The sequence below is a fragment of the Elaeis guineensis genome, chromosome 10 (genome assembly GCF_000442705.2).
Source record: "Elaeis guineensis isolate ETL-2024a chromosome 10, EG11, whole genome shotgun sequence".
NCBI lineage: Eukaryota > Viridiplantae > Streptophyta > Magnoliopsida > Arecales > Arecaceae > Elaeis > Elaeis guineensis.
In genome coordinates, this window is record NC_026002.2 from 38221119 (window position 1) to 38293207 (window position 72089).

At 42.0% G+C, this 72089-nt stretch overlaps 3 protein-coding genes across 3 annotated transcripts; all 3 read right to left on the reverse strand.

Annotated features, from left to right (window-relative positions):
• Nucleotides 1-6826: 6826 nt before the first annotated feature.
• Nucleotides 6827-23667, reverse strand: LOC105052349 (uncharacterized). Its single transcript, XM_010933125.4, has 9 exons — nt 23501-23667; nt 22799-22911; nt 21302-21390; nt 21061-21199; nt 8597-8671; nt 8373-8494; nt 8207-8282; nt 7756-7815; nt 6827-7284 (listed from the first exon to the last, which is right to left on the reverse strand). Exons 2-9 carry the CDS (start codon nt 22874-22876, stop codon nt 7147-7149), a joined length of 777 nt encoding a protein of 258 aa, XP_010931427.1. The 5' UTR covers nt 22877-22911; nt 23501-23667; the 3' UTR covers nt 6827-7146.
• An 8747-nt stretch (nt 23668-32414) lies between these two features.
• LOC140852215 (uncharacterized) lies at nt 32415-33119 on the reverse strand. Its single transcript, XM_073245184.1, has 2 exons — nt 32619-33119; nt 32415-32528 (listed from the first exon to the last, which is right to left on the reverse strand). The coding sequence occupies exons 1-2, from the start codon at nt 33117-33119 to the stop codon at nt 32415-32417; spliced, it is 615 nt and encodes a 204-aa protein (XP_073101285.1).
• A 24490-nt stretch (nt 33120-57609) lies between these two features.
• Nucleotides 57610-61684, reverse strand: LOC105052347 (protein SCARECROW 2). The gene is made up of 2 exons (XM_010933124.4): nt 59623-61684; nt 57610-58240 (listed from the first exon to the last, which is right to left on the reverse strand). Exons 1-2 carry the CDS (start codon nt 61443-61445, stop codon nt 57766-57768), a joined length of 2298 nt encoding a protein of 765 aa, XP_010931426.1. The 5' UTR covers nt 61446-61684; the 3' UTR covers nt 57610-57765.
• Nucleotides 61685-72089: the final 10405 nt, after the last annotated feature.

The following is a 72089-nucleotide window of genomic DNA, read 5'->3' on the forward strand; positions in this document are numbered from 1 at the left end:
CTTTGAAGTTGAATCGAAGGACGTATTCAGTAATCACTCCTTCGGATTTTGTAAGAATGAGATCAGCTTTACTGCCATGTGCATTAGATGTTTCATCAATATGTAGCATCCAAGTCGACGTTAAGTCAGATTCGAGAGTTATGGCCTGCTTTATTGTGTCACTAGTTTCATCCTCAGGTTTATTGTTAGGCATTGCGCATTCGACGATGAAGTCGGTCAGAACTTGTATCTTCATTAACGGACATGGACAATATTGTATGTCAAATTCACTAAGCCTTATCATCCACTTTGCCATTTGATCTGACATATCAGGTCGATGCAAGATCGCCTTCAACAGGCTGGTCTATCAAGACGACAATAGGATGTGCTTGAAAGTATGGGCGAAGCCGTTGCGATGATATGATCAGAGCGTAGATCATTTTTTCTGCTCTCGAATACCTCACTTCAGCATTATGAAGCACCTTGCTAGTGTAATAGATCGATCGTTGAATTCGATTTTCATCCTCTTGGACAAGCACCGAACTCACTGCCTCCATTGATGTCGTCAAGTAGAGATACAAAATTTCTCCGACCTTTGATTTTGTAAGTAGAGGTAGAGATGTAAGATATTTTTTCAAGTCTTTGAAGGACTGTAAGTACTCATCCGACCATATGAAGTCATTTGATTGCCTCAAGATCTTGAAGAAAGACAAGCATCTTTCTGCCGATCTTGAAATAATTCAACTGAATGTAGTGATCATTCCGTTGAGTTGTTGTATTTCTTTCTTGAAACTAAAATACTTCATGTTGATAATAGCCTTTATTTTCTCAAGATTGGTCTCGATTCTTCGTTATGACATGAGAAAATCAAAAAACTTTCCAGAAGTTACTCCGAATGCATACTTTGTCGGGTTCAACTTCATCTGGTGTTGTCGAAGTATGCTGAAGACTTCTTCTAGGTTTCGAACATGATCAATAGTTTGAGAGCTTTTCACCAGCATGTCGTCCACATACACCTCCATATTCTATCCGATCTTTGCCTTGAAAATTTTATTGACAAGTCGTTAGTAAGTGGCTTCAGTATTTTTCAAACCGAAAGGCATTACTTTATAACAGTAAATACCTTTATCGATTACGAAGGCCGTGTGCTCCTCGTCTTCAGGTGCCATCTAAATTTGATTATATCCGACGAAGACATCCATGAAACTCAAGAGTCGGTGATCCGAAGTCGCATCAACTAGTTGATCAATCTTCGATAAAGAAAAATTATTCTTCGGACAAGCTTCATTCAGATTTGTATAGTCGATGCAGATTTTTTATTTTTCATTAATTTTTTCATCATTACGATATTGACGAGCCAATCGGGATAAGTAGCTTTCCTAATGAAGTCAGCTGCGAGGAGCTTGTCGACTTCGTCGTCGATGACCTTCTACCTTTCAGGAGCAAAAAATCTTTTCTTCTGTCTCATCGGCTTGACCTTTAGATCGATGTTGAACCGATAAGTTATTACTTTTGGAAGAATACCCGACATGTCGATAGCCAACCAAGCAAAAATATCGACGTTTGCTCTCAATAGATTTATTAATTGCTGTCGTTCTGGATCAGACAGCTGCGATCCAATTTGAACCATCTTCTTAGGATCTTCTTCTTTTAATGGGATGAAAACTAGTTGTTCAACAGGTTTACCCCTCTCCTGATTCTCTCTTTGATCCAATTTATCGATAGAAAGAGAGTCTTCAGGTTTATTATTTTGTGTAGAGACTAGAAAGTAGCATCGGACAAGCTGTTGATCTCCACGCATCTCTCCAATTCTATTTTTTTTCAAAAATCGAATTAGTAGATAGTATGTCGAGACCACTGTTCTCAATGCATTCAGACTAGGTCGTCCGAGTATGGTATTATAGGTCGAAGGAACTCGGATAACCATGAATGTTATAAGAATAGTGCTCTGTTGTGGTTCAATTCTCATGGTTAAGGGGAGAGAGATTTTTTCTTCCACAGTAACAGCATCTCCAGTGAAATTGACCAATGACGTCGAGACTCTTCTGAGTCGATCAGTCGGTAGTCGCATTCAAAAAAAAATCGAGTAAAATAAAATATCAGTCAAACTTTTATTATCTACAAGAATTCTTTTACATCATAATTATCTATTATTGCTGAAACAACAACAGCATCATCATGGGAAGTTTAAATTCTTCGAATATCTTTTTTCAAAAAAAATAATTATATTATCAAGTCATCGCCTCTTTGCCGACTCTTCTTCCAAAGTTGCCCCCCCAGTTTGATTGTCTGGAGATCATATTGATTACTCCTATAGTCGACTGATTATTGATAGTTTTCTTAATTTGTGGCTGAAGCTGTCGGTCAGCAAGAGATTGAGTCGGTTGATCCCTTTGAAACTTCTCGAGGTAGCCTTGTCAGATCAGGACTTCTATCTTATCCCTGAGCTGGATGCACTGTTCGATATTGTGATCATGATCATGATGAAACTGATAGTACTTTCTGTCTCGGCTCCTTGATGGTGCTTTTATTGGTGGGGGGTGTCATAAATATTCTGCTCCTTCGATCTCCATCAGGATCTGCGCACGAAGAGCATAAAGAGGAGTGTAGGAGTCATACCTGCCATAACTTGGCTTCAGACTCCATCATCGGGGTGAAGCTCGCTTATTAAGAGGTGGCTGATTTGATTCGGTTGGAGCTCCACTTTTCTTCTGTTTCTTCTTCTAACCCTTACCTTCTATCTGATGTCGGTCAAAAACAGCTTCGTCCGTGCAAATATACTTATACGCATGCTCAAGAAGTTCAGCATAGGTCTGGAGAAGAGTTTTGTCCAAAGAGTAGGCGAATCTGGATCCCCTCAGACCCCTCTTCATGGCTGATATAGCCATATCCTCATTGAGGTCCCTGACCTCAAGCGTGACTGTATTGAAATGAGCCACAAAGTCTCTGTCTCATCTTGTTTGACTGAGAAGAGACTGTCGGATGCTTGTGACGGCCTTCGTCTAGTACTGAAGTGGGCCACGAAAGAATGCTCGAGCTGCTCGAAGGAGTCAATGCTTTCTGACTGAAACTTGGAGTACCAGGCCCAATCAGCTTTCTGAAGAGTTACTGGGAAGTCAAGGCATAAGAGGGCATCGGTCGCCCCCTGGATCATCTTGAGAGCTTTATAGCTCTTCAGGTGATCGATTGGGTTGGTGGAGCCGTCGTATGGCTCCACTTGCGGCATCTTGAACCGAAACGGAATTGGCTCATCCAAGATGTGCTGAGAGAGAGGCTGTACAGTGTGAAAATCGTAGTTACTAGAGGACTTCCGACCTTTCACTTAAAGTCGGATAAGTTGGCGGTCAATTTTTCAGAACTTACGTTCATAGTCGTCTAACCGTCGTTGCTGGAAAACTCTGGAGGTGAAACCCCCCGACGAGCTCGAAGGAGAGACAAAAGGTGTCCGCGGTCATTTTTCCTTCCCAACACTATGTAAATGGGAAGGAGAGGGGGAACGCCGCGAATGGTGGGTGGCACGGTAAGAGTGCCGAGAATGCGGTTGTCCGTCTCGATGGGAGCGTCGAGACGATCACTTTGGGGAGAAGGAAGGTGATCTCCATGGAGGACGGTGGCTATGCCTGGATGGCACCAACTGTGCTACTAGTTGCTCCGCTGGCAGTTGCTGCTGCTGCTGAGTTTATTGCTGTTGGAGGCTTTTGACTGCCTTCGTCAAAATATTCATCTGTTACACTAGTGCAGTGATCTGTACGTTCGTAGTGACCACAGAACGTGAAGAACTAGGCTTTGCTACTGGATGTGAGGGAGGAGCATCTTCCTGACGGAAAGAGTGCCTCATCAATCCAGTCAAATGCTAGGCTCTAGTTTTTGACGTGGTTGATTGTAGTTCTTTTCCCTACCTGGCGTGCCAATCTGTTGCGGCCAACTCCCTCATTGTCTGTCACCAGTGAAGAGCACCTGCAAACATAAGTCCTCACAGACTGAAATTATGTCCGACGGGGACCCTCCGATGCTTAAGTCAGAGAGAGAATTGGTGAATAGTAGATTTGAATGTTTAGAGTAGCAGAGCTTTGGCTCAAAATTATCTCCCAGTGCTGCTCACTTACCCTCCTTTTATACATAATTCTGATGTAACCGTCGAGCATGTGGTCTCGCTTTTTATGGCACTAAATTATCGGACCATTATTGTGAAGTTAGTGGGTTGTTAATTTTCACTAATTGTCGTGACACGTAGTTGATAACCGTTTACAATGGTTAGGATGTGTTGGACAGATAAGCCGACTGTATGTCGGTCGGTAGCAGTAAATCGGTAGAAGATCTGAATGACGATCGGTTAGTAACTCTGATATGCCGATGATCTTAGGTCGGAAGTTCATAAAGTCGTTTATTATTGATTGATAATAACCAACTGCCGGTCGGTCGACCGACTATGAGTCGGTGTGATGTACTCGTGCGGTCGATATAGAGTCAGAGTCGGAGATCGACTAACTTGTCCCGACTAACTTGTCCCAACAATATATATATATATATATATATATATATATATATATATTGCTCAAAAAGACAAAGCAAGTATACCTTTTATTCCATGCTAACTTTAATATATTAACTAAATGTTTTTGGTTATCCGTTTCTTAGCTTCTTGTTGCGATGTTGATTCTTTTACTATTAATCTTCTTGCATTTCACGATCTTAATGAAATATAGAAGGATTCTTTTCCTATCTTTTCTAAAAAATACCTAGCAAAGCTAAATAGTAAATACAACTTATAAAATCTTCGTAATTTGCCCGACTCACCAAACCAAAAAGAAGAAAATGAAAACCAAGCAAGCCTGTTGTCACAACCAGCTTTTCAGCATGCCAAGTTAACCGGTTGGGCCCCGATCTCAGCTATGGAATAAAAAAAAAAATAAAAAGAATAAAAAGGTGTTGTGGGGCTAGAAAGGTGTTGGTGATTGGTTTGGCAGGGAAGAAAGATTCATCTGGTTTGGCAGGAAAGAAGGATTCACCTTTCTTTGCACGGATCCATTGTGCATGAATCTATTATTAGATAATGTAATAATTATTTTGAGATTTATACAAATAAATAAATAAAATTCAGAATATTTTATATTTTGATATCTATGTATGTCATAATCAAACAGTCAGCATTGTGAAAGAAAATCAATCAATCTTTTGTGGGAAAGATACAACCCCAACCCTAGCAATAGGCATCTATATGCGCAAATTTTGAGGCATCAATCCATTTCTTCTTTTTTTTTTTTTCTTCTAATGTGGGCGGTGGTGGTGGTGATGGGAGTTGGTTATTTCTGATGTTTGATATTAGCTTATCATTTATCTTCTCAAATATCTACTCAAAGCAATCTTCTGAGTTGGTTTACGTGAATGCCTAAGTGCAGACCATTGCCACTCTTCCACTTTACAGCAACCAGGATCGCTTTTTTTGGGCCGTATTTCCCGGGTGCCAAGATTTGGTCTTAAAGAAAACGTAATTGCGTAAAAAGACGCCACGACAAAGCCATTTGCACCTACAACATTGGTTTTAGCTAGGAAGGGGCACTAGGCTGGGCTGGAGTCCATTCCAACAAAGCCATTTATATTAACCCAGCATTTTTTTTTTTTGGGGTATAAACGAAAACTAATGTGCATTAACACAATAATCAATAAATTTATTAAATATATATATATATATATATATATATATATATATATATATATATATATATATAAAGAGAAACCTCCACCAAATCTATAATATAGAAATTCAAATTTGAAATTTGAATTCCAAATTTTCCTCTACCAACCCATCAACCAGCATTGAAAATTTCAAATTCTTTCGAAACAATCAGATTTTGAAATTTGAATAACAAAAGAAAAAATCACCATCATATCGCTGTCGAATGATGCAATACTGACCACTGGAGAGGAATATCGATCAGAGACCGAGGTGATAAGAGAAAAGAAGAGCGATGTCGACCACCACGTCAGGAGGAGAGAAGAGCGACATCGACCACCATGTCAAGAAGAGAAGAGTGTAGAGAGGAGAGCAACATCGACCATCACATTCGGCAAAAAGATGGAACCATTACCTGCCGGTGATGATCCGATAGCAGCGTTGGAAGAGAGTCCAGCGATCTAGAGAAAAGAGGGACGAGAGAGAGAAAGAGATACGGTACTAGAACGAGAGGTGACAGCCGGCCGACTGTGGTGGAGCACAGCACCCGATTGAGAAGGGGCTACTAGCAGAGGGAAAAGCCGGCTACCAGCGGAGGGACCTCCGTCCGACGGCTATAAGATGAGGGAGAGAGAGAGCCAGCTTTATTGGAATGTGACCAAGCTTAATGCTTGCATATTAGCATGCTACCCAAAAAATTAACAATTTACTCCATCAAGTTGGGTTTCCCTCTCATACACTCAAATAAAGAAAAAATGGCCAAGCTGAGGAATCTTCTTAAACCTCAAGGAAGTGCAACCTAGGTTACAGATGAGAAATAAATTATCACAAAAGATGACAGAAGCACGAACCACGTCCAAAAACTTGTTAAAGTCTTAGTTCCATTGGAAAGGGTTGATACAATGCATTATATCATAGATTGGGTCCTGTGGAAAAATGCTGATAAGGGACTATACGTCCTCAGTTTCTTGAAATTATATATGATCAAAAAATGTAGCTATACCTGTTTAAAAAGATGTGATCAAAAAAGGAAAAAAAAAAAAGAAGAAGGAACTGTGAAGGGTTCTCTAATCCCATGAGACCAAAAGGATGGATGTTCCTTTTTGAATTGTGAACTCACATGATTTTATTGCGTTCTTTCTTAATTGGTTGTGCAGCACCCAATCAGCTTCATTATGATGGAATTTTCTCAGGTTTATCTGACATATAAAGGCCAATCAAGGATCACAAATCCTAAGACAAGCGAATCAATGCCTCTACCATTCATCAACTTTACAGAAAGTGGTGCAAATTTCGTAGTCTTCCAAAAGCTTCCCTCAAATCATCTGTCACTGTATCCTTCCTGAGACTTCTGAGATGAGGTTGATAGCTTTATAAGGTACATGGGCTCCCCAAAGTGGAGAGAATTGGACCAGTACAATGAGCAAATGCAACAGAACAAACACCAAATGGGAGGAGAATGGAGTTTTGAAAGGAGAGAGGCAATGCTACCATCATTTTGTGTGTCTCTTTTTAGACAGGGTCTTCATCATGCCTTTGAATATTTTCCAAAACCAAAATACATTCATTAATGCCAGCATTGGTGGTACAGTCCCCAAACTGTAGCGCCCAAGGGGAAATATTGTCTTCACCTGAAACAGAAGGATAGATAAGAAGAGGAGGAAAAATTTAAGATTTTCATGGTAAGATATTATATTTGTTGTGGAGAAAAAATGGGAGACAAACCAACCCAGTCATCTTCTCAGTGAAACTTTTCAACATTAGTGTTTCTTATAATCCCCAAGACTTGGTGCTTGGGAAGCAAATCCTAAGTTGATGATGGCATTTCCAAGTATTGATGGCTGCTTACAAAATATAGTAGTAGAAATACTTTTTTAATAGAATTTATGGAAAACAAATCCAAAGAAAGGTGCTGACATGCATCTTGGGTGAAGTCTTATAGTGTTATATATTGGGTGTAAGCCTTATAGTGTTATATATTGGTTTGCATGCCTTAAAAGGAGAATGTGCATGCCACTACTTGCTGCTTAATTTTCAGTATTAATGATCAAAAAATCTATCTCATATATTGGGTTTCCTTATCAACTTAATCTGCAGCATACCTGATCAAAATGGAGATACATGTGGATGAAGAAATAAATGAAGAGAAGGATCCTGGCAACCTAAAAACAGACAATCCCCAGGTCAATGAACAGATTACAGATAACAAAAGCTTACAAACCATATTAGTAGCATTCAATGACCATTTTGTTCTCATTTGAGTATGAACCCATGTATTCATGCAATATGTGAATACTTAAGAATGTTGAATGCTTTTAAAGATCCAATTAGAAAATCTTGTTGATGTTATGTTATCAACTGATGTTATAACAAGTCGATAATAACAATCATCAGAATCCAGAGTAGGTCATTAGAGTCCATCCATACATATTCAACTTGTAAATAGCTGAGAAATGAGATTACACTGAGGCTTGTGATACGCTCTTTGGCTTGCAGTTAACAAGTAATATTATCCCCTATCTAAAAGCATGGTCTATATGAACTTGATCGTACCAGCCATCCGAGGAACAAGGCCATGCCATTGTAAATGTACATGTTAGAACTTTTCTGCCCAGCGGTATCCAAATACCTGCAGTCATCCTTTTGGCTTTAGTTAAACAAATATATCTATATATATATATATATAGTCAAATGTTTGCAACAGGGAGTCAGAACATACCATCTAACATTTACAAAGGGAGTTGTAGCTTCAGAAAACAAAACCATGAGAATGTAAACATGTGCTTTGCCAAGTATCAGAGAAAAAAAAATTGAATACATCGAGAGCCCATGATGCAAGACCTGTAGTGAGAATATTACAGGTTTAATCTACAGGAGAAAAGAGAACAATATGGGTTTAACGCACGAGAGAACCTCAACATATCAATGCATTGAAGTACTTACGTATTCCTTGCCACCTAAAGAAGGGAAAAACTGTAGAATCATTGCCATGTCTGAGAGAAAATAACCCAGAGAAATCTGTAAAAAAAAAAAAAAAAATCAACCTATTGGATACAAGTTGACGATTAGATGAAAAAAGCAGTCCAGTGTAAAGCAAAGCTAACTACATTTAGATCAGTTGCTTGGCACCCCTCTCCTCATTTTATGCCCCTAACCAGAGGTTCTGTGTTTGACCAAAGAAGCCAGAATTCATCACATGAAAAAATACACACAATCAAAGTTGAGGATGGGTTCATTTAAGATAGCACTTATTACGTGTCTAACTGACTATATCCTTAAATAGACACCATAACAAGAGAAACTTAAATATAGGAGAAAGATAGTAAAGCTCAGACATCATAGAACAATAAAAACTAGCTAGTAAATAATGCTAAAACCTAACAAGAGAAAACAAAGATAACCCGTCCCATATTATTATTGTTGTTAGGATATACCGGCTGACCCCTATATGCCGACTTATCCTCGAAACGGTCCGACCGACGCCCGACTCTACCCACCGGACGGACTGACGACTCCGACAATGACTGCCGACAATATCCGGCCAAAGATATGCCGGCCAAACAGACCAATATTGTTTCCAACCGGCCGAACGGCCGAACCCATATCACCGACTCACTGTCGGGGGTGGCAGCCGACGTTCAATTTTCACAAGACACCAGATCAGCCGACGGTGTTTTTGAGTCATCACCTGACGTCTCAGCAATCAAATACCGACATATAGTTGGCCAGCCCATCCAAACGTCGTACAACCGCTATGGGTTGTTGTCCTGCCAAAGACATGCTGCACGACCGCCATGGGGCGTCATCCTGCCAAGGGTTAATGCTTGTGACCTGACAACCCACGATGATTTGATAGCTCCCGACGATTTGACAACTCCCCAGTTGTCTACACCATTAATGGCGGGACCATACCGCATACTACTATAAAACGGGATAAGGCAACAGTTTTGGTAAGCTCTCTATCTCTCGCTGAGCCCCTGATTTTTTTCACTGTTGCCTAGTCTCCTCTCTGACTTAAACATCGGAGGGTCCCCGCCGGAGGCATCTCCGGTCAGTGAGGACTTTCCTTGCAGGTGCGCATCCCCGACGATCAGACGACGAGGGGATTGGCCGCAACAGATTTGGCGTGCCAGGTAGGGGGCTGCGGCCGCGGCGGCGGTAAGATAGCGAGCTCCATAGAGTTTGAAAAATCTTTCAAGATGACAAAAATTAGGGCTCAGCGATCGAGAGCTACTGGATCGATGAGGCACTCTTCCCGTTGGAAAGAGGCCCCTCCTTTACCCTCCATGGCGGAACCCAGCTCTCCGCATCCGGTGGTGACCATGGAGGCATAGATTGCGGCGATCGTGCAGAAAATGACTGTTCTGACGGATGCGGTCAAAAACCTCCAACAACAACCGACCCAGTTACTGCAACCGCCGGCGGAACAACCGACGGCGCATCCGATGCCATCCAGAAGCAGCCGCCGATGCCCGCATCAACTTCCGTCTCCTCCTCAAGAGCAGCCGTCTCAGCACTCCCACTGAGAAAGGGGGAGGCAGCCATGACGTGACACCCACCGGTCTCGGTGTCCCTCTCCTTCTCAGCTGAAGTGAGCGAGGAAGGAGAAGCGGCCGCGGACACCATCCGCCTCACTCTCAAATTCGTCAGAAGGTTCGACCCCTGGGGTTTCTCAACACCGAAGGTTGGACGACTACGAACGTAAGTTCGAAAAAATCGATCGTCGGCTTGCCCAGCTCTAGATGGATAGTCAGAAGTCTTCAAACGACGTCGACTTCCGAACCACCCAACCTCTCTCCCGATTTATCCTCGACGAACCAATCCCTAGTCGATTCAAGATGCCTCATGTGGAGCCTTACGACGGCTCCACCAACCTAGTTGACCATCTGGAGAGCTACAAGGCTCTCATGATAATTCAAGGGGCAACCGATGTCCTTCTCTGCATCGGCTTCCTCGCCACACTTCGTAAAGCTGCCAAGGCCTGATACTCCGGCCTCCGCTCAGGAGGTATCCACTCCTTCGAACAGCTCGAGCATTCTTTCGTGGCCCATTTCAGCACCAGCTGGAAACCACCACGAACCTCGGATAGTCTTTTCTCCCTCAAGCAGGGAGAAAATGAGACACTCCGACACTTTGTGGCCCGATTCAACGTGGTCACACTCGAGGTTCGGGACCTCAACAAAGACATGGCCATCTCGACCATGAAGAGGGGGCTAAGGGGGTCCCGATTCACATATTTCTTGGACAAGACCCTCCTCCGGACGTATGCTGAATTGCTGGAGCACGCGTACAAATACATGTGCACGGACGAAGGAGCTTCCGACTGGTGCCTGACCGAGAGCACGGGCCAGAAGGAGAAGCGAAAGAAAAATCAGGCTCCTACTGAACCCAGCAGGCCCCCGACAGATAAACGGGTCTCGCCCCGACGATGGAGCCCAAGATCGCCCCGACGGTGGAGTCCGAGACTGACACATCGCATGTATGACTCCTACACCCCTCTCTCTGCTCCTCGTGCGCAGATCCTGATGGAGATCGAAGAAGTGAAATATCTGCGACGGCCTTTGCCTTTGAAGGCAAAGGGCCGCGACTGAACAAAATACCGCCGATTCCATCGGGGCCACGGTCACAACACCGAGCAATGCATCCAACTCAAGGATGAAATAGAGGTCCTCATACGATGAGGGTATCTCGAAAAGTATCGAAGGGACCCGCCGACTCGATCCCTTCCCGATCGACGATCCCAACCGACTGAAGAGGCAGCGAACAATCAGCCTACTACCAGAGTCATCAACATGATCTCCAAATGACTGGACCGAGGGACGACTGCTGAAGGAGAGTAGACGAAGAAGCCACGCCAGGATGATGTAATCATCTTTACAGATGAAGATGCTTGGGGAATCCAAACTCTCCATGATGACGCTGTTGTTGTCTCGCCAACAATAGCGAATTATGATGTAAAAAAGATTCTTGTTGATAATGGAAGCTCGACTAACGTTTTGTTTTACTCGACCTTCTCGAATGCGACTGTCAACCGACCGACTCAGGAGATTCTCTACGCCCCTAGTAGGTTTCATCGGGGAGGCCGTCACAGTGGAAGGAGAAATTGCTCTTCCCATGACAGCTGGGGCCGAATCATGACAAAGCACCGTTTACATGACCTTTACGGTCGTCCGAGTACCTTCAGCCTACAATGCCATACTTGGAAGACCCTCACTAAATGCTCTCAAAGCGATAGTCTCGACATATCACTTGCTGGTCTGATTCCCGACTAAAAATGGAGTTGAGAAAATATGCGGGGATCAACAGCTCGCTTGGCGATGCTTCCAAATCTCAACTCAAAATAATAAATCGAAGGATTCCCTGTCGGTCGACAAGTTGGCCCAACAGAAAGAGGAGGAATGGGGTGAACCGGCTGAACAGCTGATTTTCTTCCCGATGGCAAAGAATCCTAAACAGGTGATTTGGGTCGGGTCGCAGTTGTCCGACCCGGAGCGACAGCAGCTGATAGAGCTATTGAAAGCCAACGCCGACATATTCGCTTGGTCGATAGTGGATATGTCCAGCATTCCTTCGGAAATAATGACTCATCAACTCAACATCGCCCCTGGCATGAGGCCGGTGAGACAGAAGAAACGGTCTTTCGCCCCCGAAAGGCAGAAGGCCATCGATGAGGAAGTAGACAAACTACTCGAGGTGGGCTTCAGAGAAACCACATATCCCGACTGGCTCGCCAATGTCGCCATTGGTGAAGAAAGCTAACGGAAAGTGAAGGATCTGTATCGACTACACCGACCTGAATCGAGCCTACCCGAAGGACACCTTCCCACTGCTGAAGATCGACCAACTGATGGATGCGACATCCGGTCATCGATTGCTCAGCTTCATGGATGCCTTTGTCGGATATAACCAAATCCGGATGGCACCCGAGGACGAAGAGCATATAGCCTTCATGACCGCCAAGGGCCTTTACTGTTACAGAGTGATGCTCTTCGGTCTGAAGAATGCCGGAGCCACCTACCAGTGCCTCGTCAATAAGATTTTCAAAGCTCAAATCAGACGCAACATAGAGGTGTACGTGAACGACATGTTGGTGAAGAGCACACAGGCTTCAGATCATGTCCAAGACTTGGAAGAAATTTCCCCACAGCTCCAGCAGGGCTGGGGTTTCCCTTGGCTGCCCCATCCGTATTGAGTTTTACCCAGCCCTCTTCATTTTCGCACTCTTCCGCGACATCGGATGAAGCTAAATCCGACCAAGTGGGCCTTCGGGATGATTTCGGAGAAGTTCCTTGAGTTTTTCGTTTCTCAACGCGAAATTGAGGCCAACCCCAAGAAGATAAAGGCGATTATCGACATGCGGCACCCAAACACCAAAAAGAAAGTACAGCAGCTCAATGGAAGAATCATCGCACTCAGCCGATTCATTTCTCGATCGACTGAGAGATGCCTCCCGTTCTTCAAAATCTTGAGGCAGACAAAGGACTTCTCTTGGCCGAATGAGTGCCGGCAAGCCTTCGAAGATTTGAAGAAATATCTGACTTCTCCACCCCTATTTGTAAAGCCAGAGGTCAGAGAAATATTGTACCTCTACTTGGCTACCGTCCCAGGGGTGGTTAGTTCGGTACTCATCCGGAAGAACGAGAGCCAAATTCACCGACCCATATATTATACCAGCAAAGTGCTCCACGAAGCCGAAACTCGATACTCAAGAGCAGAGGAAATGATATTTGCCTTGGTTATATCAGCGCAATGACTCCGTCCGTATTTTCAAGTGCACGCCATCGTGGTCCTCACCAACCAACCCCTGAGGGCGATCCTGCATCGCCCCGATACATCAGAATGACTGGCAAAATGGGCGGTGAGACTGAGCGAGTTCGACATCTAGTACCGACCGTGACCTGCTTTGAAAGCTCAAGTCTTGGCCGACTTCATTGCGGAATGCCCGACAACCGACCAAATATCGGAAAACGGGAGCTCCAAAGAAGCTGTGACCTCTGAATATAACCCCGGGTCAACCTGGGTATTACACATAGACGGAGCTTCCAATGCTCAAGGGAGCGGGGCCGGGTTCCTGCTTACCAACTCGGAGGAAGTAGTTACCGAGTACGCCCTCCGATTCAACTTCGAAGCCTTTAATAACCAAGCCGAGTATGAAGTGCTTCTCGCTGGCTTGAGAGTGGTGAAGGAGCTCGGGATCGACAGCCTTAGAGTCTTCTCTGACTCCCAGCTGATTGTAGGGCAAGTCAGAGGTGAATTCGAAGCGCGGGATCTGACCATGGCAAAATATTTTCAGAAGGTAAGAGATCTCGTGGCGCACCTCAAGTATTTCAAGATCTCCCATATTTTTAGGATGGAGAATGCTCAGGCTGACGCACTCTCCAGGCTTGCGACATCCGCCTACGGCACTTTGGGCCGGACACTCGTAGAGAGTCTCGAGCAATCGAGCGTCAATAAGGCTGAGGAGGTGCTACAACTGATGATCGAGCCAAGCTGGATGGATCCGATTGTTCAGTATCTGACTGACAGAACCAGCCCCGAAGACTCCGCGGAAGCCAAGCGACTTCGGTGGATGGCCTCCCAATATGTAATGATGGACGGACGACTCTACAAAAGGTCGTTCTCCATTCCCTTGCTAAAGTGCCTGGGACCGACGGACGCGGACTACGCACTCAGAGAGGTACATGAAAGGATCTGCGAAAATCACCTGGGGGGCAAATCCCTGACCTACAAAGTCCTACGGCAAGGTTACTACTGGTCCACCATGAAGAAAGATGCGGCCGATTTGGTTCAGAGGTGTGAGCCGTGTCAAAAGTACACCAACATACAACACCGGCCCGCCAACCAACTGACTTCCATTATCGCCCCGTGGCCCTTCGCCCAATGGAGAATCGACGTACTCGACCCTTTCCCTCCAGCGTCTGGCCAAAAAAAGTTCATAGTCATCGCAATCGACTACTTCACCAAGTGGGTGGAGGCCGAACCCCTGGTTCAAATCACCAAGCGTAAGATGGAAGCTTTATCCAGAAGTCCATCATCTCCAGATTTGGACTGCCACACACTATCATCACCAACAATGGGCAACAGTTCGACAACCAAAGCTTCAGAGAGTTCTGTGCAAGATTTTATATCACGCACAAGCTGATCTCGGTCGGGCATCCACAATCCAACGAAAAAGTCGAAGTAACCAACCGGACCATTCTGCATGGATTGAAGACTCGATTGAACGAAGCCAGAGGCCTCTGGGTCAAGGAATTGCACTCGGTCCTGTGGATGTACCGAATGACACCCTATGTCCAGACCGAAGAATCTCCTTTCAATTTGGCCTATGAGACGGAGGCAATGATCCCACTCGAGATCGGGCTGCCATCGAATAGAGTTGAGCAGTACTGTGAACCAGGCAACTTCGAGTGTCAGAGAGCCGACTTGGACCTCCTACCCGAGCTCCGACGCAAGGCTCAACTCCGCATGGCTTCCTACCAATAAAGAGTGGCCCGATACTACAATGCTAAAGTTAAGCCATAGTTTTTCAGACCTGGAGACCTGATTTTAAGAAAGGCGAAAGTCTCAAAGCCTCTGGATCAATGAAAACTGTCCCCGAATTGGGAAGGACCCTACAAGATAGCGGATACCTGCAGGCCGGACGCCTACCGACTTGAGACCCTAGAAGGGATGGCCATTCCCCAGACTTGGAACGCCGACAACCTGAAATTGTACCATCAGTAAATTTTGTATGCCCTTGTTCGGAATACAACTCAATTTCAAAACCCCAGAGTCTACAAAGTTCGACTCTCTGCCGAGGGTCGGCCCTCGCCAGAAGTACGAGCCCCGACGCCCCGACTTGGGCCCAACATTTTGTTGGGAACCTACGGCCCGATCGTCGAACACACATCGAACTCTTACGAGAACCGTTCTGTCTACACTAACGGAAGGCCAGCGCTGGCGATGAAACCTCTCTAAGTTGAAGCCGTGCTCCTTCCACAATCGACTCTCGATCAATGCAGTTGGCTAACTTGCCGACTTAGCTTCGGCTAAGAAGGACAAAATGCCAAGATGACCGCGGTCGCACTTGCGACATACCGACTTGGTCATGACCGGTCGAAGGATATTCGGCTTGCCACCGTTTATCATACATCGCGACATATACGTCCGACCAAGAGCCGGGCAACGGATATTCGACTTGTCATTGTTATCCTAACCGAATACGTTGGACACTACTTGACTATCAGATTCTATGGAATGATCGTGTCAACGAGCTACGTTCGGATATTGGCCGACACCCGGCCCGACGTGCACGCCTGACCAAGGTCCGGGCGATGGAGGCTCGACCTACAGTCGGGACGCCGGCCTGCGATCGGGGCTTGCTCGGCTCTTAGCATAGCGCATGCTACTGACTACCTTGATTAACTACGCTGGATCCTACCGAACGTCCTAACGAGGTATGTCGGAGCTACGACATATACACTCGAGGATGTCTCGGCGAGACATACACTTTGAACCGCATGCAGAAAAAAATTTGAAAAGTCTTCGATTTCATTTAGTTGAAGTTAGACTTACAAAATTGGGTCGAAGCCCGATTACAAGTATCAAAGGCGAAACAAAAACAAAATAAAAACAACGGAGCAGATACTCCGACTACTCGTCGGAATCGACTTCCTGCATCGGGAAGGGTTCGGGAGCGATCGGTGTACCCGCTCGAGTCAGAGTGGAATCGGAGGTTGGAGCCGCCTCACCTTCGGTAGCTCGTTCCACCGACCCAGGGACGGCCTCCTCCACAGCCATCTGACCCTCCGGTATTGGGTCGGTCTCCTCCTCTGCGGTCCGATCCTCCGACCCCGGAGGGACGACGCTGCTCAGGTCGAGTTCTGGGTATAGCCTCAAAATTGCATCCCAAGCGTCCTCATACCCCACTCGGTAGGAGGTGAAGCCGCTCTCGAGAAGCTCCTCCCGGTACTCATCCGAGCTGCAGAAGTCCTCCACCGCCCGGCTCAGCGCCTCTTTAGCTGACTCCGCCTTCGCTATGTCGGCGTTGGCTCGGGCGGAGGACAGGTTCTCCTCGGCCTTAGCCAGATTTTGCAGGTTGATCCAAAGTTGTTCGTGCTCGGCCTCAAGCTCACTAATGCAAACATCCTGCTCACGCTGCAGCTGATGAACGGAACGGGTCTTGCGCTTGACCTGCTCACGGGCCGACTGAAGTTCGACCTCCGAGGCAGCCAGGCCGTCAGTGAGTCAAAAATTCTCCTCCTCGAGCCTGGCCTCGCGGTCGACCGACAGCTTCAGCTGTTCCACCAGCGTCGTCTTCTCGGCTTCGACGGTTATCGCCCTATCCTTCTAGGCCGCTCGAACGTCGCCAAACCTCCGGTACCCGACCTCCAACTCAGATATGTTGTAGATCAGCTGCAAGTAGAAGGCAGGTCGTCTAAAAAATAAAATGATGAAAATAATAATGGAGAGGAAAGAAAAAAAAGAACTCACCTCGATCATGGTTGGGTAGAATGAAGAGAGCATCTCGATCACCGGCCGACTCTTCAAGAGCTCCCAGTCGGTCGGGAGAATGGTTGCCCGACACAACCTCCTGGCCAAATTGTGGTTGGCCAGGGCCGATGACACCTCGAGAACCCGAACGTCGAACGACACGACACAACCCGCCGACCTTAAGTCGTCCGTCGGTGCCATCGGAGCCTTCCCCTGATCAGTCGCCCAGGCTCGGAGATCAGAGAAAAATGGAAAGCTTGAACTCGACTGAGTTCCTCCCGAGGGCGTGATGGGAGCCGCCGCAGGTCGTTCGGGCTCACGTGCATTGACCCGAACCTCTTCCACAGACGGGGCCATCGATATCCCTTCGGTTACTTCCTCCGCCACCCCTTCCTCGGACGGCACCTCGGGTGCCACCGTCGATGCTGATAAGGCGATGATCGGTTCAAAGCCCGATGCTCGTTCGATGTCAGGCTGCGCAGCCGCCATCGCAACGACAGTCGGGGATGATGTCTGGGGCCTCTTGGGTGGCCGCGAAGGTCCGGCCCCGGACGTCGGTCTCTTCCTCGCCGCGTGCTATCGAATGTCGGCATTTGTTAGTCTTACTCTCGGTGGCATGCCTGCAATTTCAACGAAAGATTAGCACAAGTCTGAAGATCGATGAAAAAGTCAAAAGACGACCGACAGACCGAACTGTACCTAAGCGGGGGATCGAACTTAGGCCGGCGTCATAGAGAGCTTGTTCGGTGATGAGCTCTCTCTGCTTCGGCACCGACACATCCTTCAGTCAGTGAAAGACTGAAAGTCCTCTCGATCTTCTGTCTCCACCCGACTGTTTTCGTTCGACTGAGTTCGAGGATCACCCCAGCGAGAAGGAAACCCCCAGGGTAGCGAAGAAGAAGCGAAGAAAAATTGATTCTTCCACCCATGGATTGACGATGGAAGACCGATAATGAATGAAAGGCCCTTCCGGGGATTGAAGAACCACCACCCTCGGGCTTTCGGGTGAGGTCGGAGGACGAAGAACGCCCAGAAGAGAGAGATGCGGGGAAAGATTGGCAAGAGCCGACACAACAAAGCGAAGCTGATTATTAACCGGACTGAGTTCGGCACCAGTTGCGTTGGGCAAAGCCCGTAATAATCCAAGACATTCCGGACGAACTCCAGAATCGAGAAGCGAAGACCTGTCCAAAGGTCCTCAACATAAAAGGCCACCTTGTCTGGAGGTGGGTTGTTAACCCGACCCTCAGCCCCAGGGGCGAAAAATCGGAACTGCTCCGGGATACCATATTGCTCCCTAAGCCGTTCGACGTTCGGCCCCGAAAGTGAAGAAGCCTCCACCTCCGGGGTCGACCGCAAATCATCGGTCAGGTTCTCTGACTGACTTCCTCGAGGAGAGGTTCTAGCCATAACGCTAGCCCCAAAAAAAGAGAATAAAAAGGAAAATGCAAAGGGAGTGAGGACGCAAGGAGACAAGAATGAAAAGCTTCAAGAAGAGCTTTCAAAGAAGGAGGACGGAAACAGCTACCTGGGACTGGGAGACAACTCGACTGGACCTCAGCACCAGAAACAGGGCAGTAAAAAGTGAAGCTTTGGATACGAGTGGCCATATATATATAAGGCTCTTCGACGGTCGAGATGAAAGCGTGCCAAATGAGGGTTTCCCGAATGTTGACACGTGGCAGCGCTTGGGCCCTTCCTCGATCCGACGGTTTGATGCACCTGCCCCAGATCGAGCCACGTCGCCTCCATTCGTGCGAACGGTTCCGGCCCAATAACCCCCCGACGTGTGGCGGAAAAATCGTGTCTCAGAATTAATTAACTGACGGTGGTTTGCGTTCCCGATAAGACGTCTGACATCGGATCATCCGTTGGTACGATCGTCAGAGTCGGGGCATGACGTGATGAAAAACCACTCCTTTCGTCCGAGGCCGTCGCCCACGTGGTAATGCGGGCCAACACGACATCGGACTCAGGAGTGGGGGGGCAACTGTTGGGATATACCGGCTAACCCCTATATGCCGACTTATCCTCGGAACGGTCCGACTGACGACCGACTCTACCCATCGGACGGACTGACGACTCCGATAATGACTGCCGACAATATCTGGCTAAAGATATGCCGACCAAACAGACCAATACTGTTTCCAACCAGCCGAACGGCCGAACCCATATCACCGACTCACTATCGGGGGTGGCAGCCGACGTCCGACTTCCACAAGGCACCAGATCAGCCGACGGTGTTTTCGAGTCATCACCCGATGTTCCGACAACCAAATATCGACATATAGTCGGCCAGCCCATCCAAATGCCATACAACCGCTATAGACTGTTGTCCTGCCAAGGACATGCTGCACGACCACCATGGGGCGTTGTCCTACCAAGGACATGGGTTAATGCTTGTGACCTAACAACCCACGATAACCCACGACGATTTGATAGCTCCCAGCGATTTGACAACTCCCCAGTTGTCTACACCATTAATGGCGGGACCATACCGCACACTACTATAAAATGGAGTAAGGCAACAGTTTTGGTAAGCTCTCTCTCTCGCTGAGCCCTTGGTTTTTTCCACTGTTGCCTAGTTTCCTCTCTGATTTAAGCATCGGAGGGTCCCCGTCGGAGGCATCTCCGGTCAGTGAGGACTTTCTTTGCAGGTGCGCGTCCCCGACAATCAGGCGATGAGGGGATTGGCTGCAACAATTGTTATTGTCATCATTATCTTTGTGGATTTAGTCCCCAATTACAAAGTCAAGTAAATGGACTAGAAAAGAATATAAATTCTTATCAGAATAACTATCATTAATTCTTAAATTGGGAATCCATTTTCTTATCTCAGCTTCACATTGACATATTCTAAATGGTCTCCACATAGCACCATGCAACACCACACCTCCCCCACACCCCCCCCTCCCTTCCTTCACTTTTGTGCCACCTCCCATTAAGCGATCAATTTCCTCCTCCTAATGATTCAATTGGTGATGTTCATATCCATGGAATCACATTTCAAGTGTTGGAAATTCTGGAATCTCCATATGCAAATAACAGCTATGAATCCCTTCAGTTGGGGACAAGTAGCATCTCATCATTCGACAACGGAGAGAGGAGACAAACTACCAAAAGGCCAGCTGGTTGGCACCTCTCTCCTCATCACTTGTATTAGGGAGAGGGTCCAACTTCAACTCAGGATGGTGGCAGCGCGATGGTTATTCAACAAGAAGCAAAAAGAAATAAATACAATAAGACATCTATGGTGTCATGATGTGTTCCCAAAGCTATTACCATCATTTTATTATACTAAAATGGCCCATCAGTTTGCAATGCACTCTATTAAGCAGCTAATAGATATCATAAAACTTCAAAGGCGTAAATAGATGTCTAGACATAGTTGAGTTTTCCTGATCTTCTCTATGTTCAGCTTAGGTTTCTTATTCTTTATGGTCACTAAGCAATCCATGAAAAGAACATGGGAATTCAGTAACTTTGACAACCAAAACATGATGTTCTATTAAGCACAATCTTCAAATAAGATGCAAAATTGAAGGCAAAGAGACAGAAGAAACAGACAAGCAGGATGCTGTAAAGCAGAACATCTGTCAGATCATGTAGCTAAACCAGTCTGATAAAACTCGAAAATAGAATTTAGCTGGCAGTATGTGAACAGCGCATCATCTCTGAGAATGCTACAATTTGCACAGTGCCATTACAATTTCACTTCTATTTCACTATTTTTTTTAAGGGTATACCATAAGATATTGTTAAAAACACATGCAGGAAGCAAATGAACATAAGCAAAAATTCTTCAATTCAATTTCATTTCAGAAGCATCTTAAAAGAGAAAACAGGATGATCCTGCTATCAACTTATCAATTCATCTACAAAAAACAAAAACTCAGAAGTACAATTAACAACCAACAACTTAACCAATAACTTACTCCAAGCATGGTGTCAGATAGCACTGATTTTCTGTTTATCATTAGCTCTTCACTAGCACCATCCTCGAAAAGGTCTGATATCACTAACAGATAGAAAGAAGCTGCTGCAGCAAGCACTGCATGAAATGTGGAAAAACCCCTGCATGAATGAGTTGTTAAGGGATCTTGGACCTATAAAAATAGGTGAATAGATAACTGGAGTCATCTCACTAGTAATGGTATATTTCTAAGTATGTCTTACCTATTGTTCCACTCGATTTTTTGTAATTTGCTTAGCTTGCTGTATGCCTTAAAGCACCTCGAGCTGATCTGACAAGTAATTTCATATACCTTCATGAAAAAGATGCTTTTATTATAAAGGAAAAAAACCAATAGATGCGCGTCTGAGAATCACAACCCCCACCCCAAAAAAGGAAAAAAAAAAAGGGGTAAATGTAGATTAGCAGTAAAGAGATGTATTACTTGAAATCCTATCTTTTCTCCTCAAGGAGCATTAAAAGAAAAAGGCACCAAAGCATTGGTTCCATTAAAAATCAAACACATAAATAGTTAATTGTAATCACAAAGACAAATATCATGGAATTTTCTCTTTTCAAAGAAACAAAGAAGTTCATTGGAGACATCCAAATGAAAAGGTAGCCATCAGTTCTATATTAGAACCTAAATTAATTGCTGAGGAGCAGTGTATCCTTTTATCTCAAACAATTCCCCACTAAATGACGAGCATTATGCTACAAGTCACTTATGGCCAAGAACTTGTTAATTTTCAATTTCAAATTTGTGTGCAAATTTTGCTGGCATGGTAATGGAAACAGCTATATTATTGGGTTTATATACCCTACTTTGGTGACTTAAAAGGTTACAGAAGTAGGAAAAAAAGGAACTAGAAATAATAGGAACAAATAAGAAAAGAAGATCCACCTAAGATCTTGGGTAAGTGATTTTCTTATGTCACCCAAAGACCATTATTTTGCAAGTATTTTTTTATATTTCTCTCATGCATATGCACATATAACTAGGTATGCAAGGATAGGTCAAATAAGGTTATGACCACCTAAAATGTTAAACTCCTTGCTATTGCTTTATGACCCATAACAATAGAATTTTCATTTAGATGTACTCCCATTTGATGGATCCACAAATTTATCTGTGTTAATCTTATTTCTGAAAGCATAAAGTGTGCTTTACAGTGAGCAGGTATGGTAAAAAAAAGCTTTGTCCTCTCTGAAGCACGACCAAACAGCCTTTCTTGCACTGTGGTACGAGGATTTCAGATGAACCGTACAGGCTGCTGTGCCTTGGATAATTAAGTAATAATGGCACTACGATCTAAGGTACAAGAAGATAATTGACATACCATTACGGTAAATGTTAAATGACTTTGCTCAAACTGTTAAAAACACTCAAATCTTTTTTCCTTGCCATTCAATTTAAACAAGGAAGAATTGTGAGTTTGTGACCCTCAAATTTTAAACATCAGGACTACTAGCATTGTACTCAGACCGACAATGGTGCTTGCAATATTATATATGTGCGTGTGTATATATATTGATGAATGGACAACATGGTTTAGGAGTTTCCATAAATGAAACAGTAGTACCACTACCCTCTGAAACAACTACAAGCATAGCCATGATGCAAAATTTAAAAGACACCAGCATAAACCCTACCACAAACAATTAATTTAAATTAAGTAACATGCCCCAAAACAAAGTTTTTAGCTCAATAAAGTGCTTACGATCTTGCACATGATGATGCCAGAGAAGATCGATACTGGCCAAAGAATTTGCTCGGTCAGAGTGAAATTTCCATCCATCGCCACCTTCCTTCGAACAATCTCCAGCCCACAAACTAAAGCAAGCCATAATTCGATTTCCATCAGCCTCAAATAAATTAAAAACCACAAACTAAAGCAAGCCATAATTTGATTTCCATCAGCCTCAAATAAATTAAAAATCTCCTATTGGGCAAAATTAAAGGGTCCAGTACTCTCCAGAAATCTGTTCTCCCTCCAAAAGCTCCAAAAGAAAATTAAAGAAAAGAATGAACAAAAGAAAGCAAAAGAAAGGACCTTTATTCCCGTTGTCTTTTAATTAGAACTTCATTTCAGAACCAAAGAGCATATGGAAGAAGAAGAAGAAGAAGAATGAGATTACCAGACCAATTAAATTATGTAGGACAAGAACAATAAGAGCAAACACTCCAAAGGAATCATAATAACATATCAGGATGAACAAAAGAAAAAAGCAAACGAAACTGCAATCTATTGGTCTTTTTAATAGAACTTCTTCTATGAAGCCAAAGACTACATATATAGAAGAAAAGCAGAGACCAATTGACCAATCAAGCTCTATAGGAAGATAACAAGACGAGCAAACACTCCAGAAGATACATTTAAACAAATAAGAAAAAGAGAGGATCTAAGAGAAAGAGAACAGACCTGGGTGAATGAAGAGAAGGCTGAGAAGCTGTCTATTAGATTTTGTTCTCCGGGGTCTGTTTAAGAGAGCCGAGGAGTGGGAGACCAAAGGGGTGGATTGACCGAGGAGTGGGAGGGAGAGAAGAGAGGGCGTTGCAACCGTTGAATCTGCGGCACCGGACCAGTGACAGCGAATCTAGGCGGCATCTTTTTGAGAATCTAGTGATGATTTAGAAATATTGCCGTATCTGGTACTCTTTTATTTTATTTTTTTAGAAGTATTGCCGTATCTGTTTATTTTTATAGTTCAGCTCCTGTCACGGGGTTTTGCCGCTTCCGGGCGGGTCGGCTTTCGTATCAAATGGGTTTATTTTAAGGGATTAAATGCCCCGTAAAATAGGAAGACCGACAAAGTCCAACTGTTATCTTGACTTAGGATTTTCTTTCCTCTAGAACAGCAAACAGGCATTGTTATAATGATTGGATTTTTTTTATTAAAAAAAGACTGGAGAGATCTCTCACACACGCAAACATACAAAATTCTCGGTCTTGCATGATATTGTCACGATGATCCATGATTGAACCAATACCTCGTATATTGCATGAGAGTATCATCAAGTTTTTTGTATAATTGAAATGGCGTTTCTGTTCTTTTTGTTTGACAAAAAAAATTATATGAGTTTGATAATGAAGTAGTGTGCAAGTTCTATCATCAAATAAGGAAATGATAGAGCTTGGACTATAGTGCATCTAGTTTCTGTGCAACGGAAGAGAGCTTCACTTTTCTATGAATTAGAAGTTAAAACAATAACATCTGCTGTGTCATGAATTTGTTAAGAATTCATGCTCACTCAAAAATATAAAGTATTGTTCAGACAATATTAGGGAGACTTAGAAGCAAGAGGATGTAACTATACAACAGTCATAAGCATATAATTCAACTACTAAACCTGGCTTGTAGTAAGAAACTGGGAAGCAAATGCTATAATAAAAAACTTTGATGAAAAGTATATTAAATCTTTCTTGCTTGGGACTTAGGAGAGGTGTAACTAACATATCAGCAATTATCCGAAATATAAATTGTTGTATAGAGGATGTAACTATACAATGGTTAGAACCATGTAATTCAAGTAGTAACCCAAGTCTATAATAAGAAAATTGAGAAAGAAATGCTATTATGAAAAATTTCGGTAAAAAACATATTACATCTTCCTTGTTTGGGATTTGGGAGAGATATAACTAACGTATCAATGATATATATACGAATTTTTTCGATAAAAATAAATTGAGACTCTTGAGCATCATGAACTCCAACCAAAATATTTGTGTTGCCATGAACAGGTTATATCATGAACAGCCAAACCTCATTATGGCTCAACATCAAGTGCCCTTTTTTCTTCACCAATCATAGCTTAACCCATAAGACCAGAGAAGTTGAGCGGCACACGTGAAAGCTGCGTATAAATTGGACCGATGAAAAAATTTGAAATTAGTTGCCAAAAAAAAAAAAAAAAGGAATCCTGTATCTTGCTTGCGCTCGAAGAACCTGACACGTCACCCAAAAAAAAAAAAAAAAAAAAAAAAAGCTGTTTGCTGATGTTGACGACCGCGCGAATTGGACCCGCTGGCCAGGGACTAGTTTAATGGGTTTGATTTGACCAATGGTGATTAAAAAGTTTGGTCGAGCAGTCTCTGCCTGACTCGGTCAGTTTGAATACTTCTACGTAGACTTGTCAAAGGGCGCTGGCTCTTCTGATCACTTATTTATCCTGGTCCACTTAATGGGAACAAAACAAAAAAAAAAAAAGGAACCAAATATGAGCCACTAAATTATATCAAAAACCACTTGCCCATCCATTGATAGGTCCTAACCAAACACATGACCACATGAGCATCATGCATGAAGGCCGCTCATGGGAGATCTCTCAAATATGTAAAATTAATCAGCAACCTGGTGATGGATGTACGTGTGACAATTGATTTAGAAAATAATACATGAATAATTATGTTTTTTGTTGACATGGAAAATAGAAAGTTCATTCAAAGTCATCAATACAGAGCAGAAGTCAATAGTATTTTCCAACTATAGCTTGGTAAGCCTATCTCTTATCCACAGAGAGGAGAACCTCATTTGAACTTTCCAGAGTTTTCCTTCCCCACCCCCCCCCCCCCCCCCCGCCCCCCAAGGTGTTTGACATGCATTTTATTTTCTTATAAAATGACCAGTGAAAATTTATTCTTTTTTTCTAGTTTTCAGAGAAAATTAAACACTTGAAGCATTTGGTGCAGACGAATGTTGTCCACCCACTTTATTTTGATAGCATACCCACCCAACTACTTGACCCTTTTTTTTTTTTTTCAAGGGTAAAACTACTTGACATGTAAAGGACCATTATAATGCATGATGGGAAGTTGGTGAGAATACCATCCACAAAATTAATCATTTCAACTAATTAATTATTACCATGCTGGTCAACAATCCTAAAGGAAAGTTGAGTTCCATAAGAAGCGCAAATCGTCAGAAAAATAAAATATTCTACGACAAGCCATTCCCATCTCTTAGTTCTTTCAGGTGTAATGCTACTTGAACTCTAAAGTCACATCAAATCACATAGAATTATAGAAATCAATCCCATCATCATCAGTATCATTCTTTGTTCAAGTTTTCAGAAATTTTTAGGTTATAACTTTGTCGAGTTTCGTTTGTTTCATGCTCTTGATGTTACATTGGAGGCTCGAGCCCAGTCCCCTGTCCAAGTCCAAATGACGTGCCGGAGTTAACTGAGGCCAGGCCCAATCCGCTCAACAAAATTTCTACATCGGCTATTGGAAAGACCCAAAAAACGCGTGCAAAAGAGAGAGCGCTTATCCAAGGAATCCCAGCCTTCATTTTGGCCTCAAGGCAACACAATAGACTCCAACTCATTGTTACCTGATGGGCCAACTCAGAAGATAAATTTCAAAGGATTACAATACCACCTGATACGGTTCACACTTGTAGAGAATGATGGGCAACTAACAAATCTCCAAATGAATTACCTTGTAACTCCTTTTTAAAATGCTTTCATACCATCTATATTACAAAACCTTAATGAATGAAATAGAGTTTCTAAAAATCATAATAAATTGAATTAGATTATATCGATAAAAAATTGGCCTATTCCAAGCAAACACAATTATCAATAAAGAGGGAATTAAGAATTATGAACCAAAATCCCAACTCAAATCGGCAAGAAGATGTTAAATCCTTCTTATCAACTTTCTAAAGGTGCCGAGATATTTAGCCCTTCTTTACTACTCATTTATATTTAATTTTCGATCTCTCTACTTTATTTCCTTTTATCAATGTCAAATTACTCTTTGATACTAGTGTATCCTTTGTACCTATTGCGGCCAATCCCTCCCGTCGTCCGATCGCCGATGTCGTGCACCTGCAAGAAAAATCCACACTGACCGGAGATGCCTAAGTCGGGGACCCTCCGACGGTCAAGTCAGAGAGGAGACTAGGCAACAGTGGAAAATCAGGGGCTCAACGAGAGAGAGCTAGGGAGAAAGAGAGAGACAGAGAGAGAGAGAGCTCAAGAGCTTAGGGAGCTTTGCCCCCTCAACACTGTTGCCTTACCCCATTTTATAGTAGAGCGTGGCGTGGTCCTGCTATTAATGGCGCAGACAACTAGAGAGTTGTCAAATCGTCGGAGGCTATCAGAATCGCCGTGGATTGTCAAGTCACCGTGGGCCATCAAATCACTGGGATTGACCTATGTCTTTGGTAGGACGATGCCCCAGGGTGGCCACGCCGCATGTCCTTGTCAGGACAGCAGTCCATAGTAGTCGTACGGCATTTGGGGGGAGAGCTGACTGACCATACGTCGGTATTCGGCTGTGGGACGTCGGGTGATGACCCGGAGACACCATCGGCTGGTCTGGTGCATTGCGGGAGTCGGACGTCGGCTGCCGCCCCCGATAGTGAGTCGGTGATCTGGACCCCATCGCTCGGCTAGTCGAGAACAGAATGGGTCTGCCCGACCGGCACACCTTCGGTCGGATAATGCCGGCAGCTAACGTCGGCAGTCGTCGGTCGATGCAGTCGGTAGAGTCAGACGTCGGTCGGACAGACCCGAGGGTGAGTCGACGTAAAAGGGGTTGGTCGGTATATCCCAACAGCTGCCCCCCCCACTCCTGAGTCGGATGTCACGCTGGCCAGCGTCTCCGCGTGGGCGACGGCTTCGGACGAAAGGAGTGGATATCCATCATGCCGTATTCTGATTCTGGAGTTCCATCATGTCACGCTCAGACTCTGTCGACCGTACCAATGAACGGTCTGATGTCAGATGTCCCATTGGTATCAGATGTCCCATTGAGAACAGGAACCGCCGTTTCCGCCGTCTTCTCGGGAACTTGAACCGCCATCTCCTCGGGAACACAAACCACCGTCGGTTAGTGAATCCCGAGACACGATTTTTTTTTACCACGTGACAGGGGGCCATTGGGCCGAATCCGTTCACGTGGATGGAGGCGACATAGCCTGATCTGGTGGTGGATGCGTCGAATCGTCAGACTGAGGAAGGGCCCAGGCGCCGACACGTGTCGGCATCCGAAAAGCCCTCATCCGGTGTACTTTTATCTCGACCGTTGATGGGCCTTATATATGTGCGGCCACTTACATCCAAAATTTCACTTTTACTGCAAATTTGCTTCTGGCACTGAGGCTTTGTCGAGTAGTCCCCCAGTTCCAGGCAGCTGTCTTCATCCTCTTCCTTTGAGTTCTTCCCGAAGTTTTCTGTTCTTGTCTCCTTACACCCTTCCTCCTTTGTCGTTTTCTTTTTGTTCTTCTTTCTGGGACTAGCATTATGGCTAGAACCTCTCCCCGAGGGAGTCAGTTGGGGAACCCGACTGACGACTCTCGATCGACCTCGGAGGTGGAGGTTTCTTCACTTTTGGGGGCGAACGTCGAACAGCTCAGGGAGCAGTTCAGTATCTCAGAGCAGTTCGAGCTCTTCTCCCCTAGGGCTGAGGGTCGGGTTAACAATCCACCTCTAGGCCAGGTGGCCTTCTATGTCGAGGACCTTCGGGCATGTCTTCATTTTTCGATTCTGGAGTTCGTCCGGAACATCTTGGATTACTACGGGCTCTGTCCGGCGCAACTGGCGCCGAACTCAGTCTGTCTGATAATCAGTTTCACCTTGCTGTGTCGGCTTTTGCCGATCTATCCTCGTATTTTTCTCTTTCGGACATTCTTTATCCTCCGACCCCACTCGAAAGCCTGGGGGTGGTGGTTCTTTAGTCCCCGAAAGGGCCTCTCGTTCATTACTGGTCTTCCATCGTCGATCCACGGATGGAAGAATCAGTTTTTCTTTGCTTCCTCCTCACTACCTTGGGGGTTTCCTTCCCCCTGGGGTGATCCTCGGACTCAGCCAAATGAGAACAGTCGGGTGGAGGCTGGAGACCGAGAGGATTTCCATCGATTCAAGGACGTGTCGGTACCGAAGCAGAGGGAGCTCGTCACCAAGCAAGCTCTGTACGACGGCCTGACTCCGGTCCCGCATTTAGGTACTGTTTGGTCGGTCGGTCGTTTTTGTCTTTTTTATCTGTCTTTGGACTTGTGCTGATCCTCTGTTAAAATTGCAGGCATGCCGCCGAGGGTGAGGCTGACAGATGCCGACATTCGGCAACATGCAGCGAGGAAGAGGCCGGCTACTGGGGCCAGGCCCTCACGGCCTCCCAAGAGGCCTCAGATAGCATCCCCGACTGACACGACGGCAATGCGGCCTGACTCTGAACATGCTTCGGGCTATGAGCTGGTTATCGCACTGTCGGTGCCGGTGATGCCGCCCGAAGCACCATCCGAGGGACGGGCGGTCGAGGGAGCAGCTGAAGGGGTGTCGGCTGCACAGCCCATAGAAGAAGTTCGGGTTGAAACACGCGAGCCCGAACGACCTGCATCGGCGGCCGTCGCGGCCTCGGAAGGGACCCAATAGAGCTCGAGCCTCCCATCTTTTCCCAACTTCAGGGCCTGGGCGGCTGAACGAGGGAAGGCCCCGATGGCGTCGGGCAACGACATAAGGTCGGCCGACCGCACCGCATCGTCCGACGTCCAGCTTCCCGAAGGAGCGTCGGCCCTGGCAAACCACGATTTGGCCAGGATGTTGTGTCAGGCGACCATCCTCCCGACCGATCGGGAGATCATGAAGAGTCGGTGGGTGTCCGACATGCTTTCTTCCTTCTACCCGACTATGATTCAGGTGAGCTCCTCTTCTTCCCTTTTCATTTTCATTATTATTTTCTATTAGTTCTATCTTCTGACAATCGGCCTGTTACTAGCAGCTAATCTACAACATGTCCGAGCTGGAGGCCGGGTATCGGAGGTTCGACGATCTCTGAGTGGCTTGGAAGAATAGGGTCGAGGCAGTCGAAGCTGAGAAGGCGACGTTGGTCGATCAGCTGAAGTCGTCGGTCGACCAGGATGCTAGGCTCGAGGAGGAGATCTCCCGACTTACCAACGGCCTAGCCACCTCGAAGGCCGAGCTTCAGTCAGCTCGGGAGCAAGTTCGACGCAAGACTTGCTCCGTCCACCGACTGCGGTGTGAGCGGGACGGCTGCGTCAGGGAGCTTGAGGTCGAGCGCGAACAGCTTCGCGTCAGCCTGGAGAACCTCTCTAAGGCTGAGGAGAACTTATCCTCCACCCAAGCCGATGCCGATATCGCGAAGGTGGAGGTGGAGTCGGCCAGGGAGGCGCGGAGTCGGGCGGTGGAGGACTTTCGAGGCTCGGACGAGTACCGGGAGGAGCTCCTGGAGAGCGGCTTTACCTCCTATCGGGTGGGCTACGAGGATGCCTGGGATGCGATCCGGAGTCTACACCCGGAGCTCGACTTGAGCGGCGTCGTCCCTCCAGGGTTGGAAAGCCAAGCCGCAGAGGAGGAGGCCGACCCACAGCCGACGGAAGCAGTTGCCAAAGGTGGGGCGGCTCCGACCCTCGATCCTTCTCCGACCCGAGTGGGCACGCCTGTTGCTCCCGAGCTCTACCTGGTGGAAGAAGCCGACTCCGACGAATAGTCGAAGTGTCCGCACCATTACCTTTGTACTTTTTTCTTCTTTTTTTGCTTTCCGTTTAGTCTTCGATATCTATAATTGGGCTTCGTCCCAATTTTGTAATCGAGATTCGTCCCAATTTTGACTTAGTAAAAATCAAAGACTTCTCACTTTTTACCATTTATAGTTAAATGTGTTTGATCATCCGAACCATCTCTGGGTACATAGGTCGTAGTTCCGATATGTCTCATTAGGACGTTCGGTAGGATCCAGCATAGCCGATCAAAGTGATCAGTGGCGTGCGCCCCGCTAAGGGTAGAACAAGCTCCGATCACAGGTCAGCATTCCGTCCGCCGTGCAGGCTGCTTAGGATCCAATGGTCGAGAGTCATACAGATCGTAGGTTGAGCATCTGTCGCCCGGACCTTGGTCGGGTGCGCACATGGGCCCGGGTGTCAGCCAATCCCCGAACGTGGCTCGTCAACACGACCGTTCCGTAGAGTATGATAGTCGAGTAGCGTCCGATGCATTCAGATAAGGCAACGATGGCAAGTTGAATACCCATCGTCTGGCCCTCGGTCAGGCGCGTACGTTGGGACATACGATAAACGGTGGCAAGTCGAATATCCTTCGATCGATCATGATCGGATTGATTTGTCGCAAGTCGAATATCCATTGCCTAGACCTTGGTCGGGCGGGTACGTCACAGTCGTCTCGGCATTTTGCCCTTTCTTAGTCAAAAGTTTGGCAAGTTAGCCAACGACGTTGGTCGAAGCCCTTTGCCTTCAGAGGTGGGGGGCCGTCGTGGACATTCCACTCCCCCGATCCCTGTTGTAGAATCCGATATGTCATCGGTGATCGGGACGTAGATTGAGCTGTAGATTCGACGATCGAGTCGTAGATTTGGCGATCGAAGCGTAGGTTTCTGATGAGATGTAGGGCTCAAGTCGGGACGTCAAAGCTCGTACTTCAGGCGAGAGCCGACTCTCGGCGGAGGGCCAAACTTCACGGACTCTGGAGTTCTGAAATCGTATTGTATTCTGAGCAAGAAGGGCGTACGGAGTTTATTGATAATACAATTTCAGGTTGTCAGCATTTCAAGTTTGAAGAATAGTCATCCCTTCTAAGGTCTCAAGTCGGTAGGCGCCCGACCTGCAAGTGTCGGTTATCTTGTAGGGTCCTTCCTAGTTCGGGGATAGCTTTTCTTGATCCTGAGGCTTCGAGACTTCCGTCTTTCTCAAAATCAGGTCTCTGGGTCTGAAGCACTTCGGTTTGACTTTAGCGTTGTAGTATCGGGCCACTCTCTATCGGTAGGATGCCATGCGGAGTTGAGCCTCATATCGGAGTTCGAAAAGGAGATCCAAGTCAGCTCTCCGACACTCAGAGTTGTCTGGCTCATAGTATTGCTTGACTCTATTTGATGGTAGCCCGATCTCCAGTGGGATCATCGCCTCCGTCCCGAAGGCCAGGTTGAAAGGAGTTTTCCCGATCGGGACACGAGGTGTCGTTCGATATGCCCACAGGATCGAGTGCAACTCTTCGACCCAGAGACCTTTGGCTTCGTTCAGTTGGGTCTTCAACCCATACAGAATGGTCCGGTTGGTCACCTTGACTTCTTCGTTGGACTATGGATGGCCGACCGAGGTCAGCTTGTGCATGATATAGAATCTCGTGCAAAACTCTCTGAAATCATTGTTGTTGAATTGTCGCCTGTTGTCGGTAATGATGGTGTGCGGTAGCCCGAACCTAAAGATGAAGGCTTTTTGAACAAAGTCTTCCATCTTGCGTTCGATGATTTGCGCCAGGGGTTCGGCCTCCACCCACTTGGTGAAATAGTCGATGGCGACAACTATAAATTTTCTCTGACCAGACGTCGGAGGGAAATGACCAAGTATGTCGATCTCCCATTAGGTGAAGGGCCAAGGGGCGACGAGGGTGATCAGTTGGTAGGTGGGTCGGTGTTGCAAATTAGCATACTTCTGGCATGGCTCGCACTTCCAAACCAGGTCAGCCACATCTTTCTTCATGGTGGGCCAGTAGTAATCCTGCTGCAGGACTTTGTAGGCTAAGGATTTGCCCCCCAGGTGACTCCCGCAAATCCCTTCATGCACCTCCCTGAGTGCATAGTCCACATCCGACGGTCTGAGGCACCGTAGCAAGGGAAGGGAGAACGACCTTTTGTAGAGTTGTCCATCCATCATCACGTACTGGGAGGCCACCCATCGGAGTCGCTTGGCTTCCGTAGGGTCTTCGGGGCTTGTTCCGTCAGTCAGGTACTGAACGATCGGGTCCATCCAGCTTGGCTCGATCGTCAGTTGCAATATCTTCTTAGCCCTGTCGATGCTCGGTTGCTCGAGACTCTCCACAAGTGTCCTACCCAAAGTGTCATAGGCTGATGTCGCAAGTCTGGAGAGTGCATCAGCTCGAGCATTCTCCGATCTGGAGATGTGGGAGATCTCGAGATACTTGAGGTGTGCCACGAGATCTCTAACCTTTTGGAGATACTTCACCATGGTTGGGTCCCTCGCTTCGAATTCGCCTCTGACCTGCCCCACAATCAGCTGGGAGTCGGAGAAGACTCTGAGGCTGTCAATCCCGAGCTCCTGCACCATTCTCAAGCCAATGAGAAGTACTTCGTACTCGGCTTTATTATTGGAAGCTTTGAAGTTGAATCGGAGGGCATACTCGGTAACCACCCCCTCTGAGTTGGTGAGCAGGAACCCGACGCCACTCCCTTGGGCATTGGAAGCTCCATCTATGTGTAACACCCAGGTTGACCTGGGGTCACATCCGGAGGTCGTAGCTTCTCTGGAGCTCCCATCTTCCGGCATTTGGTCGGCTGTCGGGCATTCCGCAACAAAGTCGGTCAGGACTTGGGCTTTCAAAGTAGGACGCAGTCGGTACTGGATGTCAAACTCGCTCAACTTCTCCGCCCATTTCGCCAGTCGTCCTGATATGTCGGGGCGAAGGAGGATCGCCCTCAGGGGTTGGTCGATCAGGACCACGATGGCGTGTGCTTGGAAATATGGACGGAGTCGTTGCGCGGATATGACCAGGGCAAATATCATCTTTTTCGCCCTTAAGTATCGAGTTTCAGCCTCGTGGAGCACCTTACTGGTGTAGTATATGGGCTGGTGAATTTGGCTCTCACTCTTCCGGACGAGTACCGAACTAACAGTCTCTGGGGAGGTAGCCAAATAAAGATACAATGTTTCTCTGACTTCTGGCTTCACAAGCAGGGGCGGAGAGATCAGGTACTTCTTCAGATCTTCAAAGGCTACCCGACACTCATCCGACCATGTGAAGTCTTTCGTCTGCCTCAGGATTTTGAAGAATGGGAGGCACCTCTCAACCGACCGAGAGATGAATTGGCTGAATGCGATGATCCTTCCATTGAGCTGCTGCACCTCCTTTTTGGTGTTCGGGTGCCGCATGTCGATGATCGCCTTTATCTTCTAGGGGTTGGCCTCGATTCCATGTTGAGAAATGAGGAACCCGAGGAACTTCCTCGAAGCTACCCCGAAGGCACACTTGGTCGGATTTAACTTCATCCGATGTTGCCGAAGGGTGCGGAAGGTTTCTTCCAAGTCTTGGACATGGTCTGAAGCCTATGCGCTCTTCACCAGCATGTCGTCCACGTAGACCTCCATATTATGCCCGATCTGATTCTTGAAGACTTTGTTGACGAGACGTTGGTAGGTGGCTCCGGCATTCTTCAGACAGAAGGGCTTGACTCTGTAGCAGTAAAGGCCCTTGGCGGTCACGAAGGCCGTATGCTCTTCGTCCTCGGGCGCCATCCAGATCTGGTTATATCCGACGAAGGCATCCATGAAGCTGAGCAGTCGATGTCCGAACGTTGCATCCACCAGTTGGTCGATCTTCGGTAGTGAAAAGCTATCCTTCAGGCATGCACGATTCAAGTCAGTGTACTCGATACAAATCCTCCACTTTCCATTGGCTTTCTTAACCATGACGACATTCGCAAGCCAATCGGGATAGGTGGTTTCTCTGGTGAAGCCGGCCTCGAGCAGCTTATCCACTTCCTCATCGATGGCTCTCTGTCTTTCGGGGGTGAATGCCCGTTTCTTCTGTCTCACAGGCTTCACGCCAGGGGCGATGTTAAGTCGGTGAGTCATCATCTCCGAAGGTATGCCGGGCATATCTGCTGCCGACTAAGCGAATACGTTGGCGTTATCCTCCAATAGTTCTATCAGCCACCGTCGCTCCGGGTCGGTCAACTGCGACCCGACCCAGACGACCTGCTCAGGGTTCCTCATCATCAGGATGGAGATTAGCTGTTCAGCCGGTTCATCCTGCTCCTCCTCTTCCCGTTGGTCCAGCTTGTCGACCGTAAGGGAGTCCTTCGACTCAGTGCTTTGAGTAGAGATCTGGAAGCATCGGCGAGCGAGCTGTTGATCTCCGCATATTTTTCTAGCTCTATTTTTAGTCGGAAACCGGACCAATAAGTGGTATGTCGAGACGATCGCTCTGAGGGCGTTTAGTCCGGGCCTTCCAAGTATGGTGTTGTAGGCCAAAGGTACTTGGATGATCGTGAATATCATGTGGACAGTGCTTTGCCGTGGTTCGGTCCCAGCTGTCACGGGAAGAGTAATTTCTCCTTCCACTGCGACGGCCTCCCCGGCGAAACCCACCAGGAGCGTGGAGACTCTCCTGAGTCGGTCGGTCGGCAGTCGCATTCGAGAAAAGACCGAGTAAAATAAAATATTAGTCGAGCTTCCATTATCTACAAGAATCTTTTTTACATCATAGTTCGCTATTGTCGCCGAGACAACAACGGTGTCATCATGGAAAGTTTGGATTCTCCGAGCATCCTCATCTATAAAGATGATTACATCATCCTGACGCGACCTCTTCGTCGACTCTCCTTCAGCAGTCGTTCCTCGATCCAGTCGTCTGGAGATCATGTTGATGACTCCAGCAGTAGGTTGATTATTCGCTGCCTCTTCAGTCGTTTGGGGTTGTCGGTCGGGAAGGGGCCGAGTCGGCGGGTCCCTTCGAAACTTTTCGAGATAGCCTCGTCGGATGAGGTCCTCTATCTTATCCTTGAGTTGGATGCATTGCTCGGTGGTATGACTGCGGCTTCGATGGAACCGACAGTACCTTCTCCGATCGAGGCCTTTTGCCTTCAGTGGCGGAGGCCATCGCAGATATTTCGCTCCTTCAATCTCCATCAAAATCTACGCACGAGGAGCAGAGAGGGGAGTGTAGGAGTCATACCTGCGATGCACCAGCTTCGAACTTCACCGTCGGGGCGATCTCGGGCTCCGCCTTTGGAGCGAGACTCGTTTGTCGGTCAGGGGCCTGCTGGATTCCGCAGGAGCCCGACCCTTCTTGCGCTTCTCCTTTTGGCCCGTGCTCTCGGTCAGGCGCCGGTCGGAAGCTCCTTCGTATGCGCGCATGTATTTGTATGCGCACTCCAGCAATTCAGCGTACGTTCGGGAGAAGGTCTTGTCCAGGGAGTATGTGAAGTGGGATCCCCTTAGCCCCCTCTTCATGGCCGAAATAACCATGTCTTCGATGAGGTCCTGGACCTCAAGCGTGACCGCGTTGAATCGGGCCATAAAGTATCGTAAAGTCTTATTTTCTCCCTGCTCGAGGGAGAAAAGACTGTCTGAGGTTCGCGACGGCTTTCGGCTGGTGCTGAAATGGACCGCGAAAGAATGTTCAAGCTACCCGAAGGAGTGGATACTTCTTGAGCGGAGGTCGGAGTACTAGGCCCTGGCAACCTTGCAGAGCGTGGCGGGGAAGCCGACGCAAAGGAGGGCATCGGTTGCCCCTTGGATTGTCATGAGAGCCTTGTAGCTCTCCAGATGGTCAATTGGGTCAGTGGAGCCGTCGTAAGGCTCTACGTGAGGCATCTTGAACCGACTAGGGATCGGTTCATCGAGGATGAATCGGGAGAGAGGTTGGGTGGTCCGAAAGTCGACGTCGTTCGACGACTTCTGTCCATCCACCTGGAGCTGGGCAAGCCGACGGTCAATTTCTTCGAACCTGCGCTCGTAGTCGTTTAACCGTCAGTGTTGAGAAACTCCAGAAGTCGATCCTCCCGATGAATTTGAGAGTGAGGTGGACGACGTCTGCAGTCGCTTCTCCTTCCTCGCCTGCTCCAGCTGGAAAGGAGAGGGATGTCGAGACCAACAGGCGTCACGCTGTGGCCGCCTCCCCCCTTCTTGGTGGGAGTGGTGAGACGGCTGCTCTTGAGGAGGAGATGGAAGTGGACGCAGGAGTCGGCGGCTGCTTCTGGATGGCATGGGATGCGCTACCGGTTGTTCTGCCGGCGGTCGAGGTAACTGAGTTGGTTGCTGCTGGAGATTTTTGACCGCATCCGTTAGAACGGTCATTTGCCACACGATCGCCGCGATCTGTGCCTCCGTGGTCACCGTCGGGTGTGGAGAGCTGGGCTCCGCCATGGAGGGTGAAGGAGTGGGCTCTTCCCGACGGAAAGAGCACCTCGCCGACCCGGTAGCTCTCGATCGCTGAGCTTTGATTTTCGTCATCTCGAGAGATCTCAGGAAGCTTGCTATCTTACCTCTGTCGAAGCTACCCCCCTTCCTGGTGCGCCAAATCTGTTGCGGCCAATCCCCCCATCGCCCGATCGCTGGTGTCGTGCACCTGCAAGAAAAGTCCACACTGACCGGAGATGCCTCCAGCGGGGATCCTCCGACGGTCAAGTCAAAGAGGAGACTAGGCAACAGTGAAAAATCAGGAGCTCAACGAGAGAGAGCTAGGGAGAGAGAGAGAGAGAGCTCAAGAGCTTAGGGAGCTTTGCCCCCTCAACACTGTTGCCTTACCCTATTTTATAGTAGAGCGCGGCGTGGTCCTGCCATTAATGGCGCAGACAACTGGAGAGTTGTCAAATCATCGGAGGCTGTCAGAATCGCCGCGGATTGTCAAGTCACCGTAGGCCATCAAATCACTGGGATTGACCTATGTCCTTGGCAGAACGATGCCCCAGGGCGGCCACGCCGCATGTCCTTGTCAGGACAGCAGCCCATAGCAGTCGTACGGTGTTTGAGGGGGAGCTGACTGACCATACGTTAGTATTCGGCTGCGGGACATCGGGTGACGATTCGGAGACACCATCGGCTGGTCTGGTGCATTGTGGGAGTCGGATGCCGGCTGCCGTCCCCGACAGTGAGTCGGTGATCTGGGCCCCGCTGCTCGGCTAGTCGGGAACAGAATGGGTCTGTCCGACCGACACACCTTCGGTCGGATGATGCCGGCAGCTAGCATCGGCAGTCGTCGGTCGGTGCGGTCGGTAGAGTCGGACATCGATCGGACAGACTCGAGGGTGAGTCGGCATAAAAGAGATCGGTCGGTATATCCCAACAGTACCATATTGTAAATTTTTTAAGCCATCTAAGTCATCTTATGCTTGATTTGTTTTTAATTGATCCTATATCTATATATTTATAAATGATTTTATTTTTTTATTCTATTTTTTTTTATTATACTATATATCCAACTCGACTTTCTCATTTTAACCATATTTATTTTGTACATTTATTATTTTCTAACTATCCAATATTTTGTACCATACTATATTATTGGCCAGATTTCTATCCTATAAAATTTTTTCTTTTAACTACCTGCAATCTTATGATTTCAGAGTTACAATTCATTATTTATTGAAAGTGTTTGCAGCCCAATGACTAGGATAATTTCCTTCCAAGAAATAGTGTGTTTTATATTTCATTATAAGGTCATATTTTTTATACATAACTAAAATCTTAGTTCAAATTATATAATGTTTTTTTTTTGTGCATCGGAGTTTCCAAAAAGCTGGATTGGAATGTGGTGCAACTCAAGCTGGATCAACTTTCCCCGGAACCGAGTCATGTGTATAGGTTGCGTAATCTTACGCTCAAAAAAGAAAAAAAAGAATATAAAATAAGTCAATTGGGTATGTTGCATTTCCATTGAGTCAGTTTAATCGAATTTAATATTTTTTGGTGCAATGGAGTCTCTAAAAGCTGGACTGAAATATTATGCGACTTAAGCTAGATTAATTTCTTGAAAATTTTTATAAGATGGACTTCCATTGATTATAAATTGATTTCTTATTCTCATTTATTATAAAAAATTATGGACTAAGTTGTCATCTGAATGAATGGTTAAAAAGCTCATGATTACTTGTGACCATATTATTTTGGGTCCTATTGTCTTAATCATATAATGTGGCAAATATCAGTATAAGTTTGACTTATCAAATGGGCTCTGTAATGGATGGATCCATTAGCATTATTAACTGAACTAGGTCCCCTCTCCACTCCTATATATATCTACAAAAATTTTAGGACATTAAGATCCTAACATTCCTAGGACAGAACACATCCCATTGAGGAGACAGGCATAAGTTGCAGAAGGAGAGGAAGATCTATGTCTCCATTGTTTATTTCTTCTTTTGTAGGATGGTGATACAATGATTACTAATGGCTACTCAGAGATTTTAAGGTATGATTTATTGATTGGATTTTATTTTTTTGATTTCTTGAAAGATTTTCTTGTATTCTAATATTTTGTATGAGATCCATGAGAAAATATTCTTCAATAAATTTTCAACAATTGGTACCAGAGCCCGAATTTTTGTAGAAGATTAGAATCAAATAAAGAATCATAGTTTTTTTTTTAAGTGGGAAGAATTAAAGTTTTGGTATACAATAAAAAAAAAAGGTAAAGGATCGGTGGTTCTTCCTGCCATGCCCTCCTCTTTCCACGGCTGATGGCTCCTTGCCATTTGGCAAAGCCACAATCAGAGATCGACCAACGATGTCTAGCAGATAGTGACCAGGATGAGGTGGTGGTCGAGGGCCGTTGATCCCCATATGGATCCATAGATCCAAACACAAAAAAAAGGGGAATCGAGAAGAGCGACGGTTCCTACCTCTGTGCTCTCCTTCCCCACAAGGACCACAGGTGGCCGTCCGGCTAAGTGGCGATGGCCTCGACGGGCAGTGGTGTCGGGCGTCAAGCCCTCCTTTCCTCCCATTAAAGAAAAAAAAAAGGTTTTGAAGTGCCAGCCGAAGGAAATATGCGGTAGTGCTATGCATGTAATTTTAAAACTTTGATGCAGCGAAAAGAAAAGATTAAACAATTTAATCTTAATACATAAAATCTAATCTAAACTACCATGTGATGATCTATGATATGAAAAATATGCAGTTTAGATCTAACAACAAAAATATATATCGATCTCATCGATGCTAAAATCCTAGATCTAACTATTAGATCTATCAATATGATCAAGATAGATTAGAAACAATTATCAAACGAATTAGATCTTGATCTTCTCTGATCCAACACTTGGAGAGGATGTTTCTCAGGTCACTCATAGCCACACGAAATCATTTGGCCTCTACAAAAAAATCCACATGAAGACTGACGCAGATCAGGGGCATGGAGGTGCTAGCCTGCAAGCAACTTCGATGGCTGATCTCTCTCTTTTTCTTCAAGCACCTTGGACATTCTAAAAGATGAAGAGATCTGGAGAAGGAAGAGAGGAGGAGGAGAGGAGCTCTGAAAAAATAAAAATCAGCAAGGGAATTGATGTTTGATGCCAAGAAGAGGGCCACCATTTTTATAGGCAAGGAATTAGGGGTTTCATCCAAGGGAGGGCGCCAAGAGTCCACGCCAAAATACTTTTTGGCATCCCAAAAAAACCTCTTTAATGTGAAGAAGAATTATAGTATCTCACATGCCCAAGATCTCTCCAAAAAAAATGAAAAAAAAATTTATTAAGGTGCCAACAACCTTGTATCAAATTTTTTTTCTTATTTTCATTGTATCTCTAATTCGGATCGTATTCGAATTAAGCAAGAGATAGGATTATGAGTCATCAATTATTGCCACCCATCCTTATTGGGTTTACTACTTTGATGCCAAAAAGATCAAGCCAAATCTAATTTGGCATAGGAATAAGGGCATGGGTCCAAGTATGGCGCAAGGAGATAAGTATAGAGTCCTAGTCGATTTGGACTCTTTATTTCTAATTCAATTCTAATCTAAATCAAATTTGGATTGAATTCACTGATAAAAATGAACCTAATCCAATTAAAAATCTAAATATCTCAATAAATTCTTAACTCAATTAGGAATTGGCTGATTTCAAACTTTGATTGAATCAGGATCAAATTTTTTTTGTAATCAAGATTGATCATATCAAACCTAATCTGAGTCGAACTGAATCTAATTCAGTTAGACTTGATCCAAAGCTCTTTACTCAATCAAATTGAGTTAAATAATAATCTAATTACTAATTAATTTTCTATAAATAGTAGAGTCCCAGTCTCAGTGGGACTCTCCTCCAGAGTCCCAGTCTCAGTGGAATTCCTCACCAGAGTCACAATCCAATTGAATTCTTCAGCTATCAGATCTAATTAAATCTTTTAATGCATGTGATCCTATAGATTCAAACCTAAGCTGGTAGCATATGAGCAATTTTCTATACCAATCGATGTAACTATCTAGCAATGGTGACCCGACGTCCGAATAGGTCGAAGTATTGCAAAGTAATATTCTAGAACCTACTGGTATATGGTTACCGTATAATTCATCCCTTTGATCCTAATGCTCAAGGTGACCTAGGATTTCACTGTCAATCCTAATTTAGTCGATCATATTGTATTTCAACTTTTCAAATCCATCTTATGAATTATAATGATCAAGATTTTACTAAATTGAAATACACTGATGCATATCTCCTACTAATTCAGAGGGATCAATTCCATCTTAACTCATACACCGACTTGATAAGTACTTGACTACACCCAGTGTCTTTCCATCACTGAGTTAGAAACTCAGATGATTTGGTATTAAAATACAATGAGTTACTTACAAGTCATCATAGTGGTCTCAGATCTGAGGGATACTTATATCCATACCTTTCACGAGCTACTCTTGACAGCAGAGTGCTCGATAAATAGTCACATTCGATACAAATGTACTCCTATATTCTATCTGCATGCTATAATAATGTCTCTACACTCCTTGGTGAAGAGGACAACCAACTCATATGGCATACAACGATCTATACTCGATATTGCTATCATCCTATTAACAGCATATCATTTGGTCGCGAATATTTTTAAGAACTAAACGACAAATCCTCCTTCGTCGATTAATTATATAGTCCTAAGGACTTTATTACAATACAAAAGTTCAAAAATGGATAATTTATAAAAAAAATATCAAATAATTTTTATTAATAAAAATTCATATATAATTTACAAGAATGAGCACAATCGTCAACAGACTGACGATTGGCTTTGAGACATATTTTCCAACAACTCTTACTTGGACTAAAGTCAATCGGTATAGTATCGAATATCCATCTTCAACTTATGATCATCAAACTTCTTGATTCTGAGAGCTTTAGTAAATGGATCGGCTAGGTTCTCCTTTCTGTCGATCTTCTGAAGATCGACGTCACCTCGATCCATGATCTTCCAGATAAAGTGATAGCGGCACAGAATATACTTGATGTGCTGATGGGATCTCGGCTCCTTGCCTTAAGCAATGGCTTCAGTATTATCACAGTACAACAAGATAGGGCCATCAATGGAGGGTGCCACTCCAAGCTCATCGATGAACTTCCACAACCATATAGCTTTCTTCACATCATCGGATGCCGCGATATACTCCGCTTCGCAAATAGAGTCAGCCATAGTATACTACTTGAAACTTTTTCAACATATCACTCCATCATTTAGGATAAAAATATAATCCGACACACTCTTGCTATCGTCATGATCTGATTGAAAGCTGGAGTTGGTAAATCCCACTAGTTTCAAGTCAGTTTTACCATACATAAGCCACTGATCTTTAGTATTTCTTAAATACTTAAGAATAATCTTTACGACCTTTTAGTGATTCTCTCCTGGATCAAACTGGTATCTACTTACTACCTCTAATGAGAATGCCACGTCTGATCTCGTACATATCATGGCATACATGATAGAATCTACTGTCGAAGCATATAGAATTCTACTCATATGCTTTCTCTCTTGAGGAGTTGTCGGACAATCCTTCTTCGAGAGAAAAATTCTATGGTCTATCAGAAGATAGCCTTTCTAAAAATTCTCCATGCTAAACTGTTTTAGTATGGTATCTATGTACGTAGATTGGGAGAGTCCGAGCAGCCTCTTAGATCTATTCCTATAGATCTTCATCCCTAAGATGTAGGCTGCTTCTCCCAGATCTTTAATGGAGAATTATGACGACAGCCATATTTTTATTCTTTGTAATGCAGGGACATCATTCTTAATTAGGAGAATATCATCCACATATAACACAAAAAATATAATTATTGAACCATTAGCCCACTTATATATGCAGGGTTCCTCTCCATTCCTAACGAAGCCATACATTTTGATTACCTTATCAAAACGTATGTTCCAACTCCGAGATGCTTGCTTCAATCCATAAATAGATCTCTGAAGCTTGCATACCTTAGATTGATCTGTGGATGTGAACCCTTCAGGTTGTATCATATACACCTCTTCGTTCAGCTTTTCATTAAGAAAAGCTGTCTTCACATCCATTTGTCAGACTTCATAGTCCAGGTATGCTACTATCAGAAGCATGATCCGAATGGACTTGAGTATTACTATAGAAAAAATATCTCATCGTAGTCAATATCATAATGCTGACGATAACCTTTGACAATCAAACGGACTTTATAGGTCTTCACCTTCTCGTCTGCATCCCTCTTTCTTTTGAAGACCCATCCTATGGGTTTAACCCCCTCAGGTGGGTCAACTAATGTCCATACATTGTTGACCTTCATGGATCCATTTTGAATTTCATGGTTTCAAGCCATTTATTAGAGTCGGACCTCGGCATCGCATCCATATAGGTGATTGGATCCTCATCGTTCTTGAGTTCAACAGGATCTCCATCCTGGATTAAGAAACCTAAGTATCTGTCTGACTGATGCGGTACTCTATCAGATCACTTTAAGGATATTTGTGTATTGGGCTTCAGATTTGATCTTATCAAATTCAGTTCAGATTCAATCATTGGTGTCAGTTCTTTTACTTATCGAACTTCATCAAGCTCGATTTTAGAGGTACTTATTCTTTCATTAAGGAATTTTTTTTTCAAAAAGTATGCTTTATTGCTAACACACACCTTTTGTTCAGCAGGCAGGTAAAAGTAAAATTTTCTCATTTTCTTAGGGTACCCTATGAAGTTATATTTATCAGTTTTAGGATTGAGCTTGTTAGTTTGTAATCATTTAACATAAGCCGAATACCCCCAGACCTTAAAGTAAGAGAGGTTCGACCTACGTCCTGACCATATCTCATATGGTGTCTTACTAACTGACTTGCTCGAAATATTATTGAACACAAAACAGACTGTTTCAAGTGCATATCTCCAAAAGAAGATCAACAGAGTGGCAAACCCCATCATGGATCGAACTATGTCCAACAAGGTTCGATTTTTTCTTTTCGGGATGTCATTATACTGTGGTGTCCCTGGAGAGGTTCATTGAGAGAGAATCTCATTCTCTTCTAGATATGTCAGAAATTCACTGAAAATGTATTCACCCTCTCGATCGGATCGAAGAATTTTAATATTTTTTTTAGATTATTTTTCTACTTCATTATGGAACCATTTGAACATTTCAAATGATTCGAACTTGTGTTTCATCAAGTAGATATACCAATACCTAGACAGATTATCTGTGAATGTAATAAAATAGTTATTCCCTCCTCTAGCACATGTGCTCATGGATCCACATATATCAGTATGTATCAGACCTAGTACATCACTGGCTCATTTATCTTTTTCAATAAAAAATGACTTGGTCATCTTTCCAAGCAAGTAAGACTCACAGGTAGGTAATGATTCATAATCATTTTTATCAAAAATCTTTTTTTAAGCTAATCTGTTCATCCTATTCTTGTTGACATGATCTAGCCTACAATGCCAAAGGTATGCATCCATGATATCATCTATTCTAGGACATTTATTTGAAATATACATTACATTAGGCCTAGATACAACATAGATATCATTGTTCAACTGTTCATGCAAAATTATAACACTATTTAAAATGATATCATAAAAATTTTTCTTTGTTGATATTTCATAATCAGACTTGGTCAAAAGGTCTACAGAAGTAACGTTCAAAAGAAAACTAAGACAGTAATGACATTCATTTAGAACAACGTAATGTGACTCGAATATAAGCTTGATGATTTCTAAAGTTAGAACTGAAATCTTTCATCTCCAACGTTCAAAAATCTCTCACCATCTTCAAATCTCCTATTGATCTGAAGATCCTGCAATGAATTGCAAATATTAATAGGGCTTCCAATATCTAATACCCAGGTCATTGTATCAAAAAAAGAGAAGTTACAAGGTGTTATCACATAAGTATCTTATCCAGTAATCATTTACTTCTTCTTTTTTGGCCTGTTTGAGTCAAGGAAAGCTTTGTACTAAGGACAGTTCCTCTTTCAGTGATCTTGCTTCTTACAAAAAAAGTACTTTATCTGACTTTGATCAGCCTTGAACTTGAATTTCTGGGATTGACTCTCAGCACCTGACACCTTCTTATTCTTTTTCTTTTTTTTTTTTAAAAGGACGATGACTATCCGAAGAAGATCCTCCCACTAAATTCACCGTCTCCTTGTGGAGCTGGTGATCCATCTCAAAAGTTTGTAACAATCCCAACAGACTGTGATAGTCGACTACAGGCTTCGTTATTCTAAAATAACTGAGAAATGGTAGATAGGACTTGGGTAGAGAGTTCAGGATCACATCCTTCCCCAACTGTTCATGCAAAGAAAAGTTGAGCTTGCTCAATTTTTTCAATCTGTTCGATCATGTACAATATATGATCGGTGATAAATGTACCCTCCCTCATCTGGGCATTGAAAATGACGCAACTAGTCTTGTGCTGCTCAATATCATCCGGAGTGCCAAAAGATTCTCTCAACACTTGGAGTATTTTCTCTGACTGAGCCTCTTCAAATTTTTGACTGAACTCATCATTCATGGAGGCCTGCATAATGCAACGAACCGTAGTGTGGTCATTGAGCCACTTCAAATAAGTATCTCAGACCGCACCTCTAGCACTGGGAGCAGGCTCCTCAGGTGTCGGATCCATAATCATATATAGGATCTGCTCGTACTCTAAGATAATTTTAAGCTTTCGATATCAGTTATCGAAATTTGGTCCGATTAATTTTTTACTATCCAACAGTGATCAGAGCGACAAGTTTGAGGCCATATCTGCACACACAAGAAAAACATAAAACCTAATCAGTATACAAATTTATTAATACTCAAAATTTAGACTTTAGTCTAAAGATTCTTTCATTATTTTATACGAATTGATAGCCTCTACCTCCAATTCGAGGAATTACCTAAATTCTTTAGCGGGTATTGAATTAATCCACATAGATTGCATATAAGCTTGAGGATAGCTCGATCAACTCATATGCATCTATGGGTAGGTTCTCAATTAATTATTTCTCCAAACAACTTTTAGTAATTAATTTAGCCTCAAATTTTATTTCAGCAGGCGATGGGCCTCCACTGAAATTTTTGGTTAGATCAAACCATTAATATGAACCTACTCAGTATTTCTAGCCAAAGAATGATCAGGCCCGAGGATGGCTCGGTCAATCCAACCATTCATCAGATAGTATAACAGAATCATTATATGATGAATGATAATTTCATCATTCAGAGAGAACATCAGACGGATGGCGCTTGCATTGTTAATCAGAAATAATAGATCCATTACTATTCACTTTAATGAAAGGCTATGATCTAGTTATCACTATAACTAACTCATTTTAAGGACCTAATAATTTAGAAGATTTAATTAATTTTAAGAAGAGAGAAGAGAAGATCAATCAGTAGACCATAATTCTTTCATTGACTTCACCAAGTCACTGAATCAGGTTAGAGTCATGCTGCTTGAACTGCATCGAGATCAGTCACACTAATCAACCTTAATAGCACGAGTTAACTCGAATCACTTAACAATCTAATCAAAATCTAATTCACTAAATTGGTCAGATAAGTGAAATCGATGGGAGGGTCTGCTAAGCTTGTCTTAGACACCATCGAAATGACCAGGTAAGTCACTTCCAATTAAAAATTATTGATCGAAATATCAAACTTATCTTAGACATCAATTGGTTAATTAGTTTCGATTTAACCAACCTAATGATTCAGATTCAACCACTGAACCACAATCAAGATCTATTTGGTCTAATCAAAGATATAGACTTGATCATCTGCAACTATTGTATTAGAGAAATCATGATTAATCTAATTCAATATTTAGTTAGACTTAATCAATTTCTCCATATGGTCAATCAATTCTTTGATTCTAACCTTAGGTCTAACTCAATTAAAGAAAAAAACCTGATTTGAGCTAACATATACCCCATATTTTATGCAATATCATTAGATCTCAAATCACAATTCTAGATTTAATCAATCCAATACTTAATTCTTAATTAAGTTTTACATCAATATGGTTAAGGTTTTGAAAATAATTTTCATGTAAACTCTTTTACATTAAAACATAAAATTTTTTAGATCAAATCTAAATTTTTATGATTTTAAATCAAAATAATTTTGATTAATCAAGATTAGATGTAACTAGTTTCTTTGCAACTTACATTATATATAACAACACTTGAGATTTCAAGATCTAAAATTTTGTAAGAAAATAAAATTTTTTCTTTTCATTTTTTTCTTCATGGGACCTCATAGTGGCACCCCTACACGCCATAAAAGCATCTCATTGAATAGAAGAAGAGGGTCATGAAATCCTATTTGCTCCTATGATCGGACAGCCTAGTAATTATCCAATCTGAGTACTTTGCTACTCAGAACATCTAATCTAAACATGATAAAAAATAGATCTGAAAATAAATATATTTAGATCTAATCTAAATCATAAATAGTCATATCTAATATCATAAATTTAGATCTCAAGATATAATAAATCATATCAAAATAATCATGCTCTGATACCAATTGAAGGAAATATATGATAGTGCTATGCATGCAATTTTAAAAATTTTGTACAGCAGAAAGGAAAGATTAAATAATTTAACCTTAATTACATATATAAGATCTAATTTAGACTACCATGTGATGATCTATGATATGAAAAATATATACTTTAGTTCTAAAAGCAAAAATATACATCAATCTCATCGATGTTGAAATCTTAAATCTAACTATTAGATCTATCAATATGATCAAGACAGATTAGAAATAATTACCAAACCAATTAGATCTTGATCTTCTCTGATCCAATGCTTGGAAATGATGTTCCTCAAGTTGCTCACAGCCACACAAAGTCATTCGGTCTTTACAGAAAAAATAATGCAAAGACTGATGCAAATCAGAGGCTTGAAGGTGCTAGCCTGCAAGCAACTTCGACGGCTGATCTCTTCCTTTTTCTTCAAGCATCTTAGACACTCCAAAGAATGAAGAGATCTAGAGGAGAAAGAGAGAAGGAGGAGAGGAGCTCTAAAAAAATAAAAACCAGCAAGAAAATTGATGTTTGATGCGAAGAAGAGGGCCACCCTTTTTATAGGCAAGGAATTAGGTTTTTCATCCAAGGGAGGGTGCCAATAGTCCATGCCAAAACACTTTTTGGTGTCCTAAAAAATTTCAGAAAAACCTCTTTAACATAGAGAAGAATTCTGGTCTCTCACATGCCCAAGATCTCTCCAAAAAAAAAAATGAAAAAAAATCATTAAGGCACCAACAACCTTCTTTGTATGAAAAAATCCCTTTCTTTGTTTTCATCTTATCTCTAATTCGGATCGCATTCCAATTAGGCAAGAGATAGGATTTTGAGTCATCAATCATTACAGCCCACCCTTATTGGGTCTACTACTTTGATGCCAAAAAGGTCAAGCCAAATCTAATTTGGCATGGGGATAAGGGCGTGGGTCCAAGTGTGGTACAAGGAGATAAGGATAGAGTCCTAGTCGGCTTGGACTCTTCATTTCTAATTCAATTCTAATCCAAATCAAATTTGGATTGAACCCACTCATAAAAATGAACCTAATCCAATTAGGAATCCAAATATCTTAATAAATTTCTAACCCAATTGGAATTGACTGATTTCAAATCTTGATCGAATCAGTACCAATTTTTTTTATAAACAAGATTGATCATATCAAATCTAATCTGAGTCGAATTGAATTAAATTCAATTACACTTGATCCAAAGTTCTTTACTCAATCAAGTTGAGTCAATTAGTAATTTTGTTACTAATTAATTCTCTATAAGTGTAGAGTCTCAATCTCAGTGGGACTCTCCTCTAGAGTCCCAGTCTCACTGGGACTCATGAGAGTCACAATCCAATTGGACTCTTCAACCATCAGATCTGATCAAATCTTCTAATGTGTGTAACCCCATAGGTTCAAATCTAAGCCAGTTGCATAAGAACAACTTTCTATACAAATCGATGTAATCATCTAGTAATGGTGACCCGACATCCAAATAGGTCGAAGTATTGCAAAGTAATATTCTAGAATCTACTGGCATATGGTTACCATATAATTCATTCCTTTGACCTTAATGCTCAAGGTGACCTAGAATTTAATTGTCAATCCTAATTTACTCGATCACATTATATTTCAACCTTTCAAATCCATCTTATGGATTATCTTGATCAAGATTTTACCAAATTAAAATACACTGATGTATATCTTCTACTAATTCAGAGAGGTTAATTCTATCTTGACTCAGACACCGACTTGATAAGTACTTGACTGCACCCAGTGTCCTTCCGTCACTGAGTTAGAAACTCAGATGGTCCGATACTAAAGTACAATGAGTTATTTATAAGTCACCGTGGTGGTCTCAAGTCTGAGGAATACTTATATCCATACTCTTCACAAGCTACTTTTGATAGCAGAGTGCTCGACAAATGATCACGTTCGATGTGAATGTACTCCTACATTCTATCTGCATGCCATAACAATGTCGCTATACTCCTTGGTTAAGAGGACAACCAACTCATATGACACACAACGATCTATATTCGATATTGCTATCATCCTATTAATAGCATATCATTTGATCGTGAATATTTTTAAGGACTAAATGATAAATCTTTTTTTGTCGATTAATTATAGTCCTAACAATTTTATTACAACACAGATGTATAAAGATGGATAATTTGTAATGAAAATACTAAATAATTTTTATTAATAAAAATTCACATACAATTTACAAGAATGAGTATAATCGTCAATAGGCTGATGATTGGCTTTATGACATATTTCTCAATAATTTACAAGTGGGATGGCCCTGATAGGCAGTGGTGCTGGGCGTCAAGCCCTCCTTTCCTCCCATCAAAGATAAAAAAAAAAAGGATTTTGAAGCGCCATCTTTCATCCCCACCGGTGGTGGGCGCCACAAATGAACCGCCGACCGATGGAGGTGGCCGGAGAGAGGCTGATGGACCATCTATTCAAGCTTCCCACCGACCGTCAGACCTGATTAGATAGAAGGGGAGTGCCTGCTCAAGGCACCCCTTCCACCATGCGATCCCAAGAGAGAAGAGTTTTAACTGGTTCAAGTTTTGAGTTTTCATCCAAAATCTGATCCGATTAGCTATTTTTATTGGTTTTATAGTCTTTTTGCATTTAAGACCATGTAGAATACATTATTTGATTTCAATTCTGTAAAGATTTATTACATAATTATATTTTGATCCGTACAATATAGTTTAATTGCATAAAGATCCTTAAATATGTCATTACAAATTTTGTACTCTCACATTTGGTTTGAATAATGATATATTTTTGTGTTGATCTCTGATTAAGAGGGTTGTGAATTTCAATGGATGATGACGACCAAAGTGACCCATCCATTGAGATTTATAAGATTCCTCTATTTGGTATTTAAAGGGATTAGACATATTAAATTTTAATTGATTGCTTGATACTGGTATATCAAGATGAATGCATGCATTTATAGGCATAGTTGGTGTTGATCTCTGATTAAGAGAGTTGCTGATTTCAATAGCTGATGACCATCAAAATGACCAATTCATTGAGATTTATAGGATTTCTCTATTTAGTATTTAAAGAGATTAGACATATTAAATTTTAATTGATTGCTTGATACTGATATATCAAGATGAATGCATGCATTTGTAGGCATAGTTGGTTGATCTATGATTTAGAGGGTTACGGATTTCAATGGATGATGACCACCAAAGTGACTTATTTGTTGAGATTTGCAGGATACCTTTATCTGATATTTTACGGGATTAAATATATTAATTTTTAATTTACTTGCTATTGGTGCATTAAATGAAATAAATGGATTCATGGGTATGACTGATTGATCCCTAATTGAAGACTTGTGGATTTCATTGATGGTGACCATCAAAGTAGCTCATTCACTGATACTTGCAAGATCTTCTATATGATGTTTTAAAAAAATTAAGAAGCATTACGAAATTATTGCATACAATCATCTCCCATAAAGGAGCTTATTGTGTGTTATAATTTTGAAGTGAAAAATTTTATGATTGGTGAATATGCATGGTCTAGAGATTCATTCTATCAAAGTAGATGGACCTTTAAAAGCTGATAATACCTTGCTAAGTTAATTTTACTAGGCCCTGGAGAGATACCTTATGTGGATTTTTTTTTTTTCAAAAAAAGTTTGTGGCATTGCACTAAGGGCTCTCATTACAATAATGCTTATAAAGATTTTCAAGCATATTTTATCTATATTTATCTATTGATTAACTGTATAAAGGTTGTTTGGCAGTTAGCACATTTGTATTAAATAACATTATATATTGAAAAGAGATACCTTATGTGGGTCACTCTTTCTAAAAAAAAATTATGGTATTGGACCAAGGGCTTTCATTAAAATGATGCTTATAATTTTTTTCAAACATAATATTGCTCATATTTGTCTGTTGATTAACTGCATAAAGATTGTTCAGTAGTTAGCACTCTGTTTTAAGTAATATTAATACTTCTATTAAGACTTTGATTGAAATAAACTATAAAATATGCGAACGTGAAATTGAGCTAGTACTATGTTAGATAGAATTTGGATGTTGCATTGAGTGATGATCCTCCATCTTAGTTCATTAGTGAGAGTACTATAGAATACAAACTATCTTCAAAAGGTAGTAGAGAGTGAATCATCTTAGTCTGAAAATCATGAAGAAGTCTATTTCTGATATCATTATGGATGTTATACTTAAGAATGGTGACCATAATTAATTCTTTAACCTCATTAGTAGGAGGTATGTAGAATCTGACAAGACAGAGTCAGGATAGCTAATAGATAAATTAATCAATATAAAGTATAATGGCATCATGGTGTTAGCTAGAGTTTAAATTATGAAACTAGAGAGTATTACACCTAAGCTTAATAATTTAAAATCTAATCGTGGTGGTAAATATTTTTGTCAATATGATGAATTTGACCAACAAGTGGGACTACTAACCAAATATTTAGGATAGTTGCTAAATACACCATTTCTGAAACTCTTGAACAAGATGGTGTGACTGAAAGACATAATTATACTCATAAAAAAATATATATTAGAAGTATAATGAATAAGTGTAATTTATTATGATATCCCTAGCATGAGTCCCTAAAGACTATCATCCATACCTTGAATAGAGTTTTTAGTAAGATACTTTCCAAGACACCTTTTTGAGTTGTCGGTTGGTAGGAAGCCTAGTACCAATCTTTTTTATGTCTGGGCTGTCTTATAAATGTTAAGTTGTATAATCTGACAATGATAGTTTGGATTAGAACTACTTGTTATTTGATTAGCTATTCAGATAATTTTGAAGGATATAGATTCTACTACCCTGATAGACATATCAAGATTGTTAAGTTTAATTATGCCTGATTTCTAGAGTTTGATATGCATCGATGATTACAGATGCTCTTATACTGAAGATATGACATTAAAAAAAATTCATTGTTCTTATTCTAGTTATTCTAGAAAATATTATATTTCATCTTAAAAAAGACAGTGAGAGAGCAACATCAGATATATGATCCAGTTATGGTATCTCCATAGATAATTAATGAAGTATCATTAAAGAAATCATAAAAGAAAAAAAGAAAAGAAAGCTGTCATTTCGAAGGACTATTTGGTTCATTTAGTTGAGAATGGCTATGGCCTTAGCCATGTGGTTACTTCAGTCTCATATGATTAGCTATTGTATGTTTCTAGTTAGCTAAGTAGCTTAAAGCTATATATGATGCAATACGGTTTATGGTTGAAATTAAAGTATGAGATCTAATGGCATTACCTGAAGGGTCTAAGTGGGCATTTAAAATTAAGAATGACTCTAAAGGTAAGATTAAATACTTCAATGCTAGATTGGTTGCATAACGATACATAAAAGAGGCATGAATTACAATGAGGCATTTTTTCAACCTCTTGTAAGGATTCTTTAAGTATAATCATGACATTGGTAACCCATTTTAACTTAGAGCTTCATCGGAAGAATTTTATACAAATCAATCATAAAATTTTGTTGAGAGTGGAAAAGAACATATGGTATACAGACCTAAAAGATATATCTATGGTCTTCAGTAGTCATCGAAAAAATGATATCTTAAGTTGATGACATTGAGCATTTTTTGAGATTGGTAGATAATAAAGTGGATCAATATATGAATCTTAAGATTAGTGGGAGTAATTTTTTTTTCTTTTTCTAGTATATAAATGCTATTTTGTTTGCCAGTAGTGACTCTATTGTAGCATAAGATCAAATTTTGTTATCTAAAATCTTTGATATGAAGGATCTGAGAGAAACTTTATTTATACTCGGTATTCAGATTTACAAGAATAATCTATGATATATTTGGGTTGTCTTGGATAGGTCACATTGATTGTATACTGAATGCTTTAGTATGCATAATTATAAATTTGAAGATATACCGTGGTCAAGGGAGATAAATTTAGTAGGAAACCAATATCCTAAGAATAATATAGAAAAGAATCCATGAAGAATATATTTTATTTAACTATTATGTATAGTCTGATGTATGTAAAGATTTATGCCAGATCAGATATAGCATATATGCGAATATACTTTGAGGATATACATAACAAATCTAAACATGGAGTATTTCGAACATAGCGAGGTATTTATAAAACAAATCATAACAAAATATATGCTGACTTTTGAAAGTCTGATCATCTTGAAATAATTGGATATTATGATTCTGAATTTTACTGATTGCGTGGGTGATATGAAATCTGATTTTACTATATTTTAATGATGGCTAGAGGAGCTATTTCTTAAAAGGTTCAAAACAAACTCTTATAGTATCTTATATTATGTTGGCAGAATTTGCAGCATGTTAAGAGCTGCAACTTATACTATTTTATTTAGAAACTTCATCCCAGAGTATATTATTATTGATTCTATCTTGAAACTATTTTAGATTTATTGTGATAATAATGCAGCTGTGTTCTTTTCAAAGAAAAATAAAATTTTCAGCATTCTTATTTATATAAAGATGGCAGACAGAGATTTGATTAAAGGGAGACATTGTAATTGAACATATAAAAATTGATGCAATGCTGAGAGACTCATGACCAAAGGACTTAGATTCATCATATTTAATAAACATATAAAAAATATGGATTTGTTGGAATCTTTTAATATACTTGGTTAGTGGGAGTATTATTTTTATTGAACATTATATGGATATCATAAAGTTTTTATTTTTTATTATTTTTATAATGACTTATTGCATTTATATTTTCATATGTTAATTGTAAATGCTATTTAAATGAAAGTTTTTAAGTATAAAGATATTGCTTAAGCATAAAAGTATGGTTTGAATCAAAGTCTTAAGCATAAAAGTACTACTTAAGTATGAAAATATTGCTTATGTTGTAATTGATATCACTAATATTATGATTCGCCTTGCGACGTAAAGGATTCATCTTAAGACATATGATGAAATTATGATATAAGTTTAAAATTGTTGTAGCTTTTATTGGAAAGCATAAAGGTGTTTTATTTGAAATCATAAAGTGGACTGATGATGAGCTTTATATATTTTGATCACATGGGTATAAAGTTTACACTATACGCACTACATCACTAAAATTCATATCGATAAGGTTACTAATATTTGTAACCATAGAGGGATCTAATATCAATAAATAGTATGAAGACTGCTATAATTCAATATTAGTGATTTTAGCAGACTGAATTTTGACTAAAGATATTATTCATTCAGGACATTTGCATATGTGGCCACATAAGGTACTCTTAGCCTGAGAGTCATTTTTTAAACTATATACAATAATTATATTTTCGTAAATAAAAAAAAGATCTTAATCAATATCGTCCAAGTGGGAGAATGTTGAAAATTTTCATAAGGTAAGCTTCCATTGATTATAGACCGATTTCTTATTTTGATTTGTTATAAAAAAATATGGGCTAGGTTGTCATCTGAATAAATGGTTGAGGAGCCAATGATTACTTGCGATCATGTTATCTTGGGTTCTACTGTCTTAATCATGTGATGTGGCAGATATTGGTATAGGCCTGACTCGTCTAATGGGCTCTATAATAGGTGGACCCATTAACATTATTAACTGGGCTACATCCCCACTCCACTCTTATATATATCCATCTGTAGAAAAATCCTAGGGCATTAAGATCTTTGCATTCCTAAGGCGGAACTCATCCTATTAAGGAGACAGGCATAAGATGGAGAGGAAAAAAAAGATCTATGCCTCTATTGTTTATTTCTTCTTCTGTAGGATGTTGATACAACGATTCTTAATGGCCGCTTAGAAATTTTAAGATATGATTTATTGATTGGATTTTATTTTTTTCATTTCTTGAAAGATTTTTTTATATTTTAATCTTCTGCATGAGATCCATGAGAAAATATTCTTCAATAAATCTTCAACATAACTTTCCCCTAAACTGAGCCAAATGTATAGGTTACATAATCTTACACTCCAAAAAGAAAAAGAATATAACACAAGTCAATTGGGTGTGTTGCATCCTCGTTGAGTCAGTTTAATCGAATTTCTTTGTATACAAAAGCTGTTTACCACATGAAATCTCTCCAATTGTATTAAATTATATGCTCCCTCTTCATACACATGCTCCTCTTATGTCTTTCCCAAACAAAGTAATAAGGAGAGAAGGAAACAAATCATGCTTATCTAACAAGTTGGTTCACTTAAAAATTCAAATATTTGTGAATTAGCTTACCTTAAGTATTATGAGAATTGCATTCTAATTAATTTATATATTTGATATCAACTTATATAAAGCTTTTTATGATAAAATACTCAGCAGACATTATAATTAATAGGATTAGTGATATAAAATATCTTACAGGATAGTAGAAATGCAAAGAATGTAATGATTCAATAATTATATTGATCATTTTATGTTAGCTTTTATGGAGCAATAATGCTCCAGCTAAACTAAATTTATACCATTATCCGATTACAAAATGACATTTTTAGCTCCAATTTTTCTAGAAAAAGACTATTTTAATCTATGAGAAGGATTTTTTCTAATACTCAAATCAACTCAGCCGGCAAACGCATATAAATTATATATTAGTTTAACTCTATGTATTCATGTATATTATGTAGCACATGTCTTGCACACAATAAATAGTCGCATCTGAAGGATGAATTCAAAAATTAGGAGCCACCAACTGCAGTTTTTTTTTTTTTTTTTTTTTCTCGAGAGAAGGAGATAGACTTATCAGGTATGTTTAATATAAGCAAGTTGCAAACGTAGATCTGGAGTAGGACCACCTATTTCTATTTATTCAAAGCTAATTTGATTTGAACATGATGCAGAAAATATTTCGTCCAACTACGATCCACGCCAAAGAGAATCCAAATTGGGCAGCTATCTCGACGGTGGATGATCTGAAGCTATGATTGCATTTGTCGATGATATTCGCCGAGAGTTGCAGCCAAAAATTCCTATCCATCTGCTATCCTGTAGATAAGATGTCCGAAATCGACGGACAGTCAAATTGATCATCATTGTCTATTTCAGCTGCTTGCTAACTATGGTACGTAATAATTGAGAGCACGATCTCTACAGAACTGACCAGGAGCAACCATCGACCACCCCATATCAATAGCATGGGATCCTAGGTAAATCTCGAGCTCCTTTTATTCTCCGATTTATTCTTGTTCTTTCTTCCACTGCACCAATCGTTGAGCGTTGATGAGACTCCACCCAAAAAAGAAAAGGAAAATTCCGACAACACAACCCTTTTGCAGATCCATTCCTTCACCTTGGAGCCTCATCTATTCCATCGATCCCAACCCATCTCGAGTACACCAATCGCAACCTAAGATCGGCAGCAACAAAACTCACCTGCCAATAATTTAATCGAGTAGGTGACCGGAAGACACGCACAGGAGGTGAGCCATCCGCGAAACTTAATTAGACTGGTGTAGGTGGTACCACGGATATACCGTGCCCCACCCATTAAATGCTACGACAGACCCATCCTCTCAAGAAATTTAATCTCCCATATTTGACGTGACACTTCAAGCCCCTGATATGTCCGCCGAATCAGATGGGACGAGCCACAGAAGCCCTCCAAAAGAGTGAACCCCATGCGTCCGTCACCCTCCTCTGCAACCCTCAAAACTCCCACCACGTGATCCCAGCCCACATCCCCGAAACCTGAACCAAATTTGAACTCCAGCTGCTAAGCGAAGCAAAAAAGGACACGACCCCTGCCATAAATCCTCACCCACCTCACATTACATTACATGCTCCCTTCCTCCATGTGGTAATAAAGCTTCTCTTCACCCCCTCAACGAAAGCTACGCTGGGAACCAAAGTAAAGGAGAAAAGACCACGTCCTTGTCCGTCTCCAGACCCGTCTGCCAGAGAGAAACCAAACACAGAGACAACTCATTTATTTCCCTTTCTCTTTCTTGGGATTAAAAAAAAAACAATAGCATCGAGAGAGAGGGAAAAGGACCCCTCATTGGAAATAACCGTAGGAGATTGAAAAAACCAATGCAGCCCTCTACCTCATTTGTAGCACTCACAGCAAAGACCACACTAACACAATGTGCTTTTCACCCATTCACTGCTCTCTCATCGAGCAAAACATCCGTCTCGTATACACAAAGAAAGATAGGTGGTCGGCCGGCTGGTTTCTAGCTATGAAGCCCCAGTGGGCAAGTAACCAAGTTGGTCTCCTTTTGAACCAAACCAACTACCGGGAGGTGCAAAGAGTGGTAGTGGTGGTGGCGGAGGGAGGAGGGTGGATGGGCCGCCAGGCCGAGGCAGTGAGGAGGCAGAGGTCCTTCCAGCCGAGCTTGAGAGTGCCGTTCTCTTCGACGAGGGTGTAGCCATCGGAGGGGAACATGCCGAGGAGGAGGGTGGCCTGGGCGGCAGCGTTGCCCGCGAGGGAGATGACGCGGAAACCGGACTGGCTGAGCTTCTCTCTCCAGTTGCCGAACTTGACCTCGCCGGTGCGCGCCGGCCCGCCGACGGCGAGCACGTTGCGGATTTCGCGGGAAAGGAGCTGCTGCTCGACGATATGCCGTTCCTGGCTGTCCTCGCCGTAGCTCGCGCCCAGAGAATCGAAGAGGGCGGAGTAGTAGTGGATGGCCTCCACGAACCGGGAGAGGAACGAGCCTGTTTGGCTTAGGTCTTGCTCCACCATTGTCACCACCTTCGGCGCCAGCCTTTTAAGAGAACCATGCAAACATTTCCAATATTGAAAGGGTTAACTATTAGTCTATTGTTACAGCACTGAAAGTAATGGTTACAAAGTAAGAACTATTGCCGGGTAAAAAATATGACATGCTGCGAGGAGAGCGGAAAGGCTACAAAGTAGTCATAATTACTGCTTTTAGGCGCGTTTTTAGCATATGTTTTAGTAGTCTTAAGTATTAGTGATTGATTGCCGCTATGAAAGGAGTAGAAATAAACTAATAATTCATAAGTAACAGACAGAATGAAGATAAGTAGAATACTTTTCTTTATTATTTATTAAAGATTAGAATGTAGTAATATTTAGTATTTTTGTTTCTCTTAGCAGAAGATCTTAGCATAATGTTGTCCTCCAAGCGAACATGCCCAAGACCAAAGTTCTGCGACTATTTACCGGAAAAAAGCAGTAAAAGTATCATTATAACAAGAAATATAAACAAAAATGAACTAGAATGTAATCGTGTAAAGAAGATGATATAATTTTATTCGAATGTAGTAATTTTTAGTACTTGTAGGCTCTCTTCTGCAGAAGATATTAGTGGCATCTACATCAGCAATGCCAAAGTGCAGTGATCATAGGTAGTTAAAAATATCATTAGAAGGAGACAAATGTTCAAAAATGAACCACCATATTATCTTGTCGAGATGATGATGCCAACTTCTATAGAGAGGGGGAAAAGACTACGAAACAAAAATATTTAGTATTTGTAGGCTCTCTTTCAAGCTGATCATAGTAGAAATCATCACCCCCGTCTAACATTCACAATACCAAAGTTCAGTTACTAATTACTGGGTTAAAATTAATGAAAAGTATCATTATTATAAGAAATGTGGCCAAAATAAACTATCACGAAATCTTGTTGAGAGAGGAAAAGATAAGTATTAGTAATACCCAGTACTTTCCTGAATTGTAGACTAATAAAACTCTCATTCCTACCTTCTATATGCTAAACATCAGCCATTATTTAATGCATTAAGGCTACACGCTAGTAATGACTAATAAAAACTTTCGCAGAAATGTCCACTGAGTGCTTTTGGCAAAACAAGTAATGAGAACAAAGGAAAGGCCGCACAGAGCTAATAATCGGCACTTTTAGATGCTTATCATCTCCTGCTTAAAAAATGTAAAAGAAGAGTGTTGTAAAGGAGAGCTAAAACAGGAAGAGAAGAAGACGCAGGAGAAGAACAGTAGCAGCAGCAGCTATTCTTCGTAGCTCATTGCCATTTCTTATGTGGAATGGTAATCATTGCACCGTGGGAAGAGAAGGTAACAAAAGGAGCAACCTTTTTTGAAAAAAAAAAAGAAAAATCCAACACATAAAGTAGAGTAGGGTAGGGCAAGAGAGAGATATACCGCTGGAGAAGCCACAGTGTATTGGTGTCAGAGCCCGTGACATCGTAGAGCGAGTGGTGGAGCCAGTGGACGGCCAGCGCCTCCCTCCGGTTCACCCCCAACCGGTCCGGGTCCAGATTCCCCACCTTCTCCGCCACCGGGCAGAACTCGAACGGCAGACCAAGTGTTTGCGCGAAGTCCGACAGCCTCTTCCCCGTCGCCTCCAGCGCCTCTATGGAGGACCCGAGACCGGTCAGACGGACGCGTGGCGGGCCGCCGGGGCGCGAGGCGAGGATGTGGAACAGGCCCGGCCACTGGAGGCCTTGCATGATGTCGAGGTCGATGATGTGCACGCGGTCCTCGCGCTCGAACGCCTCCTGGATGGCCTGGTTGGCGGTGAAGTGGGAGAACTTGACGAAGGGGCTGATGCCGTTGAAGACCTGGAAGGCCGAGACGAGGCGGGAACGGTGGGGGACGGAGGGGAGTGGCGCGTAGAGACCCAGGCAGGAGCTCACGAGGCGGGCCGACATCGCCTCGGAGAAGTAGGCAGCCACGCGCTGGGCGGAGGTGCCGAAAGGGGTCGACAGCTCCGAGATCTCCAGTAACAGGCGGTTCGCTTCCTCCAGGTTGTCTGCGGCCACCGCCTCCGCGCACTGGAGGAGGAGGGTGAGAAGGTGGAGCCCCTCCTCGTCGCGCTTCTGCTGGCGGATCTCTTCCTTCCTCTCCTTCGCTGCCGCGGCGGCCGCGGCAGCTGTCGCCGCCGTGGCCTCGTCGGAGGAGGCGGACGCCGAGCTCCGCTGCGGCTGGGGTTGCTGGGGATTGGGGAGCCGGGAATAGCTGGGATTTGTATTCGGATTGGGTTCTTCCCAGCTAGGGAGGTGCTGGCTGGACGATCCGGCGGCGGAGGACTGGAAGGACGGCGATGGATCGATTCTCTTCAGCGGTGGCCGTAGCTCCGGCAGCACCGGAGCCGGACGCCTCCGCTTCTCAGACGGCTCCGGTGCTCCGCCGCATGGAAGCGCCGGCAAAGCCGGCGGAACCAACGTCAAGGACCGGAGGCGGTACTCGAGGACGGCAGCGAGGCCGGGGTTACACGGATGGATAACCTCGCGAACGTTGTGGATGAGCTGGGGGATGGACACCTCCGCCGTGGCGCTGCTGATCAAATCCCGAATGATCCCATCTATCCACGCCGTTGCCGCGGCGGCGTCGCCGCTCCCGTCGTCGGAGGACCCACCAATGCCGGACGAACCCAAAAGCTGCAGCCCCTCGGCACCCGACCCTCCTCCCCGCTCCGCATCGGACGGGAACAGCGGCGGCCCGGGGAACCCGCACACGGCGGGCGGAGCCGGCAACTGAGGCGGCAGCGACTGCAAGAGAGTGCTCGGGCCAGCGCCGGGTAAGAGAACGGTAGGAGGGTTGGGGTTGAGACTCGGCTCAAACAGTAGAGGCGATTGGGCTTGGAGATCGCCAATAAAACCGGGGGGCAGGGCGGCCGAGGCCGAGGAGTTGTTGCCACGGCGGGTGAGGCGGGTGGGGTTGGGGTAAGCGGATGACTCGGCCTGGAGGTCGAGCTCGGAGGCGGGACGCTTGCGCACCATTTTGTCTAACTTTTCTTGGTGGTGTTGTAGTAGGCGCTGCTGCTGCTGTTGTAGGTGCAAGTAAAAGAGCAGTTCTTCTGGTTCTAGTTGTTGTTGTTGTTGGTGGTGGTGGTGTTGGTGTTGTTGGGAGTGGGGGAGGAGGGGGGGTGTAGAAATAGTGGTGGGTTGAGGTATAGAGGAGAAGTTGGGAGGATCATGGGATGAGGAGGGAGGAGGGAGGAGGAGGCAAGATGAGAAGGCCATCAGAAAAAACAAGGGGAAATTGCTCTGTGCATGGGATTATTGGTGTTTGTGGGAGCAGGAGGGGAAGAAGAGTGTGGAGGTTGGAATTGGAAGAGAGCAGTGGGAAGGGAATAATAATAGTAATAATAGAAGGTAGAAGAGATGAGGCGGAATTGGGATGAGGGGAGGATCGAGGAGGGCATTGGGTTCCGCCAAGAAGATAACGGCGGGGGGATTGGGACATGGGGCGTCGGTCGGATTCGGTGCCCGCGCGCTCTGCCCTCCCCCCTCTTCAAAGCCCACGACCCTGCTGTCGCTCGTCTCGGGATGCAAACGCGATCACCCAGGCGGGATGGGGCCTCCACCTACTGTGCTGCCATCCTGGCCATTGGGGTTTTACTTATAGTAACCCACTGCCTTTTTCTTTTGACCTGGGAGTTTTGGAGTAAAGGGAGCGAGAGTGGGTTGGAAAAACTTGTTACATTGTGTTTTTCGTTCCACACACCTCTGATGCTACTTTCTGACTTGGTTGCTGATATCTTATTCTTTCTGTTCTGGCTGTGGTTTCAATGTTCTTCTCACTGCCTTTTTCTTATTTCAAAGATTGATTGGGCTCGGTGTGGATGTATTAGTTTTGGATGTATGGATTTTGGATTCCGTTTGTGAATCGCTTTGGAACAAGATAGAATTCTCAGGCTGAAATGAGTGGATGCCAGTTTGCTGTATTTTTCGGCAGCAAGACTTTGATTTTTCGATGGAAGACTTGACTCTGACTTTGCTGCGATGAATTCCTTGGAGTGTCTCAGAAGGCGATGGCATACATTAGCAACCAAAAAAGTATTTCTCTCATTTTAGACGTGCAGAGCCAAGTGATGGTTCCGTTCTCTCAAATATTAGAAGCTCTTGAAAAGTCCAATAGCGTGACAAATATGTGCTTTTACTTTAGATTACGAGGTGTATCAAATAATCCTATGTTTTAAAGAATAGATTTTTTTTTTTTTTTTTTTTGATCTACCATGTCATGCCACGAGCAGTAGTGGCAAAGAATTGGTATAAGTACAAGAAAACAGCGAACAAATAATTTGAATAGGCAATAATTGTGTGAATGATCTCCTATTATAGAAGTGCACATTTGTTAGCATGTATAATTAGTGGAAATGCTAGTAGTTGACACAATTAAAACATATTTATAGCCTTACTAAATGATATGCTCCGCCACTAATTAGTAGGAAGCACAAGTTAGGTCGACGCTTAATTGGTGTAAAGGAAGTTACCACCGTGCCAGTTCATCAGATAAAAACAACATTAGGACATATGCCTTGAATCTTATGCTGGTAGTCCTTCAATTACGTTCACCACCATATAAATTGATTCTATTTTTCTTTTTCTTTTTTTTCTCGAGAAGTAACCGTGAATATTAGAGTTATACTAGTGTATCATATCTTTTGATAGACCGTACAAGTTTTTCCAATAAAAGTTCAGATACCATATAGCTTGCAGTTTAGGAAATTTCAACAGTGTGAAAATCTGATGACTAATTATTAAATAAATCATTAACAAAACCATGAGTTGCTTAAATGGAGCGTGAAGGATTAGTGCAGATCGTCTTTTTTAACTTGCCAGGATCTATCTTGCACCAAATTTGTCGACGACAACAACAACAGCAATTATAATAATAATAATTGTTTACGTAGAATCTGTTCTCTTGTAACAAGGAGAAGTACATCCTATGTTTTTTGAAACATAAACGAAAGCATATAAAATCAAGAAGATGATCGCCTATGGATGCCAATACGTAATAGTAGTTTGACTCAAAACAATAATAGATTTGTGAATCAGCACGTTGACATCATAAGACAATAGATATCTATAGTTCAACACCCTTTTCTTAAGAGATAAGGAGGTCCCTCTCGCATATGAAATCACCTAGCTATATTTGAACACTCAAGAATAAACTATCAATAATTGAATTCAGAACCTTTAATTTTTAATCAAAGAATCCAAACAGAACAATTAAATATTTTTTATGTAAAATATTTAAACAAATAGACTGATTTTTCTTTCTTTAGTCCATACTGAAGCAGAGACTCATCCAAAATACGTAAATTCTCAGAGAGTTTACAGATTACAGATATACAAGTAATACTGTAACAGTTAATAGACAAGATTACATTAAAACAGCCGGAATAGCTATCCCAGCAGCATGTAGAACCAGGATATAATAATTCAACATCACCTACATGAGAAATAAACAGTGACTTCAAAGTGAATGTCATTGCTTATGTCTACTATTATTACTATTTTATTAGATATCTATCTATCAAACTATTTGCTAGGCTTGGGCCCCCCTGTGGAGCACAAAACAATTCCACCTAGTTAATTAAAAAAATAAAAAGGGATTTGCAGCTTAATTTATTCTTGCCATCTGGGATGAGTTGCTGCTCTTTCTCATGTTCCGATGTCTTCTCTCTCTAGACTCGTGGTTGTTAACGTCGTCATGTGGCGTTTAACAGCGGGCGAGGACCGCTCGAGGGCTGGGCAGGCAACATCCACGAACCCTGCGCTTTGCTTCTCGGGAGTGATGGGTCATGGGTGGTCCCAACGGCCCAATCCGTCCATTACCAGCCTCTGCTCGCCAGAATTAATAGCAATTATCCCCACAAAGCTACTGTTGACCAATAGACTTCTGCACCTCTGCAAGCATATTTACTTGGTTCAGAGCTGCTGCTTATCATTCACCCTTGGTAGTTCATGTAAGCAAGTGCTGCTGACCAAGATTAATGTACAAAAGATGGGACCATTTCTGGTTCAAACAGTGCTCACTAGTTTGAGAAATAAAAGTGTGTTTTTGAGAGATATGTTGGAGCAAGAGGTATTCAATATCACAGTGTAATAGAGAAGGAATTGTGATGTGCTATTGTGACTCTTGCTTACCCCATATAGACAGACACCAATCTCTTTTTTCTTTTCTAAGAAAAAGAGTTGAATAAATTCTTTTGAAAATAGAAACAGAAAAGCAAGAAGATTAGATTTACTTTAGGGGGACATTAGAATATCCATGCAGATGGAGGAATGTAGATGCTCAAATTTTACCTAGTTTGCTGATGGGTGAATAAGTGAAATGTTTTTAAGTATTTCAAACACTAGATAGAAATTATATTGTTTAAATTATAATGTATAATAGCGGGTTAACAACCATTAGTTTTCACCATTGATGAAATAATACATTGATATGGAGAAGATAAATATTACAATCTTAGTGTCTATACGACAATATTGAGATGATGCATAATGTATGTGCATTCCTAGGGAGGAAGGGCTTCCAAGTGGCAAAATCTTAAGTGGTTTTGTTCTGTTTGATGCTGTACATTTGCATGTGATTGTTTATTAGACTTTAGTTTAGCAAGTCTTATAGAATTAAATATTATCCATCTTTAGAAAAACTTGTTATTGTATTTAGTATATATAAATGATTTTTGATAACTAATATCAATTTTTACTATGCCTATGTCATATGTCTCATTATCATATGTTCTACAATTTTATCCCCGAAGTATATAGTCCAATTTAATTATAATCATTGATTCATTACAATGATTGTGAATATAATTCTTGGCTAGACTATTAGCATAGAGCATCATTAGTAAATTTTTTATTTCTATTTCTAAGATGCTTTTTTTCTATCTTTCAATGCTTATAGGTGTTGATTTTTCCTGCACATGCATCTACACTTCTTTATCATCTATAATTGAATGGTAGAAATTTAGTTTTCTATTATCACTCAAACATATTGTAACTCTTCACTAACAATCATGTATCTAGAGATTGAAATACAAGGGCAAGACAAAGAATAACTAGCATGAAAAGGAATTAAATTCATAATCTCCAATGACATTGAGCAGTCATGCCATGTTAATGAATCATTTGAATCCAAAAACTTAAACTATTAGAAGAAAAAAATTAAGCTATCAAATTAAACAGCAACATCTTGAGCTTTGTACCACGAAATACCTGCTCAATTATCAAACCATTCCGCACCATGCGCACACCTGGCATATACTTTATACGCTTAATTATCCTGTCACTCGCGGTGAGATTACCAGACGGCTTGGCCCGATTCTCAACGTGGGATCGACGCTACATTGTCGTTCCTACGGAGTGGGCGCAACGAGGGCGCGAGAGTACCAAGTTGGACGCTGACAGTTCGAAAGATCACGCAGGTTTCGGCTAAAACCAGCACTGCTGTTTGCTTGCGAGCTCAGCGCGGTTAGCTTACGGCGGTGATGGCAACATAAACATGCGGCCTCTGGCGTTATACGACGGTGATAACTTGCGGTCATTTTTTTAAACTTAGAGAATGGATGCTGGGGGGGCCTGGTGCACTCCTTGTTTCCGACAAGCAATGCTTTTCTTGGTGGCGTTGTGGCCCAACCAAGAAATTGACCTCTCACACAAAGTCAAGTTGGATGTTTTCTGGAGTAGCACCATCATTGAGGACTTGATAACCAGCCAACGGAGAGATCTATGGCAGCCTAAGTCCGGGAGGAGGTTACTAGGGCTTTTTGGCTTCTATATATTATTGAAATCTATTTGCATGTCAATGAGTTTTATAGAAAACACATGTTTTGCTAGGATAGGCTTATTTTATATATAAAAAAAGAATATGTTGGGAAATTTGAAAAATATAATCTTGGAAAAAACTGAGAAATTAATCTTATTACATGTCATGAACATTATGAGCAAATTGTAAATTTAGCTACAGGATCGTGTGAGATTGTCAACTAGTTTAGCTTTATTAGTTTTGATATGTATTGTTGGTTGTTTTCATATTTGTTAAAGTGTTTTGGATCAATTAGTCAATTCATACAATATCAGAACTAAACATTGTTTGAGATCATAAGTCCCACCCTCTTCAATCCAGTTATTTATTAAATTATCTTGATTATATATTATTCTGATTCTAACTCCATTCATGCTATGCTTAATGTATAATATTTTGTACTTAGTTAGTGCTAAGCCGCTTAGATAAAGGAGGAGAATTGTATTAAATCGATGGCCAGCAAAAAGTATAGTACTTCCATGCCATACAAGTGGGATGAAATAATAAGAAAGGAGAATGGAATAAAAAAAAAAAGGGAGTCACATAGCCGATTCAACTAGTTTTAGTATAAGATTTGATTGAGTTAGATATTGGTCTATCTTGACTCAATAATCTTTTGATGTGTATGGATCACCCGGCATAAATTTTTGGCTTTTCCATATCAATTTGAACTTTTTGGAAAAGGATAAACACTTTTTTTCCCTTCTTTTACTTGGTTGAAAGATCGGGGTTTTCGGTGATTTCGATTGAACAAGCCCGGTTGAGATAAAGTTAAACCAGGCAACTAAAATTTCATTTTTGGAAAGTTTTATATAGTTTTCATGCTGTCTTAGGTTTATGAAGGGAAGAACATGAGAGATTTGGAAACGTTATTGCTGTGTGGGTCCGTTGACCTTGATTGTCCTTGTAACTTGTTTCTTTCTACCTCATGCCTTCATATCATCTTTGTGACATCAGACGGATGTGTAGAGGATCATGTGTCCTAGCAGGGCTAGAAAGACGAACTATTTTTTAAAAATTCTCTACGTTGACAAACACGAGACAACCAAACCAAGCTCCTCGATCAAGACACGATATGGGAAAACGTATCCCAAACATGGATTTTCCTCTCATGTTTCTCACCAAGATTGCAGAATTATCCGTGGCCCTCAGAATAATCATACGAAGGTTCTGAGTTGGCAAATTCTTGACCTGCCAAGTAATTCACATCAGAAAAGGATACTGCTTTTTGCGGTTGTCATCATATTTATAGTATATGTCATATTCCAGAGTCGATGTCATTCAAAAAAAAATTAGTCAAAAAATATTTTTTAAAATTTTTTGATTCTTATTTAAAAAATTAATTAGTTAAAAAATTATTTAAATTTTGTAATTATATATATATATATATATTAATAAATAATTAATATGAAATTAAATATATATCCGGATGAATTCTTATTAAATATATCGTTGTTTTATTTACCATCGTGCAACACTATTAAACTGTTGCCAAAGCTCCACAGAAAGCATTGTATTTCATTACGGCTTTTTAATTAAATCCATGGTCCTATCACCCTGACGAAAAACGATAAAATTGCCAAACAGGACTTGAATCGACCCGTAACACTCAAGGTATCATTCCTGTCCCCATGACAAACCTGTCCTACCAAAGTGCCACTGAAACACGTTCCTTTCTTCTATGCATAGATGGCCAAAGTGGAAATCTAGAACTCTCAGTGACAGGTCCCATCAGATGAACAAGGTGACAATGGAGGAAAGATAAGGACTCGCCAACGTTCTTCTACAAAGTTCAGAGAAATGGATGAGCATTTAGCTCGTGGTATGTTGCTAGCGTACGAGTGTCTTCTCATTATGTGATACTTCTTTGACCAACTTTTCTAATATCAAATCTTATTGTGGACGCAGATGGACTGGGCTTCCCTCATTTGATGTGAGTGTGCACATAGCTGAACAGTGATTTCCTCCTCCAAACTGTGTCATCCTGGCTAGCATCCACAAAGATATTTATTTGCTTAAATATTTCTAGTCTAAAACTTTTGAAGATTTCACACTAATGGGTCCACGTCCTTCTACTTTTTGGGTGGAACCACATCCCTCTGGTCATTGCTTAATTTGCGCGTTGCAGTAGGTTTCTAGTTCAAACACGAAAGGCCATGCTCCAAAAAAAAATTCATCGATTCATCAGGATTGTCGGTTGCGTATAATATTTCTCTTGTTTAAACTTATGAGAGCTTTTGAATTGATCCACATTGTTTCTTTTTTTATCTCAACTATTCATCTAATTGAATAAGATTGTAAGTTACGGGTTTCATCAAGCAAGTCTAGCGTAATACCCCCATATTTGTCTCTTATATTTGGAATATATACATGAGCTTTTGCAGCTAACACTTCCTTTTCAGATAATGACATATAATATTCCCCCTTTAACATATTTACTTTATTCATTTAAAACCTTCTTATTTTTCGAGGTTTCTCTAGTAAAACGTGAGTTAACCTGCAACAATGATAATTAATTTTAATTAAGCAATCCAATCTACCGAAAAGGTCAATCATGCGCATCGGGATTGTGATAACCCAGCCAGCCCAAACGAAAAAAAAAAAGAGGGAAGGAAAACAGAGGAGAAGAACTCCCGAAGGGAGTCTTCTTCCTCCGTTCACCGACTCCTAATCAGAGTCGGAAACAAGTTCCCTCCGGCCCTATTTAAGGATGATATCCCTCCTCTCCCCTTTCCACCGAAAATCCTAAGCTCAAACGGCGGCAATCGCCGGAAAAATCCCGCGGAAGACCGTCCCTGTGCCGTCCAATTTCTCGTCGGAAAAGCTTCACCGACGACGGAGGTAAGCTTCCTCCCCTTCCTCTCTCCTCCCCCTTCCTTTCCGTGCTGATGTGCACACTCACCGGCGACCGAAGTTGCTGGATTTTTGTTGCGGAAGAATCTTCTTTTTTGCCGTTTTTCCGTCGCCGGTGGTCACCGTCGACCACCGATTTGGCCTCCTCTTGCCGCGGATCGTCTCTCCTCTTGCCGACGGCCGCCCCACGCCGGCTACGTCGCTGGCCGGCCACCCAACGAGGGGACCTCAAGGTCCCCTATTTCAGCCCAAAACAAGTCCACGGGAAGAAGAAAAGAAAAAGAAGAAGAAGAAGAAGGAAAAGAAAAAGAAAAAGAAAAGAAGAAGAAGGAAAAGAAAAGAAAAAGAAAAGAAAAAGAAGAAAAAGAAAAGAAAAAGGAAAAGAAAAAAAAAGAAAGAAGAAAAATAATATGATAATAATATAATAATAATAAATAGGATTTTTTCCTCTCTCTTCCGTGAAGAAAAAAAAAAGAGAGAGAGAAAAGAAAAGAAAAAAAAATTATTAAATTAATTAATAAATAATGATATAGATAATAAAATATAAGAAAGAGAGTTTCTCTCTTCCCTCTCTCTCTTCAGTCTGAACTAGTATTTTCTCTCTCTAAAATTGAACTTTCTCTCTCTAAAATCCTCTCTAGATTATTTCTCTCTCCTAAGATTTTTAATTTTGAGAAGAATGATGATGAATTTAAATGATTCTCATAATGAATTTTTGATCTGTGATCGTCGGACGATACACCGACATCCACTTTGATCAGATCAGGTATTTTTAGATTTTATTTCTCATGATCTTATTGAATTATCCACATGATAATTTTAGCATGATTTGATCTGATCGATCAGAATTTGTTGAATCATATTGTCTGAAGAATTCAAGATGAGTTTTCTCTCTCTAGAATTTTCTCTCTCTAAAATATTCTCTCTCTTGATTGATTCTCTCTCTAAAAAAAAGTTAGTGAATGAAGAAATTTCTTTTAATAAGTCTGATCTGATTTTAATGAAGAATCCTGATCTATGATTGTCAGACAGCGTACTGGCACCCACCTTAATCAGACCATGAATCTTTAGATTTGATCATCCATGATCCCGATCTAGCCATGACTTGATTTGATCATGTTGATTTCACCAATTGAGATATTGGACCAATCGTAATGTTGGATTGTGTCACCTGATCAGTTCGAATTATACCTCATGAATTCTCTCTCCTCTGATTTTCTCTCTACTTGATTTTATAAAATCAATGAAGAAACCTCAGTCCTATCACTTCGAATCTGATTTGATCTGATAGTCAAACTTTGGATCGTTTAGGTCCTAATTAGATTTTGATTAGATGAAATTAGATGATCGGACCCAATCTAAACTGTTGAAATATGGTATTCGTATTCTTTCTAATTATTGAAATTGATTCTGTATAGGATTGTGGATGTTTGATCATGGGATATCGCGATATGATCTACGAATAAAATTTTTGAAAGAAAATTTATAGAATTATGTGGATTTATTGGAATGCGTTCGAGGTAAGTAATGTTTCACTTTTTCTAGATTTATCGATAAATTATAATGTATTCTTCTGACATGATTTGTGAAACGATGCATGAATTGGATGAATGGTATTTTGTTATGAAAATATCTTATTTGAAATGTTATGATGAAGCATGATTGAACATATTGATTTCATGATGCATTATATTGATTGATTTCGATACTACATGATTATATATTTTATTATCGAAATTAGAATATGAAACATGATTTATGAAGAATTATGATATAAGAAACAATAAAAATTGACAACCTGACTATGTAAAGGACCCTGCCAATGGGGGCATATACGTTGGCAATTGATTGTCCTGAGGGTTTATGTCGCCAGCGAGACCAGCGATATGTCGCCAGAGAGACCAGCGACAAACCGCCCAGAAAGACCAGCGGTTCCAAAGGACATGGCTGCCAGATGATTCGCAGCCTACCGCAAGCAGATACGCGGTATTATGACCCTGCCACAGGAAAAATGTGGTCATAGCTCATGGTTGACGAAAAGAATTGAAGAACAAAAGAAATTGAAATCTTGAAAGAAACTTGAATTTTCGAAAAAAGAAATGAATTTGGCATGAATTATATTGCATAATTGAAATTGATTTCGAATTGATGAACTCTATATGCTTATTTTCTATAAATGATTATTTACTTATATGCCTGATGAAATCTGTTGAGAAGTGATCGTTGCTTACTGGGCTGTCTAGCTCATTACCTCTTATTTTACTGTTTTTACAGATGTTGAGGAATTAAGATGATACAAGATATGAATAGAAGAGTGATCAGAAGCAGAATCTTCATAATTTTATTTTAGGTTGAAAGGCTTATTGAATTTGATGCAAAGCCTTTGAATTGTTGTTGAATTTATTGAGATATTAAAGGAAAAAAAAAATTTAGGTCGTTATATTTTAGATTTAAATTGTTGACTAATTATTCCGCTGTTGTTTTAGGATAGTATGATAAGATGCCTTGCATGCTTATGGGAAGAGTTTTCTATGAGTATGCGGCGGTTGCTATGACCCTCGATTCAAAATCTCGGGTCGGAGGCGTGACAATTAAAGTGGTATCAGAGCATAAGTGGATGAATTATGAAACATAGAATCAGATATAGAATGGGTGTTAGTGGATAGACACAAGGGATATTATAGTGTAGATCTTTGATGATTGTAGTGGGAGAAATATTTAAAAATTTTGATTAAACATTGAGATTATGTATAAAAGGATCGCAAGAGATTATGACATATGGAGTTTGAAATATGATGGATAATCTGTAGATCATGATATGATTAGTTAGATTTTGATCGAAAGTAATCACAAAAGGATTGACATAAAATTTTATTGTGCATTATGGTTATTCAAGTGAATCGTAAGTTCAAATTCGATGTGAGAATAATACTATGATATTACTTCTAGTTGAAAAGTTGACTATTATTAGCAAGATAAAGATTTGACGATAAAATATTGTTCTAGGATGGACTAAGAAAAATCTTTTATGATGCTTGATTGGAATATTTATCGAAAGTGAACTTGGTATGTAGATCATATATAAAGTGGCATATTAGGATGAATGCATATTTGGAGATATTGCAAAGAAGCCTATTTTTTATTGATGAAATTGATTTTGAGATTGTAGGATATTCATCGTATTGGAAGCTTTAATCATCATCCTTTGATCT

Coding starts and splice junctions, on each gene's coding strand:
- LOC140852215 (XM_073245184.1), bottom strand. CDS start 33,119: ATGGTGCAGGAGCTCGGGATTGACAGCCTCAGAGTCTTCTCCGACTCC. Junction 32,529..32,618: donor TGGACTATGCACTCAGGGAG/GTGCATGAAGGG, acceptor CCCACCATGAAG/AAAGATGTGGCTGACCTGGT.
- LOC105052347 (XM_010933124.4), bottom strand. CDS start 61,445: ATGGCCTTCTCATCTTGCCTCCTCCTCCCTCCTCCCTCCTCATCCCAT. Junction 58,241..59,622: donor ACACTGTGGCTTCTCCAGCG/GTATATCTCTCT, acceptor TTCTCTTAAAAG/GCTGGCGCCGAAGGTGGTGA.
- LOC105052349 (XM_010933125.4), bottom strand. CDS start 22,876: ATGGATGGAAATTTCACTCTGACCGAGCAAATTCTTTGGCCAGTATCG. Junction 8,672..21,060: donor TATCTGACACCATGCTTGGA/GTAAGTTATTGG, acceptor TTTTTTTTACAG/ATTTCTCTGGGTTATTTTCT. Junction 7,285..7,755: donor TGTATCTCCATTTTGATCAG/GTATGCTGCAGA, acceptor CTTCTGTTTCAG/GTGAAGACAATATTTCCCCT.